Source organism: Myxine glutinosa, chromosome 3 (assembly GCF_964187855.1).
Source record: "Myxine glutinosa chromosome 3, kmMyxGlut1.1, whole genome shotgun sequence".
In the NCBI taxonomy this organism is placed as follows: domain Eukaryota; kingdom Metazoa; phylum Chordata; class Myxini; order Myxiniformes; family Myxinidae; genus Myxine; species Myxine glutinosa.
Window position 1 is genome coordinate 74,049,063 of NC_136263.1, and position 72,089 is coordinate 74,121,151.

The following is a 72,089-nucleotide window of genomic DNA, read 5'->3' on the forward strand; positions in this document are numbered from 1 at the left end:
AATGGAACATGTCTTTCAATCCTGATAAATCTCACACTCTTACGATGTCTCTCCGAAAAGACCGACTGAAAAACCCTCCCATCCACTTTCTGAATAATCCTCTCCAAGAAGTTCTGTCACTCAAGCTTTTGGGTCTCACTATTTGCCATGATCTTTCCTGGGAAAACCACATTTCAAATCTGGCCTCCAAAGGCAGTCGCCGACTGGGCATCCTCCGTCGTGCGAAGTCCTTCCTTGGCACACCTGAGCTCCTCACCACATACAAGGCTTTCATCTGCAGCTCTATGGAATACTGCTCTCCCCTCTGGTCTGGTGCTCCTGCCTCACACCTAGCCCGTCTTCACGCTGTTGAAACCAAAGCGTTCAGAATCATTGGAATCTCCCGCGATGATGCTAACTCCAAGGGCCTTTCACTCACTCACCGCAGGCAGGTTGGTGGTCTTTCCGTCTTCTACCGACTCCTCTCTGGCCTTGCCCCCCCCAGCCCTCTCTGGGCTCTGTCCCCCAAATATTCCTACAGGTCGCACAAGATCTGCCTGCAACCCTCTTATGGTTAAACTGCCAAAATCAAGACTTTCTGCTCACCTTCACGCCTTCATTCCTCTTTTCTCCCGCCTCTGGAACAAACTCCCTCACTCTCTTCAATCCCACTCCACCCTCCAGGTCTTTAAAACAGCTGTTCACCACCATCTCTTATCCTCCCCCATCCAAAACCTTGATCTTTTCTATCCCCGCTAATTTCGGTCCCCTTGTGTTTTATACCTCCCCCCCCCCACCCTCCCCTTCCCAAGCCTCCTGCCCCCAAGCCCTCTCCCTCCCACACTTCTCCTTGCTCTCAAATGTTGTGATTGTGTGCTTCCCCTTCTCTCCCCATCTTGTCTTCCGCTCCCTCTTTTTGTATATTTTGTTTGTCTGGTTGATTTGTTTGTGAAATAAATGTTAGCTCTTTCACGAGCCTCGATTCAGTATCCAAAAAAAAAAAAAAAAAACTGTGGTGAAGTAAAACAGCTGTAAAAAAATTTGTAATTAAAATTGTAATGTCCATTATTGCTCCCATTTGCCAGTTTTTTTTTGGTTTTAGGAGAGGAGAATAAATCCCTGATACAAAATTGCTTTTTTATTGCTTTTTTGTATACAAAGTCAAGGCCAGTGGAAGAGCTAGAACATAGAATGGATCAGGATGTAGCAGAACCTTCTTCTTCTTTTGTGTGATCTTGTAGAGTCTACAGCAGAGGTCGGCAACCCTAGGCACGCGTGCCACCATTGGCACGCGGCAGTGTAATCATTGGCACACTGGCAAAAGCAGTGCCCTCTCAGCTGCATGCCAAATCACCTCTTAAACAGCCATTGGCTGTTGCGCGGCCTGTCTTAGTTAGTTTAATTGACGGTACGGCCTCCCGCTCACATTTCCCACAGGAATTGCAGTGAAGCGGTTCAGGTTCGGTAGATGATGGCAACCCCGCTAGCTAAGAAAGCTAAAGTAAAGGTTCGGGCATTCCAGCCCTCATGGACAGAAGAGTGGGGTTTTGTTTTTCAGAAGGACCGTGCTGTGTGTTCTTTGTTTTGAAAATGTTGTTTGTCGAACGTCGAGTGTTAAGCGCCATTTTGAGACAAAGCACGAGAAAACTTTCAACGATCAGGCAGACAAGGCAGAATCCATCAAATGTGCCGTGTCCAGGGATGGGAAGCAAGCCAACACCCTCAAAATCGTTGCCACTGCTAAAAACCATGCGACTGAAGCAAGCTATTGCATTGCGAAACGCGGAAAGCCATTCACTGATGGCGAATATATTAAGTAGGCTTTTCTCTGTAGCTCAGAGGTTCTGTTTGAAGGTTTACCAAACAAAGATACAATCAAATCAAGAATAAAAGATATTCCCATGTCAGCTAGAAGTTTTGATCGACGCATCGAAGAAATGGCAGAAAATGTCAGCGTGCATCAAAGAGCTGGGTTAAAAGATGCTGTTGTGGCGGACGCGAAAGCCCACTGGCGTGGTGACATCATTCCGCGCACCAAGTGGGCGGCGGCCACGCCCTAGGGGTAGGCGTGGCCTCAGGATATACACTGGGCGCGCAGCCCGGAGCGTGCCAGTGCTACAGTGACCTCTTGTCAATAAAGACACTTTTGTTTAACCGCGTTGTCCGCTTCCTCCTTGGTAGCAAGTTGCGCGCGTAGCACCGCGCTTCATTGGTGACTCCGACGTTTTGGTCAGCCGTCACTGACCACCCGAACCTGCCACAACCATGGCAACCAACGCGGTAGCAATAAAGCTCCCCGAGTTCTGGGAATCTCAGGCGGAGATCTGGTTCCTGCAGGCTGAAGCCCAGTTCAGGCTTCGACGCATCACGGCGGACGAGACACGCTACTGCCACATGGTCGCCTCCCTCGGGGCCGGCGTGGCCGCCCGCGTCGTGTCGGTCCTGAGGAACCCACCGGCCGACGACAGGTACGAGGCGATCAAGCGTCTCCTCGCCACGTTCGGCCTCACGGTGGACGCACGGGCCAATCGCCTCTTGGAACTCCCCGAGCTCGGTGACACGCGACTGTTGGTCCGAATGGACCATATGCTGTCGCTCATGGGCGACGAAACCCCGAACGCTCTATTCCGGGCGTTATTTCGACGCCAGCTGCCGGCACGAGTCCGCCTCGCGTTGGCCGGTTCCGCGACAACGGAACCCCGTGCGTTCGCGGCCGAGGCCGACAAGTTCTACGCGACTTTGGACCTACGCAGGCGAGTTTCGGTGCGGCCGTAGCGGCTCCCGAGCCCGAACCTCTTGCGGGTGCCCACCCCTGCTCCGAGGGGCGCCTCGTGGCAGCCGCCACGCCCCGCCCACCACCACCGCGGAAACCGCGGCCTCCGGCTTCGCCGCAAACCTGGTGCCATTTACACGCTAGGTTCGGCCACGAGGCTCGGCAATGTCGCCCGCCGTACTCATTCGGCAGGTCGGGAAACGCCCGGGCCGGCCCTCGGTAGTGGCACTGAGCGCCGGCCGATTAAACAGCCTCCTATACATAACGGACACCTTATCCGGGCGCCGTTACCTGTGCGACACGGGAGCGCAGGTGAGTGTCGTTCCCGCCGGTACCTCCGACAAGCAGTCCGCGGGCCGGGGCCCCGCGCTGCTTGCTGCCAACGGTACGCCCATTCGCACGTACGGAAAACGCTGCCTTTCTCTGCGGTTCGGAGGGCAGGTTTTCCGATGGTCGCTCGTCACTGCCGACGTGCCTATGGCACTGCTCGGCGTGGACTTCCTCTGTGCCAATGGCCTGTTGGTCGACATCAAGCACAGAAGGCTTGTCCAGGCTGAGACGTTCAGCTCGCTCGCTTGCACGTTGCCCGCCTCGTTGAGCAGCTCACGGAGCGGCTCATCGAGCGGCTTGCTGAGCGGTTCAGTTCCGGCCAGGTTCATCTGCACGCTTCCGGCAGCGGACGAATTCAACCGCCTCCTCGCCCGTTTCCCGGCCCTCACGAGGCCCACCTTCTCGGCGGGGACCCTCAAGCACGGGGTGGAACATCACATCCCCACCGCCGGGCCACCGGTCTATGCCCGGGCACGCCGCCTCGAGCCGACGAAGCTCGCGGTAGCCAAAGCGGAGTTTGCTGCGCTGGAGCGGCTCGGCATCGTGCGGCGCTCCGAGAGCGCTTGGGCGTCGCCGCTCCACATCGTGCCCAAGCCCGGCGGGGGATGGCGACCGTGCGGGGACTACCGCCGTCTCAACGACGCCACCACCCCCGACCGCTACCCCGTCCCCCATATTCAGGACTTTTCCGCCCGCTTGGCGAATATGTCCTTCTTCTCGAAGGTGGACCTCATACGCGGTTACCACCAGGTCCCCGTCAGGCCGGAGGACATCCCGAAGACGGCTGTCATCACGCCGTTCGGTCTTTTCGAATTTCTTCGGATGCCCTTCGGTTTGAAGAATGCGGCTCAGGCGTTCCAGCGCCTCATGGACAGCGTCTTGCGCGACTTGGATTTCGTCTACGTCTACCTGGATGACATCCTCGTCACAAGCGCGTCCCGCGAAGAGCACCTACACCATCTCCGCACGCTCTTCGAACGTCTGGGCCAGCACGGCCTGATCGTGAACCCCGCCAAGTGCCGGTTCGGTGTCGCCGAAATCGACTTTTTGGGGCACCGCGTCACCAGGCACGGGGCCATCCCCCTACCGGCCAAGGTGGAGGCGGTGAAGGGCTTTCCGTGCCCCCCGCACGATCAGGGGGCTCCAGGAGTTCCTGGGCATGGTAAACTTTTACCACCGTTTCCTGCCCCGCATCGCCCAGCTCCTGCGCCCCTTGCACGAGGCCCTCCGAGGGAAGCCGGGCAAAGGTGACGTCACCTGGAGCGAGCAGATGGACGCGGCGTTCGTGGGCGCGAAGCCCGCCTTGGCTAAGGCCACCATGCTCGCGCACCCGGCGCCCGATGCACCGATCGCCCTCACCACCGACGCCTCGGACTACGCGGTGGGCGCGGTGCACGAGCAATGGGTGCGTGGAGCTTGGCAACCCCTGGCGTTCTTCAGCCGGCAGCTTCGCCCGCCCGAACGCCGGTACAGTACCTTCGACCGCGAGTTGCTCGGGCTCCACCTGGCGGTCAGGCACTTCCACCATCTGCTCGAGGGCCGTGCGTTCACGGCCTTCGTCGACCACAAGCCACTGGTGTTCGCAATGGGCAAGGTCGCCGAGCCGTGGTCGGCCCGGCAGCAGCGTCACCTCTCGGCCGTGTCCGAATACACGACGGACATCCGGCACGTCGCGGGGAAGGACAACCCGGTGGCGGATTGCCGCCGACCCCGACGTCCAGGCCTTGCGGACCGCCGTTACGGGCCTCCGTGTCACCGAGGTGCCGTTCAACGGCGCGGGCACGGCCCTCTGGTGCGACGTCTCCCTCGGGCGGCCTCGCCCCATCGTGCCCGCGGGCTGGCAGCGCCGGATTTTCGACTCCATCCACGGCTGTCCCACCCGGGCACGAGGGCCTCCCAGAGGTTGATCGCCGACAAGTTTGTCTGGCATGGCCTCCGGAAGGCCGTCCGCGGCTGGGCCAGGATGTGCCTCGCGTGCCGGCGCGCGAAGGTGCACCGACACACCCAGGCCCCATTGGCCCCGTTTGCGGTGCCGGAACGTCGGTTTGACCACGTTCACGTGGACCTGGTGGGACCTCTGCCCCCCTCGTGGGGTTTCACCCACGTCCTGACCATGATGGACCGCACCACCCGGTGGCCGGAGGCCGTGCCTTTGGCGTCAACGACGGCGGCGGACGTCGCGCAGGCGTTCATCGCCACCTGGGTCGCCCGGTTCGGCGCCCCCTCGGACATCTCGTCCGACCGCTGCCCCCAGTTCACCTCGGAGCTCTGGGGGGCGGTCGCGCGGGGGCTCGGGGTCCAGCTGCACCGCACCACGGCCTACCACCCCCAGGCTAACGGCCTGTGCGAGCGGTTCCACCGCTCGTTGAAGGCCGCGCTCCGGGCCACCCTCCGCGACGGCGGCTGGGTCGACAGGCTCCGCTGGGTCCTGCTGGGCCTCCGGACGGCGCCCAAGGAGGACCTGCACGCATCCGCGGCGGAGTTGGTCTTTGGACAACCGCTGCGGGTGCCGGGCGAGTTCCTCCCCGACCCCACGGCACCTTGGTCCGTGGCGCAGGAGCGCTCCGCGCTGCAGGAGACCGCCCGGAGGTTCGCCCCGGTGCCGACGGCGCACCACGGGCACCCACCCACGCACGTCGCCCCGGAGCTTCGCACCGCGGAGTATGTTTTCGTCCGGCACGACGCCCACCGGACACCACTGCGGCCCCCGTACGACGGGCCTTTCCGCGTGCTGGAGACCGGGGTGAAATACTTCACCTTGGACATCGGCGGTACTCCCGACCGCGTCTCGGTGGATCGACTCAAGCCGGCCCACCTCGACGTGGACCACCCACCGCCGGTGGCTCGGCCCCCGCGTCGGGGCGGACCCCCGGCACCGCCCAGCACCGCCGGCACGCCGCCCCCCGGTCCGGCACCCATCCCGGGTACAGCCGGGGGCATCCCAGCTGGCATCCCTGCACCCCGGGCGCCGCCGGTCGCCAGAGGGCGCTTCGGCCGGGTCATCCGTTTGCCCCCGCAAACTGGCCCTCCAGGTGTGCAGGAATTATGGGGGGGCGCGTGTGGCGGACACGAAAGCCCACTGGCGTGGTGACATCATTCCGCGCACCAAGTGGGTGGCGGCCACACCCGAGGGGTAGGCGTGGCCTCAGGATATACACTGGGCGCGCAGCCCGGAGCGCGCCAGTGCTACAGTGACCTCTTGTCAATAAAGACACTTTTGTTTAACCGCGTTGTCCGCTTCCTCGTTGGTATCAAGTCGCGCGCGTAGCACCGCGCTTCACTGTGGTATTTATAGTTAGGCAGCTTAGCAATTTTTGGGGGAACGACTTTACAAAAGTACCATTTTTATTTTAGTGGTTCATTGGACCAAATGCAATAGAATTAGGACCGGAGGCAAGACATATACAGTGTTTGACTTTTGCGCAAATACGACTCGCACAGCATAATATCGAGCAATACATTTATGCAAATAAATCATCAGCTATTGGAGTTAGACTAAAATCGTAAATACATAAATTGCTGGACAAATTACCTTGAACAACATGTTGTCTGTTCTAAAGCTATATTGTCATTACATCCTTGTAGTTGCGTACATGTTAGATATATGAGAGGTGCGCGAGTCACAAGTATAACACATTTGTCTAAACACTCGGTATTATATTACTAATTATTATTACATGGAAGCGTAAGATTTATTATGCAGGCATGCATAAGTTTTACAAATAACACTGCATGTAATGAAATCAAAGTTAGCCTTCTTGTTGAAAATATATACATAATTGGTTTTTGTCCTTGGTTTTTGTCCAATAAAAAGCTGAAGAACACTGTATATTTCTTGCCTCCGGTCCTAAATCTATTGTATGTGGTCTAATGGACCACCAAAATAAAAATGGCGCTTTTGTCAAGCCGTTCCCCATTTTCGATAAATATGCTGCTAAGCTGCCTGACTATTAGCATTGCACTTGACGAGAGCATGGACATGAATGACATACCACGTTTGGCAGTCATGGCAAGATACTGTGATTCGACTGTAAGAGAGGAACTCTGCTGCTTAAAGCCATTGTCTGACACAACAAAAGGTGAGGACATAGCCAAGGTGTTTATGGAACATTTTGAGGAGCGAGGGATTGACATCAGGAAGATTTTTGCAGTGACAACAGATGGCGCCCCCGCCATGGTCGGGAAACAGAGGGGAGCTGTCAGATTAATTGAGGAAAAAGTCGGTCACTCCATCATGAAATTCCACTGCATAATACACCAAGAAAACCTCTGTGCAAACATGTCAAATTCAGATCTTAATGAGGTTATGGCTACGGTAGTAAAGGTTATTAACTTCATAGTTAAGCGATCTGCTCTGACACACCGACAGTTCCAGTCCCTACTCGAGGAAATGGACTGCACATACAAAGATATCCCTCTTGTTTTCTGAGGAGTTTGTAGACAGTGTGGTGAGTGTGACTAGAGTGAGTGATAGGTTGATGATGGTGAAAATGATGATTGGTAAGCTCTTGGTGAACGTCATCTCGGGATATGCTCCGCAGGTTGGTCGGAGCGATGAAGAGAAGGACAAGTTCTGGTGTGCAATAGAGAAGCTGATGGAAAACGTGAAAGATGAGGAAGTTGTTGTGGTAGGAGGAGACCTAAATGGACATGTGGGAAGGAGTATGGACGGTTTTGAGGGAGTTCATGGGGGTTACGGATATGGTGTGAGAAATGGAGAAGGTGAAAGGATTTTGGAGTTTGCTGATGGAGCTGATTTGTTGATTTGTAATCCTCAGTTCCAGAAAGAGGATAATAAGCTTGTTACATACACGTCAGGTGGGTCGACGACAACTGTTGACTACCTGATGGTGCGTAGGCGAGATAGGGGGCACCTCCGGGACACAAAGGTGATCCCGGGGGAGGAGGCTGTTTCACAGCACCACTTGGTTGTCTGCGACATGAGGGTGAAAGGTGCGAGGAGAGCTCGGCGGGTGAAGTACCAACCGAGAATGAAGGTGTGGAGGTTGAAAGAGTTGACAGTAAGGGAGGCATTAAAAGAGAGGCTGAGTAGGGTAGAGGATGATGTGGTTGAGCTTGAAAGTGGTTGGATGTCAATGAAAGTCTGTTGGGAGCCATTGGTGAGGTATGTGGATGGACAAAAGGACCACCGAGGCACTCGGAAACATGGTGGTGGGATGATGAAGTTGGAAAGAGGATTGACTTGAAGAGGAAGAAGTTCAAGGACTGGCAGAAAGCGAAGGGTCCAGGAGCAGAAAAAGCAGAGCATGAAAGTTAGAAGGCAGCCAAGAAGGCTGCAAAGAAAGAGGTAGCAAAGGCGCAGGAGGCATGTAGGAAAATGTTCGGAGAACGCTTGGATTCGGAAGAGGGTCAGAGAGCGGTATTCGGGATTGCAAAGCAGATAGCGAAAGAGAGGTGTGATGTGATGGGGGTGAGTTGTTTGAAGGATGAAGTGGGACAAATCGTTGTGGACCCAGATGGAATTAAAGGAAGATGTAAAAGATATATGGAAATCCTGTTGAATACAGATAATGAATGGGATGGCAACATAGAGAGTAACCCAGTTTTAGGACCGGCAGAGAAGATAACTGAGAAGGAAGCTGAGGAAGCGATAAAAGCAATGAAGAGTAGAAAAGCGGGAGGGCCGACAGGAGTTGTGGGAGATATGTTGAAGGCAGCAGGAAGTTGGGGTGTGAAGAGAATGACAGAGATCTGTAATCTGGTGGTGAAAGAAGGCCGCATTCCAGTGGATTGGGAACTGAGTACCCTCGTCCTTCTATATAAGGGGAAAGGAGACCCTCTGGACCAGGGGTCGGCAACCTTTTTGACATGAAGTGCCAGTTTGTAATGTTCTTGTTAATTAGTGTGCCATATCAACATTAAGTTTAACATTAAGTTTAATTTTGACACCACATCAAAAAAATATTTCCAACAGACATGGAATTTTATTCCATCCATATAGGCTACATGCATAGCAACAACATTTTAAAGAAACATTTACTAAACATCTACCGAACCTGAACTGCTTCACTGCAATTCCTGTGGGAAATGTGAGCGGGAGGCCGTACCGTCAATCAAACTAAACAAGCATTCTGAGTATTGCGCTGCAATACATGTCCCCTACCGGCATTGGGTAGCACTGTCATAGAAGACAGCATTATGACTCACCGCACTCCAAATTATAGTCCGGAAAACTGTTGGGGAAATTCCCAAATGTCAAAGTGCCATAACTTTGTCAAAAATGATCGAAACGTCGTGAAGTTGGAACTTGATCTGTAACTTGTCATGACGAAACCATGTTCCAAGTTTGAAATCATTAGCATTAAGAGTTTAGAAAAAAAAGTCCAGAAAGCTGTTCTTTGCGTGACGGACTGACGGATCGACAGACTGACAGACGGAGGGACGGAGTGCAAACCTATAGTCCCCTACGGTGTACACCGGAGGGGACTAATAAGACAGGCCGCGTGTTACGAGAAAAACTACTACCCCCATTTTCCTTACAACCACCCCATAAAAAACTCAAAATAATGACGAGATCAATATTAAAACGCAGAAGGCAGCCTGAATGATAACAAAGAGTGGAGATGCAACCGCTGACCACCAGATGTTAACAGCACAGCCGCTCTTACAGCACCTCAGGTTGCCGCGAACGGCATATCGGAAGGCACCAAGCCTGCATCTCCTGTTTTATATCTGTGATTATTATACAATTCAGAATAATGATGATTAATAATATTAAAACTCAGAAACCAGTCCAAATAATAATAATGAGTGGAGATGCAGCCTCGGACCATCTGCTGTGAACAACACCACTGTTCTTACAGCACATCCGGTTGCCGCGAATATTGTGTTTGAATGCGCCAGGCCGGCATCTCATGTTGTGCATCTTTGCTTATTATTCCAGTAATATAATTTGGAATTGGAATGGTGACTCTGCTCTGATCCATCTACCTCATCACCCTGCACAATCACACCGGAATACTGTTATAGTGCCACACGCACAACAGCCAATGGCTGTTCAATAGGTGATTTGGCATGCAGTGGAGAGGACACTGCTTTCGCCAGTGTGCCAATGACTACGCTGCCGTGTGCCAATGGTGGCACGCGTGCCTAAGGTTGCCGACCCCTGCTCTGGACTGTGGCTCGTATTGAGCGATAAAGTTATTGGAGCATGGAATGAAGGTATTGGAAAGGGTGTTGGAGAGGAGGATAAGGAAGAAGGTGAAGATCGACGAAATGCAGTTTGGATTTATGCCAGGAAGAGGAACGACAGACGCGCTCTTTATTGTGAGGCAGTTGCAGGAGAAGTAAATGGAGAAGAGGAAGAAGTTGTTTCTTGGGTTTGTTGATCTGGAGAAAGCATTCGATAGGGTTCCACGTGAAGTATTGACATGGGCATTGAGGAAGCTAGGAGTGGAGGAATGGTTGATCAGAGTAGTGATGGCAATGTACAAAAGAGCGCGCACAGCTGTAAGGACGAAGGACGGGAACAGTGGTGAGTTTGAGGTGAAGGTGGGAGTGCATCAGGGGTCGGTACTAAGTCCACTACTATGTAGCTGTGATGGAGGTGCTGGCTCAGAACGTAAAGGAGGGTTTACCGTGGGAGTTGTTGTATGCAGATGATCTGGTGTTGATTGTGGAAAGTATGGATGGGCTGAAGAAAAAGATGAACAAGTGGAAGGAATGTATGGTGACAAAAGGTCTGAAGGTGAATATTGGAAAGACGAAGGTGATGGCAAGTGGTAAAGCATGTGGTGAGGTGGAAAGAACTGGGAAGTGGCCATGTGCTGTTTGCAGGAAGGGTGTCGGAGTGAACTTCATTCAATGTACAATGTGCACTGAGTGGGTTCATCAAAAATGTAGTGGTCTGAGAGGGTCATTAATCAGTGTGGCTGCTACATTCAAATGTAAGGTGTGCACAGAGAGAGCTGCAGATGGAGGAAATGTTGAGTTGGATCTTGGAGACGGCGTGAAGCTGGAAGGTGTGAAAACATTTTGCTACCTCGGAGACATGCTGAATGGAGAAGGTGGATCAGACTCGGCAACGGTTGCTGGAGTGAGATGTGTATGGAAGAAGTTTCGGGAACTGAGTGGCGTGCTGAAGAGGAGGGGAGTGTCGTTGAAGCTGAAGGGAAAGGTGTATGCTGCATTTGTGAGAAGTGTTATGATTTATGGGAGCAAGACATGGGTAATGAACGTAGAGCAGCAGCGAAGGGTGGAAAGGTGGAAATGCGAATGGTTCGGTGGATGTGCGGAGTATCGTTGAGAGAGAGGAAGACAAATGATGAATTGTGAAAGATGATGGGAATAGAGCCTGTGATTGATGCTGTGAAGAGGAACAGGTTGAGATGGTTTGGTCATGTGTTGAGGAAGGATGAAAGTGACTGGTTGAGAAGAGTGATGGAAATGAATGTAGAAGGAAGTAGAAGGCGGGGAAGACCGAGAAAGACTTGGCTAAAGATGGTGGAAGAAGAAATGCGGGCAAGGGGGTTAACAAGGAGAGATGCAGAAAATGGGGCAAAATGGAGAACATTGTCATGGGGGCAAGGCTAACCCCCGCTCTAGCAGGGAAATGGCCTTAAAATGCATGTTGTTGTATACAAAGATATCCCTCTTCACTCAGCGGTTAGGTGGCTAAGCTGCGGAAATTTTTTGGAGCGGTTTGTCAGCTGCTTTGATGCCATCAATGCCGTCCTGGCTGAAAAGGGCCAAAACTACCCAGAACTCGAGGACGCAAAGTGGGTTGTGAAACTTATGTTTCTCACGGATATTACGGGACACCTCAACGAGCTCAATCTCCGACTACAAATAGTCAGGGAATATTATCAGAAATCTGGAAACAAATTCCTTACCAAGAAATTTCTTCACCAATGTGTTTGTAAGGGTGTCCACTAACACATTTCAAAAAGTTTAAATTCAAGTCCCCTAGGCCTAGGGGAACCCGTGACAGGGGTCAACAGGGGTCAATTACCTTTTTTAAGATCAAATTTTTCTTATATTTACATTCTGGGTCACAGTATCCGACAGGAAGCATCAAAATTATTCAAAGTAGGCTCATTTTAAAGCTAAGAACATATCTGACATGGTGATACCTAAAACAAATCAATATGTTAAAACGTTTACACAATTTTGAGCAAAAAATAATAATTTTCTGTCATTTTTTGGGTAAAAATCAACTTTTCTGGTCTACAATTCGTCTTCTAGGTAGATACCCCTTCGTTTCATTTTTCTGAAAGTTTCCAGCAAACTGCCCAAGATATGCAGCCTTAATGTATTATAAGTAAAACATTCTGGTATTTATAAAATTGAAACTATGAAAGGTCACTGACCTTTATTGTTTTCCCTTATTGTAACATAAATTGTAATAACCGTTACTGGGAATCCGGAATCGGTTTACCATTGGTTCGTCCGCTTTCGTGTAAGGGTTTAAATCGATACTGCTCCACAATGTCAAATACCTCAGGAGTCGAGGTCTGAGTCTTCTCCAGACTCTACATCATCAGGGATACAGTTCATACATGTAATGCCTGTACAACTTCCGCATGCTGAGATACACTTGACACCATTCTTCTTGCAGTTGCACCGCCGGTTGCTGCAATCTCCAGCACAATTGCAGGTCGTGAACCGGAGCAGCTCCTCAGGAGCCACCGTCCATCCATAGTCACTGGGGTCCAAAGACATGCTCTGCAGCAGCATCCAGTCCCGTGTTTGGAGATAGGCACGGAGAGAATGCTGTGCAGCTGCACCCTCTGTTGGAGGTAGAGTCTCTGGTTTGATCAGCCCGGCCGCCGCCTTCCGCGAGAACATGCTGTATCGAATTGCACCCAAAGTAGTACCTGGTTCATGGTAAATGTGCTGGAAAATCGCAATACCAGCCCCGATCACCACGTCCTTAGTAGCCCGTACGTCAAGGAAGATGTCCATATGTTCATCAATGTCCCCTGCACAAAACCTGTCAAATAGAGGCGTTTTCCCGTGGCCCCCGATTGCAGAAACCGTATCACAACCGGTGAAGGCGTGAGTAAAGAGCAGGTACCGCCTCTGTCTTTCAGAGAGAGCTTCTCGGATCCTCCTGACATCGTAAGAGCCCTTCGATGTGGTTAAGAAGAGTGGATGGTTGGTGCTTGAGCTATGGTGTACCAGCATTATCAACACGTCCGCGTCTTCCGCCCGCACCTGAAAATAGAATAAGATATGAGCAAAGCGTCTTGAATTTTGCAAACACGGTGAACTTAACAATTGAAAAGTTATTTAACTATGTTACTCTTCTTTTCTGAGGATAAATGCACTTTCATAACAATGTGGCACATCAAAATACAATTGACGTTACAAAAATGACGATCATGTGTTTACTGATGCCCAGTGCAGCACAACATTTGCATTTGCCAAATTTTTTTAAAAAAAACATTGCCTCTTCTTTTTTTATTTAACTCAGTTAATTAGTTTTATATGTGCCAATGTCAAGGTTTTTTTGTTTTGTTTTATCAACACAGAAACAAATCAAAAGTAATCGTAGTTGATGTAAGTAAAATACCTACACAAAATTTTACTGACCTCAACAGAGTCATCTGTAGCAGCAGCCAGTGCCGCTCTCACAATCGAAGTGTCAGCATCATTGTCACACTGCTCCACGGTGATCTGACATTTCCGGAATGTTGAAGAGAGGAGATGGATGAGCTCACTCTTGTTATGAGTGTTGTCCATGAACTTTGCCTTTGGTGTCAAATGTATCATATCCGGTCGAATCTGTAGATCACAGCAGGAGTTCTTGGTACGCCGGATGTGGTCGTGATCTTTTAGCGAGCTGTTATAGCCATCGAGGACAACAGTGATCTTCTGAGACCGACGTCCGAGACACTGCACGTAGCTCAGGTAACTGTTGGCAATCTCCTGCCAAGTCTGACCTTGTTCCCACTTCACCATGTAGAGAAGCCATCCGCCATCAACCACCAGACTGGAGCAGGCTTGGTCAGTGAGGTCAAGCGGATCGGTCAACTCCTTCAGGCTAGTCTTGGAAAAGCCTGCCTTGTTCGCCTTGTTCATTTTCTGATCTTTGTTGCTGAACAAGGACAAGGGGAAGGGAGTCAGCTCATACTTTAAGCTTGTCTCGACTGTCATATGCCGTTGGGCGAAAATTATCAGTCGGTTGAACAACTTGAGTGAGTTTAGGTGAATCTTCTTCTCATTGACCTTGGGAATCTTTCTGAGCGATGACAGGGCCTGTACCTTGAACTTCACCTGCATGGTCGATGTCACTGACTTTCCGTCCAGCTTTATCTGCATCTCCCTCCCTACTTCAGCCGCTCTCTCAGCATTGACTGTGTCATCTGCAGTGCTCGTGAATCCTGTTGAGAAGGATACAAGCAAATGCTTGTCTCGATCGTGGTCGAAGGGATTGTTCTCCTCCAACCACTTTAGGGCAAGTCCAATCGCTTCAGCATCTCGCTTCATCCGAGTTTTGGCAAGGTCTTTGTGGAGTGGACCATGTTTCTTGGCACCTTCCTCCATGCGCTGGTTGACAACGGAGAAGTGGTTGAGGGTTTGTACCCAGCACTTGTGGCCAGAATCACTATTCCTCATCCTCCCTCTGCTCAAACCACCTTCTGACTTGGCCCCCTTCATCAGTTTCTGCTCGATACAGATGTCACACCAGGTGCCAGACCAATCATGGCAAGAGTAACGGACAACGTGATTTCCCGTGAGCAGTGAAACTTTCGAAGGTCTCCTTGTATCTAGGCGAAGTTTCGAGTTGCTTCATCAGCTGACAATACAGCCGTGCGCCCTTGGCGTATTGATGATGCCCCGCAGCTGAAAAGGTGTCCAGCATCCTGGTAACAATGCAGGACAGGTGCCCGTCGTGGTCTGCAAGTCGTTCAGTTTTAATGAAGATCTTGATGACATCGACCATGTAGTAATACTGCACCCAGAGTGCAGGCGTTCTTCCTCCCTCAGCGAGTCTTTTGAAAGTTTCTTCAAACCTCTGTTCAAACACTGCAACTATTGGCGCTGTGTGTCTGGCGCCCATCTTCCCATCAGCTACCATCTTCATGAAGGTCCTCATTTCACTAAGCTCCTCCTCAGTGAAGGCGTGTTTCATGACGTGCTGACAGATGGATGCATATATCAGGAGGTGAGCGCGGATCGCCTTGTCAAAACACCCTCCATTCAGGATGTGGTCGGCCGTCGTACTCCCTGGATAGATCAGCTGGAGCAACTCTAGGAGTCCAGAATCAGCCATGATATTACCCAAGGACCCGAGGTATGAATTTAGCAGATGAAACCCACCCAACCTGAGGAGAGAGAAGAGAAAAAAGAAATAAATAGTTATAATTACAGAATTCATTCAATATTCAGACCTGCAAAAACATATGATGGCTAATTCTCAGTTTAGTAATGCTCGATTCTGTGCCCACACAGGAGTCGGGGTGTTTAAACTTAAAATTTTAACACCAAAAGTACTTTACACCAAAATACTTTTAAACCAACAGTTGATTACACCAAAACTGATTAAACCTTACATAACCTAACCTAACCGTACCTAACATTACCTAACCTAACTATGCACCCCCCCCCCCCCCCCCCCCACACACACACACACACACAGTGCCCTCACCTTGGAATGATGGGTAGATTCGCCTGCTTTATGATATCCACAGCCTTGAGCCAGATGGGGAGATCGAAGGTCACTATGGCGACTTTGTCCCCGGAGAGCCGCATGCACTCTTTGAGAGTGGTGAAGATGGTCCTGTGGTCATTAGGGTCACCTTCGATGACCGGGAGGAAGTCGACCTGCGTGCTCTGCTTGGCATTATCTGCATGGATTCTCTTCATCCAGCCATTCCAGTTGGAGTGCTGGAACTCGGGATCTTGGGCTTTGATCACCCACCCTGCTGCCCAGGGCGTGTCTCCCGGAGAGAGGAGTGGCTTGTCTTGTGTCACGGAGGAGGAGAGCTCAGCGATGGGAAGAAACGTGATGGCGTTTATCCCTGTCTGTTTCCTGTTTGTGAATGGAAGAATCTTCACTTCAGCTGCCTTCAGGATCTTAGCCTTGTCGAGTGCCTTCACCTTCACCCTGTTGACACCTGCTGTCGTTCGATCATCTGCAGAAGGTGGCGCCGGAGAGGTGACTTTAATCAAACCCATTGAATGAAAGGGAGTGTTCCCGTAAATAGAAGCAATGTTCAAATCTATATTGTCTCCAACAGATTGAGTGATTGCACAGATTGAGCTTGTATCCCCAACCTCCATGGAGACCACCTGATCGTCACTCTGTATTTCACTTTCACCGGCTGTCACAGCAACTGAAACATCCTCAAGTGCAATGTCGACCTCTACCTCATCATCTATCTGATCATCAGTTTCTTCAATAATGGTACCAAGAGTGCCAGAAGCATCAGAGATGCCAACTCCATTCGTGTCATTGAGGAAGCAGTATTTGTAACTTTGTGTCTCTGCGTAAGACTCAGTGTACCCCAACCGGTGTAACTTGTTGAGCATCCACTTTGACCCAAATCTATGGTCCAGTTGTATGGCAAGCCCTATCTGGTATGGCAATACCCCTGACCGAGGCCGATAGGCCTTTATGAAGTTCTGTCCCCAAATGGCTACTCTTTCGTCTGTCTTCACTATCGGTCTCAAGAACATCTGAAGGCTCTCAGGAACAAGTGCCAGCTGAGTAGGGATATCGGTCATACTGTGTGCAGTGGGATATAACTTTGGGTGTAGATCAATAGTGGCGATGTCGTTGCAAATGAACTTTAGTGCAGTCTTTATGATCTGAGTCTTCTCATCTCCTAACTGAACATTAACATGATACTCTCGCAGAATGTTGCTGGTCTTATCTTTCAAACAGAGCACATCTGCCCTCCTCTCCTGTGACGCGAAATACAGTGTGTCATGGTATTTCTCTTGGAGCTTCTTCTTTAGCCACTTCTTCGAATATGCGAGGCTCTGATCTGGTGACTGATCAAACTGCTACCGCTTTCTGTGGACTTGGTCAAGTGTCATCACCCCGTGCTCGAGTTCAGAGTCTAACCATTCGCAGAGCTCATAGAATACAGCCGCTCGCTCCTCATCCGCTTTCCTTCCTACCTGAGGATAAAAGATTGTTATAATTAATAACTTTCAAGTACCAGAGTTTGATAATATGCCTCAACTTTGAATGATTGAATTTGAATTTGCCTCACTGAGTAAGAATCATACTTTTAGATCACTTACATCTTTAGTCTTGGAGTAGTGACCACCTGTCTCGAATAGAACTTTGCAGCGCAAATGATACAGGGTTTCCTCTGCTACGAAGTCGTTGATCCCTTCCAGGCGGCCAGTGACTTCAGTGCCCCAATCGTCCTTGCGACCCTGTGCTGTCTTCAGCAAGCTTGTCTTCAGTCCATCCGCGGTCAAATTGTCAGGAACTCGGTATCTCTTTCGAGCAGTCTCTGTAAGGGAGTGGAGAGTGGCTCAATACCAGTTCATGCGATCCCATCCCATGCAAAATGTGAATACTTCTAATAATAACTGTATTGATTCGTCACTACCCATCACATACCCATCACTACCCATCACATACCCATCACATACAATGTCATCAGTTAGACCGATTTATGCTTATTACTCTGCATAAAATTGTTACACCCTTCAATCTAACCTGGATGATTTGGGAAGAGATGAGCAGGCTGGTTGCAAAGAATGCATACATTTTTGTACAGAAGCTGAACGGAACGTGGACTCGTAGAACTGCATGCAGTAGATGCACTGAACCCAGAGAAAATGCGTTGTCTCTTCATCTGTGCTGACTCTTTCTCCTTCCCTGCTGCCCCTGCAATAAATCAAATGTGAATTATTTTAGAAGTTTGTTCACATGAAATATCACCAGTATTTAAACAATAATGTTCAGGTCAGTAAATAATTATTCCCTGCCTAGTAAAACAGGTCGCACTTACGAGTTGACTTCATGGTGACCTTGACAGACATGTTGTACAAATCACGTTTACACTCGAAGTGGTATCTCAGTCTTCCGACATTCCATGCCTCCTTCATGCACTCCAAAATTGTAGCATTTCCAACCGCTTCTGCATACGCCAACAGAGTAGGGTAGCCTTTAGGAGTTGCCTGTGCGAGCTTCTGAGCTGGCGTCTCCAGGCCTTCACAGATGAAGCAATTGAGCGGAGGTGCAGGAATAATGTCTACGTCCATACTGCTAGCCTGTACTGCCCTACAAAGGAAAAAGCTAGGGTTAAAAAATTAGGGTAACAAAAGAAAAATACCTGTAACGGTTATTACAATTTATGTTACAATAAGGGAAAACAATAAAGGTCAGTGACCTTTCATAGTTTCAATTTTATAAATACCAGAATGTTTTACTTATAATACATTAAGGCTGCATATCTTGGGCAGTTTGCTGGAAACTTTCAGAAAAATGAAACGAAGGGGTATCTACCTAGAAGACGAATTGTAGACCAGAAAAGTTAATTTTTACCCAAAAAATGACAAAAAATTATTATTTTTTGCTCCAAATTGTGTAAACTTTTTAACATATCGATTTGTTTTAGGTATCACCATGTCAGATATGTTCTTAGCTTTAAAATGAGCCTACTTTGAATAATTTTGATGCTTCCTGTCGGATACTGTGACCCAGAATGTAAATATAAGAAAAATTTGATCTTAAAAAAGGTAATTGACCCCTGTTGACCCCTGTCACGGGTTCCCCTAGGGGACTTGAATTTAAACTTTTTGAAATGTGTTAGTGGACACCCTTACAAACACATTGGTGAATAAATTTCCTGGTAAGGAATTTGTTCCCAGATTTTTGCAATATTCCCTGACTAAAAGTGCAGGGCAAACTGTTTTGGACATGTTCGACAGGCTTTTGTCGTCAAGCTAGCAATCTTTTCAAGCGATGTTGCTACCTCCACTTTCCGCTACTTCAGACACGTAAGGGAGCTGTCCTCGCAGCACAGCATCAGCACCGCTGAAATGTGCAAATACATGAGCGAGCTTGAGTCGGAGTTCACAACACGATTTGGGGACTTTCAGAAGTATGGACCTTTAGGAGTCGCGGAAGGTGAGAGAACGAGGCCATTCGTAGGGTTCGAAGATGGTTTATTGTAACAGCAAGATCCAGCACACTAAACTCGAACGGAAGTCGGCACGCTTATATAAAGCCAAAAGCCCTCTTCGGAGGGCGTGGCTCCGGCAACCGCGCGTGCGTCACGTCCGCACAACCACATGTCCAACAGGCCCGTGCACGTGTATTATGCCCAAATAAGGTAATCACATAAGGTAACCGCCACATACGTCCCCCCAGAATGCACTCCACGGGCCTATGCGTAGGCCGAGGCGACCGAGGGGCTGGGCAAGTCCTCGGGGGAGGCTGCCGAAGTTCCTCGCGGGCCTCCCGAGGTTGCTGATGAAATCGAACCGAGCCGCGGGTGGAACAGAGCCGGGCCGCGGGTGGAACAGGGCCGGGCCGCGGGTGGAACAGGGCCGGACCGCGGGTGGAACAGGGCCGGGCCGTGGGTGGAACAGGGCCGGGCCGCGGGTGGAACAGGGCCGGGCCGCTGGTGGAACAGGGTCGGGCCGCGGGTGGTACAGGGCCGGGCCGCGGGTGGAACAGGGCCGGGCCGCGGGTGGAACAGAGCCGGGCCGCGGGTGGAACAGAGCCGGGCCGCGGGTGGAACAGAGCCGGGCCGCGGGTGGAACAGAGCCGGGCCGCGGGTGGAACAGAGCCGGGCCGCGGGTGGAACAGAGCCGGGCCGAGGGTAGGCTGCCGAGGGTGCAGAGTCGGAGAAGTAGTTGCAGCTTTGGACACGCGGGCTGTAGCTGTAGTTGCGCGAGGGTGACGAAGCGGCCATGCCGCTAACGTCAGTGCGCGCGAAGGTGACGAAGCAGCCGTTCCGCCAACGTCAGTGCGCGCGAAGGCGACGAAGCAGCCGTGCCTTCGGAGGGTCTTGGAGTAGGCTCGCCCCTCCGGTCGTAGAGGAGGAGCCGAGCACAGTGCGCGAACCTCATAGTCATGGCCGTCGTCGTTACCGAAACTCCGGCAGTTCGAAACAGCGTTCGAAACTGCGCCCGAAGCCGTGCGGGAGAAGCTGGCGTCACCAGCTTAGGTGGCTTCCCTGGCTAGGGCGCGCTTGCCGTGTTCGATCACGTCGGGGTCACCAGTTTAGGAGTCGCGGAAGGCGAGAGAACGAGGCCATTCGTAGGGTTCGAAGATGGTTTATTGTAACAGCAAGATCCAGCGCACTAAACTCGAACGGAAGTCGGCACACTTATATAAAGCCAAAAGCCCTCTTCGGAGGGCGTGGCTCCGGCAACCGCGCGTGCGTCACATCCGCACAACCACATGTCCAACAGGCCCGTGCACGTGTATTATGCCCAAATAAGGTAATCACATAAGGTAACCGCCACATGCGGTTACCTGCACATAAGGTAACCGCCACAGACCCATGTTCTCTTTCTTGATCAAGCCAGATAGCTTTGATGGACATGAATTGGATTTATCTCTGATAAACTGGTTGGATACACAGGACATGGAAGTGCAGCTGATTGAGCTGAAGAGTTCAACACTGTGGGTGACTAAGTTTGCAGAGCTACGGAAACAACTAGAAACCACGGCAGTGCAAGATCACGGAACCTGCATCTTCACCTGCTGGACATCCGTGCCGAAGAAGTTCAGATGTCTCCGGAACGTTGCACTGGCTTTGCTGTCAGTCTTCAGGTCAACGTACCTCTGTGAGCAGATATTCTCACACATGAAGAATGTGCTCAGCCCCTCCCGCAGTCGTTTGACAACCGACCACTCCGAAGCATGTGTGCAACTTAAATTGACTAACTACAACCCCCAGATAATGGAGCTCAGCAAAGGAAAGCAGGGCCAGGGATCACACTGACTGGTAGGCATCTGTTTATTTGTAGTACACATGGGTTTCATATGTAGCTGTTTGTCCATCTCTTTTTTTTCCAACTCAGATGTGGATGTTTTCATGAGGATGGCAGCATTCTTGTATAGTACTGGTATTTTCTGTTTGATACACTTTATTCTCCCTTTTTGACATTTGTTCCCAATGCAATACTTTGTAAATGAGTTACTGAAAGCAGTGTTTTGAAATGGGGACCATGCATATAATTTGTAACCTCATGGGGGACAAATTTTACAATGATAAAATGATCATTACAATGTCCTGATTATGAGAGATAAATGTTTCTTTAAAATGTTGTTGCTATGCATGTAGCCTATATGGATGGAATAAAATTCCATGTTTGTTGGAAATATTTTTTTGATGTGGTGTCATAATTAAACTTGATGTTAAACTTAATGTTGTTATGGCACACTAATTAACAAGAACATTTCAAACTGGAAAGATTTCAAACATTTCAAACAACATACAGTCACGTGAAAAAGTAAGTACACCCCATGTAAAGTTTAGACTTTTCCAACATATTTCAACATACAGCTGTTTGATGTTCATTTCAACAATATTGATAGATAAAGGTGATATAATATAACAAATATCATGAAACATTTACATTTTGTAGTCCATTGTATAATTTAAATAAACATAAATGCAAATTTCGCATGTGGAAAAAGTAAGTACACCCTTGGCTCTAATAGGTGGTATTGCCCCCTTTGGCAGAAACAACCTCAAGTAGGCGTTTCTTATAACTGTCTCCAGTCTCTGACATCGACTGGGAGAAATTTTTGCCCACTCCTCCATGCAGAATTCTTTCAGCTGTGCGATGTTTGTGCGGTTTCTTGCATGCACAGCTCGTTTCAAATCCCCCCACAACATCTCGATAGGATTTTGATCCGGGCTTTGACTTGACCATTCCAGAACCCTCCATTTCTTTCTTTTCAGCCATTCCTTGGTGGATTTACAGGTATGTTTAGGGTCATTGTCATGTTGCAAGGTCCACCTTCGGTGGAGATTCACCTTCCGACAGATGGCCTCACATTATCCTCAAGCACCCTCTGGTACAATGAAGAATTCATAGTGGATTCTTATGATGATGAGCTGCCCAGGCCCTGATGCAGCAAAGCTGCCCCAAACCATAATATTTCCACCACCATGCTTTACAGTTGGTATCAGGTTCTTGTGGTCAAATGCTGTCTTTGGTTTTTGCCAAACATGTCTTCTGGTACTGTGGCCAAATAGCTCTACCTTTGACTCATCTGTCCAGAGCACATTGTTCCAGAAGTGCTGGTCTTTGCCGAGGTGTTCATTGGCAAACTTTAGTCTTGCCCTGATGTTATTTCTGGACAACAAAGGTTTCCTCCTGGCACACCTCCCATGTAGATCAAATTTGTGCAGCCTCTATCTAATGGTTGACTCGTGCACTTTGACATCAACAGTGGCAAGAGCTACCTGTAAGTCCCGTGATGACATTCTGGGGTTCTTAGAGACTTCTTTCAGCATCTTGCGGTCTGCTCTCGGGCTGAACTTGCTGGGGCAGCCTGGCCTGAATAAGTTGGCAGTTGTTTGGAATCTTCTCCACTTGTAGATGATCTTCCGGACAGTCGAATGATTGATTTCAAATTGTTTGGAGATCTTTTTAAATCCCTTCCCAGACTTATAGGCATCTATAACCTTCTTTCTGAAGGCCTCAGAGAGCTCTTTTGATCTAGGCATGGTGATGCCGCACACTTCAACAACAAAGAGCAAACCAAACTAAATGTCTGAGATTTAAATAAGACAGGTTCCTCCAAGATCCTCTCTAACGATGTTCTAATCATTTGCGCCTGAGCTGGTGCACCTGATTCTAATTTTAGGTATTTGAAGTAGTGATAAATGTAGGGGTGTACTTACTTTTTACACATGCGAAATTTGCATTTATGTTTATTGAAATTATACAATGGACTTCAAAATGTAAATGTTTCATGATATTTGTTATATTATATCACCTTTATCTATCAATATTGTTGAAATGAAGATAAAATAGCTGTATGTTGAAATATGTTGAAAAAGTCCAAACTTTACATGGGGTGTACTTACTTTTTCACGTGACTGTACAATAAAAGTGATATAAATAGTCCACTTTTTCGATTTGATGACTATTTATGCAACAAATAGGGTTATCATTTTTGAACTTTCAAAAACGAGGACACTCTAAAAAAAGAGGAGAGTCTTGAAAATAATTTTCCTTATGTTTTGACCAATCGTTTCAGCAGTCTCATTAGGTGTGTTCTGGACCTCGATTAATTTTGATTGCACACCACCATTCTTCCAATCTAAATACTGAATTATTACTGGAAATATTGTGCTTGTCCGAGTCCACATGAGATTGTAAATCAATAGCAACTGTATTTGCCACAAAGACGTGCATACCAGCTCTACATACCAGGCACTCGGCTTCCCATTCTTTTCGGCCACTTTGAAAACACGGGAATTTTGTCTTTAGTTTTGCAGTGAATTTACACTTACGTGTTGCCATTGTGTTTGGGTGTGGTAAAATAATGTTATTTTTGTAGGGGGTAGGCAGTGATTACTTTAGTTCAGGTAGATTTGCATAAATTAGCATGCTCCGATTGTCATAAAGAAGAAGAACCACCATGTAATAAGTAGGGATCCGGTAGGTCGTGTGTTCGGATGAAGTGTTACGTGTGACCATACGAAGGGTGGCACTTGTGCTAATTAGCTCAGGGATTATGGGAAAAATTACCTTGTACGTCGTTACCTCTGTATCAATCCCTATGTCCTTTATGGCACCGCATTAGACACTAGATAGAATCGTGCATTTAATGGCACTAATTCATAATAAAACCTACCGGAAGCCAGGACATTGAGCCCGACCACTGACAACCCCGACTTGGGAGGCACACATAGAATGGGCAGGCTGAGGCCACGCCCCGAGGATTCGTGATTTGTCATGGTTTCGATTGACACAAGGACGAGTAAGAAGCAACTCGCTGATTGAAAAGCAAGACAGATGACCAGAGCCTGGACGTTAAAAGAACGCTCTGACCGACATTTCCCCCCTTGTGCCTTCTCATCCTGGTTTTGATAGCGAAAAGTCACTTATTACTCTTCTCTGGACTCTCTGGTTCTGAGTTTGGCACGATTGAAGCGGCGGACATTTTGGTCTTCTCGTGGTTGTTCTTCTTGTGGCCCTTCTCGTTGCGGATGCATCGTGAGCGGTTGCTTGTTGAGTTATTCACTTTATTCTCGGTTTGGTTTTCTTCACGAGCATGAAAACATTCGATAGCGCTATTAACAAAGGACGTGGGTTTGGCCCAGCTTCGTGCGGCTGGGGGCCGTGCCAAGCGAACTGGGGAGGCAGCGGGACTTGAGTGGACCGCACAGTGGGGCGAGCGAGGGCTCAGCGAGGCCTAATTCCTGTGCACAAGTTTGCGCCAACCAGCGTGCGTTTCCCGCCAGGGGCGGACGATTCCTGACGAGGTTCAAGCCGCTCGCAGATAAGTGCCAACCACACACCTATTATTTTTGATTGCATTTATTTTATCCTTCGTCTGTGTTTGTGTCTGTTGGTTGTGCCCTGGTGTTGGCTTAGTGGTTAGGGTGCTGGCTTGGGATCCTAGGGTCCTGGGTTCGAATCCCGGTCGATCGCTGAATTAACGCCAGGGGGGTTGACTCAGCCTGTCATCCTTCCGAGGTCGGCAAATTGAGTACCAGCTTGCTGGGATGAATGAGCCCGGTGTGTACCCTGTATAGAATAGGTACACTGTATCCCTGCACATCGTAAGAGGCGACTAAGGGTTGGCGTCAGGAAGGGCATCCGGCCATAAAAACATTGCCTCAAACAGGGAACCATGATTGTCATGGGGCCCGCAAGGCTAACCCCTGCTCTAGCGGGGAAAATGGCCTTACAACGATCATTCATTCATTCATTTGTGTTTGTGTCTGTCTGTGGGGACGTCCCATTTAGGAACATTATTTATTATCGCACGTTTTATTTTGTATTACCGGAATTCCGTTTAATAAAGCAGGCATTTTTGTGCATTTTAATCTCGCCTTTTTTATTTTCCACAAGTTCGAGGACTGCCGGTGTGATCCGTGCAGGTAAGTGCTCTTCAGCATCCTCCTCCTCCTCTCCCCTCTCCCCCCACCCCCACCCCCCTCCTCGTGTGTATTAACTCCGCCATATATTTGAACCAAACGCTTCGGAGTAACAGCTTGGTCGGCTATCCGTTCCTTGGAAAGATTTTAATCGCCAGGAACGCGACAATAGTATATCAAATAAAGAGCTCTTGAAGAAAATGAAACAAGTGTGTATGGTACGGACTCAGAAAAGACAATGAATCATGGACGATCATGCCACTGGATTCTCTCTTACTGCGAGGTTGGACAGGAAGTGGACGAGTGAGTGTCGATGTTAAAACACGTCCATTATGCCATGATAGAGTAGTACAGACTTGTACCAAGTTGTCTTGGTCCAAACATTACACAAATGCATTTTATCACCGTAAAAAATTTAACAAAAATGGTTTTACCGTCTAAATAAGGCAAAAAAGTAATGCAAATCTTAAAATGTATCCCATTGAAAATGCAAAAGCATAAAAATGGCAAAATCCCGGACACTTTTAGACATTTTTTTTAAATCCCTGCCAGACGGAGATTTAAGGAACGAAAAGGAGAACATATTCGGGGAAGACTGGACGTATGGTAACCCGAGCAAAAAAGTACGCAACAGGGTGGACCACCAAAAGGTTGTCATATTCCATGCCTCAAGAGAACCAAAGGAACAACAGAAAGAGGGGTGGGGGAGGGGGATGAGGGACAAAATGGGACAGCAAAAACGGCAGAGGTGAGGGACAAAATAGAGGCTGACTGGGACAAATAATGAGTGTGGGTAAGAATGAGGGGCAAGGGGGGACATGCAGGGGATAGACAAGACATTTTTACATTTTACTTGTTTGTACAAATGTACACTAGAGTGACTCGGCGCTCCGCGCGCCTCACCACACGTCGTTTCAGAGGGGTAGGCATCTTTGACCATTTCGGTGTCTTTTGGGTTTCAACGTGTTTTGGGTCTTCAGGGCCATTTGGGTCTTTTGGATCCTCTGGGCCTTTAAGGGTATTTTGGGTCTTTGAGGTGTTTTGGGTCTTCAGGGTCTTTTGGTGTCTTCAGAGGCTTTTGGGTCTTTGGTGTCTTCAGAGGCTTTTGGGTCTTTGGGGTCTTCAGGGGCTTTTGGGTCTTAAGGTTCTTTTGGTTATTCATGGTCTTTAAGGGTCTTTGTGTCTTTTTGGGTCTTCCGGGTATTTTTGGTCATCAGAGTCTTTTGGGTCTTCGGAGTCTTTTGGGTCTTCTGGGTCTTTTTGGTATTCGGGGAAGATTCGGGGAAGATCTACCAAAACACCTCGGGGTCTTTTGTGTCTTTTTTTTTTTTTTTTTTTTTGTATACAAGATCGAGGCTCGTGAAAGAGCGAACATTAATCACACAGAAAGACAAACCGACACATAAAACATATAACATCGGGAGCGGTAGACAAGATGGGGAGAGAGGGGGAAGGACACAAACACAACATTTGAGAGCAGGGACCGAGAGACATGGAGACATCGAGAGATCTGAGAGAGGGCGAGGGCTTTGGGGGGGGGGCATGGGAAGGGGGCGGTGGGAGAGGTATAAAACATATGGACATTGCCAGGACTTCCAGGAAAGAAGTTGGAATTTCAAACAATGTGGATCTGGGGTGAATTAGCGGGGGTAGAAAAGATCAAGGTTTTGGATGGGGGAAGATAAGAGATGGTGGTGAACAGCTGTTTTAAAGACCTGGAGGGAGGAGTGGGATTTAAGGGAGTGAGGGAGTTTGTTCCAGAGGCGGGAGAAAAGAGGAATGAAAGAGTGAAGGTGAGCAGAGAGCCGAGATTTCGGCAGTTTAACCATCAGAGGGTTGCTGGCAGATCTTGTGCGACCTGTAGGAATATTTGGGGGACAGAGCACAGAGAGAGCTGGGGGTGCAAGGCCGGAGAGGAGTCGGTAGAAGACAGAAAGACCACCTACCTGCCTGCGGTGAGTGAGTAAAAGGCCCTCAGAGATAGCTTCATCGCGGGAGATTCCAATAATTCTGAAAGCTTTGGTTTCAACAGCGTGAAGCCGAGCTAGGTGTGAGGCAGGAGCACCGGCCCATAGGGGAGAACAGTATTCCATTGAGCTGCGGATGAAAGCCTTGTATGTGGTGAGGAGCTCGGGTGTGCCGAGGAAGGACTTCGCACGACGGAGGATGCCCAGTCGGCGACTGGCTTTGGAGGCCAGCTTGGAAATGTGGTTTTCCCAAGAAAGATCATGGCAGATAGTGAGACCCAAAAGCTTGAGCGACAGAACTTCTTGGAGAGGATTGTTGAGAAAGTAGATGGGAGGGTTGTCCAGTCGATCTTTTCGGAGAGACATCGTAAGAGTGTGAGATTTGTCAGGATTGAAAGACATGTTCCACTTGTTTGACCAGTCTGTGATTTTGTCCAAGTCTTCAGAGAGTGAGGAGGCTGCAGACTGCCGATCTGAGGGAAGAGGAATGGAGCGGCAGAGAGTGGAGTCGTCAGCAAAGAGATAGAGAGGATTTTCAAGAGAGTCAGAGAGATCATTGATGAAGACCAGAAAAAGCACGGGGCCCAGAACACTGCCTTGGGGAACTCCAGCCTGAACAGGAAGAGGAGATGAGAGAAACCCATTCAGGGCCACACATTGACGACGACTAGAGAGGAAGTCCGCCAGCCATGCGTGGAGATTTCCATGGATACCAAAGGAGGAGAGTTTGGTGAGCAGAGCGGGGTGCCAGACCGTGTCGAAGGCACGTGATATGTCGAGGGAGACAGCTCTAATTTCCTGTTTGGCATTGAGGACCTCCATCCATTGTTGAGACAGTAGAAGCAGCATGTCCAGAGTAGAGTGACCTGGTCTGAAACCAAATTGATGATCAGAGATCAAGCCATTAGAGAAGAGGAAAGATTTCATATCCGAAGCAATGATGGATTCCATGACTTTGCTGATAATTGGGAGAAGGCTGATTGGTCTGTAGTTGCTAGGATCTGTTTTTGCACCTTTTTTGTGCAAAGCGGTGATGTTGGCTGATTTCCAAGCAGATGGCAGTTGACCTTGAGCAAAAGAGAGGGTGAAGAGAACAGAGAGAGGGTGAGATAGAGCGGCAGAGCAGGATTTTAGGACCCGTGGGCTGATGCCGTCGGGTCCAGTTGCAGAATCAGAGTCGAGGGTTGACAGAAACTTTTCCACCTTGTCAGGAGGAAAGGACACGGAGTCCAGGAGCAGCAGGGTACGACTGGGTATGGTGGGTACAGAGAGGGATGGGTTTGGGACACAAGATTTAGAGGCAAACACAGAGTTGAGGCATTCAGCTTTTTCACGTGCGGAGTCAGCTGTGTAGCCGTTTGAGGTAAGGGAGGGGATGGAGGGGGAACAAACACCAGAAACGGATTTGACCAGACGCCACCAGGATTTGGAAGAGGGAGACAGATAAGAGAGTTCGGTCTTGAGAACGGAGAGATATTGTTTCCTGGCTCTCCTGAGGGTGGACACACACTTGTTTCGGGTTTTGTGAAAGGAAATGAGATTTCCTTCCGTTGGATTTGCTTTCCAGGAGACGAAGGCAAGTTGTTTCTGGGCAACAGCCTCACCACAAGATTCCGTGTACCATGGACGGGAGGAAGGGTATGACAACTGAAGACGAGATGGGATAAATCTGTGCATGAGAGAGAGCAATTTACTTTGGAAGAATTCCCAGGATGAGTTGATGTCAGAGGTGGTAGAGATGGGAGACCAGTCCAGATGATTGATGGCTGCTTGAAGACCGTGCCAGTTGGCCTGAGTGAAATGCCAGACTCGTCGACGCTGAGCAGGCTCCCTGAGGATGGTCAGAGAGATGTCCACTTTAACAAGGACATGATCAGATGATCCGATTGGAGCAGAAGAAGAGCAGCAGACATTTTCAGAGAAGTTAGTCATAACCAAGTCCAGAAGAGAAGGTGTTCCGTTGACTGAGATCCGGGTCGGGAAATTGACAGATTGTGTCAGTCCCAGTGAGTCGCAGAAGTCCTTTGCTGAGGAGCCATGGCTGGTGAGAGAGGTACCCACACCCAGCCAACTGGCATGATGACAGTTGAAATCACCACATATGAGGAAGAGAGAGTTGGGATGAGTAAATAGAAGTTGGTCCATATTATCAGACAGCGAGATGTAGATGGAGTCATCACTGTTTGGTGGACGGTACAACACATATGAACAAGAGGTGGGAGCGAAGGGGAAGCCGTAGCCAGAGGTATTCCTGGGGGTGAGGTGGAGAGAGTGCAGTGCAGGGCGAGTGAGGAAGAGAGTTTTTGATAAAGATAGCAACCCCGCCTCCAGGACGAGGCTCAGGTCTATCATACCGGAGGAGGGAGTAGCCCGGGGAGAGATACTAAGGAATCAGAGACATCATAAAGGAGGAAAGTTTCTGTTAAGCAGATCACGTCTGGTTTGACAGAAGCAACCTGTATGGAGAGATCAGTTAAGTGATGGAGAGATCAGTATGGAGAGATCAGTCTTCGGGGTCTTTTTGGTCTTCATGGTCTTTTTGGTCTTTGGCGTATTTTGTGTCTTCGGGGTCTCTTTGGTCCTCGGGGTGTTTTGTGTCTTCGGGGTGTTTGGGACTTCGGGGGCATTTTTTTCTCTTATCCATTTTTTTCTCTCTCTTTCTCTTTCTCTTTCTCTTTCTCTTCCTCTCTCTTCCTCTCTCTTTCTCTCTCTTCCTCTCTCTTCCTCTCTCTTCCTCTCTCTTCCTCTCTTTCTCTCTCTTTCCTCTCTCTTTCTCTCTCTTTCTCTCTCTTTCTCACGTCTTTCTCTCTCTTTCTCTCTCTTTCTCTCTCTTTCTCTCTCTTTTCTCTCTCTTTCTCTCTCTTTCTCACTCTTTCTCTCTTTCTCTCTCTTTCTCTCTCTTTCTCTCTCTTTCTTCACTCTTTCTCTCTTCTCTCTCTCTTTCTCTCTCTTTCTCTCTCTTTCTCGCTCTTTCTCGCTCTTTCTCTCTCTCTTTCTCTCTCTTTCTCGCTCTTTCTCTCTCTTTCTCGCTCTTTCTCTCTCTCGCTTCTTTCTCTCTCTTTCTCTCTCTTTCTCGCTCTTTCTCTCTCTTTACTCGCTCTTTCTCTCTCTTTCTCGCTCTCATCTCGCTCTTTCTCTCTCTTTCTCTCTCTTTCTCGCTCTTTCTCTCTCTTTCTCGCTCTTTCTCTCTCTTCTCGCTCTTTCTCTCTCTTTCTCGCTCTTTCTCGCTCTTTCTCTCTCTTTCTCGCTCTTTCTCTCTCTCTTCTCGCTCCCTTCTCTCTCTTTCTCTCTCCTTCTCGCTCTTTCTCTCTCTTTCTCTCTCTTTCTCGCTCTTTCTCTCTCTTTTCTCGCTCTTTCTCTCTCTTTCTCGCTCTTTCTCTCTCTTTCTCTCTCTTTCTCGCTCTTTCTCGCTCTTTCTCGCTCTTTCTCGCTCTTTCTCGCTCTTTCTCGCTCTTTCTCTCTCTTTCTCGCTCTTTCTCTCTCTTTCTCTCTCTTTCTCGCTCTTTCTCGCTCTTTCTCGCTCTTTCTCGCTCTTTCTCGCCTCTTTCTCGCTCTTTCTCGCTCCTTTCTCTCCCTTTCTCGCTCTTCTCGCTCTTTCTCTCTCTTTCTCGCTCTTTCTCGCTCTTTCTCTCCCTTTCTCCGCTCTTTCTCTCTCTTTCCTCTCTCTTTCTCTCTCGTCCTTTCCTCTCTCTTTCTCTCTCTTTCTCTCTCTTTCTCTCTCTTTCTCGCTTCTTTCTCGCTCTTTCTCGCTCTTTCTCTCTCTTTCTCACTCTTTCTCTCTCTTTCCCTCGCTCTTTCTCTCTCTTTCTCGCTCTTCTCACTCTTTCTCTCTTCTCTTCTCTTTCTCGCTCTTTCTCACTCCTTTCTCTCTTCTCTTCTCTCTCTTTCCTCCTCTCTTTCTCTCTCTTTCTCTCTCTTTCTCGCTCTTTCTCCTCTCTCTTTCTCTCTCTTTCTCTCTCTTTCTCGCTCTTTCTCTCTCTCTTTCTCTCTCTTTCTCGCTCTTTCTCTCTCTTTCTCGCTCTTCTCTCTCTCGCTCTTTCTCTCTCTTTCTCTCTCTTTCTCGCTCTTTCTCTCTCTTTCTCTCTTACCCTCTTTCTCTCTTACTCTCTTACACTCTTACCCTCTTTCTCTCTTGCGCTCTCTCTCTCTCTTTCTCTCTTACTCTCTTTCTCTCTTACTCTCTTACACTCTTACCCTCTTTCTCTCTTTCTCTCTTTCTCATCTTACTCTCTTTCTCTCTTACTCTCTTACACTCTTACCCTCTTTCTCTCTTGCGCTCTCTCTCTCTTTCTCTCTTACTCTCTTACTCTCTTACTCTCTTGCGCTCTCTCTCTCTCTTTCTCTCTTGCGCTCTTTCTCTCTTACTCTCTTACTCTCTTGCGCTCTCTCTCTCTTTCTCTCTTACACTCTTACCCTCATTCTCTCTTACTCTCTTACACATCTTACCCTCTTTCTCTCTTACTCTCTTACACTCTTCTCTCTTACACTCTTACTCTCTTACACTCTTACACTCTTACTCTCTTACTCTCTTTCTCTCTTACTCTCTTACACTCTTTCTCTCTTGCACTATCTCTCTCTCTCTTTCTCTCTTACTCTCTTACTCTCTTGCGCGCTCTCTCTCTTTCTCTCTTACTCTCTTACACTCTTACCCTCTTTCTCTCTTACTCTCTTACACTCTTACCCTCTTTCTCTCTTACACTCTTACCCTCTTCTCTCTTACACTCTTACTCTCTTTCTCTCTTGCCCTCTTACTCTCTTACTCCCTTATGCTCTTACTCTCTTGCTCTCTTACTCTCTTACTCTCTCTTTCTGCAAACCTCCTTCTCACCTTTAAATTAATGTCCAACTCTTTTTAAAAAGCAGAACATTGACTGAGCAACAAGACCACTTCCTGAAGGTATTACCTGTTGAGGTTGCAGCCAACCTCAACAGGTAATATTTGATATCTTCACCCCTGTTTATTGCACAAGACGCCAAGGTCGGCATACTTGGAGAGTTTCCTCTCATGATCCCATTAGATGTTTGATTCCCAAGGCACTGTCAGTTTCACCATGAGAACACTCTTCTTCTCTTCTGACCAGCAAGCCATGTCCATCTCTGTGTAGTTCGTGCCACCAAAATGCAAAAAGAAGGGCTCCTTCAAGGTATACAGTTGTGATGTTCAACATCCCGAATCTAGTAGTGGGAAAGTTCCTGTCATTGTGTCAAGGAATGTCTTGAAAGACTCTCTCCCTCTTTTGTGAACCCAATGAAATGATCTTTCTGGCATCTTGCATTGATGATCTTCACTTGCTGGTCAACTGACTCATCCAAGACATACTGTACCACGTTGTGCCTCTATGTGTACTGCTGAAGAGTCCCTTACAACTTAACAGCACATGCTCTACCACATCACTTGCAGGCATTAGATTCCACCATCTTATATTTGTGGAAGTTCACAGAGGTGGGGAGTAAGTTATAGACAGATCTTAATTAATAAGAACCTAATGCGTGTTTGTTCCATTCTCTACAACTTTGACCATGTTATGTTATGCTCACTTGCTCTCTCCCATTCTGTCCATTGGCCCTGCTTGGATTGCCCAATCACTTGCGCCACTCTCACTTCCTCTTCATTCTGCCTCACCTCATCAATCACCATCTCACGCTTATCCTTCGCATTGTATTTGAACAAACATTGCCTTGTATGCTATCCAATACCTCTTTGGTCCATCTGCACTGCTCCAGTGACTATCCTTACTCCAAAGTGTAGAAAAAAAGGAAAAAGTAGACTTTGCCTAAGTGACGTTTACTTGACACTTGATGTTTAATCTTTTATCCACAAATTTCATCAAGCCCTGGCCAAATAATTTGCATTGCATGGCCTATACATTTATCAATCTAACTGCCTATTTGTTGGTGTCATATGGGTTAGAGCGTCCGCTATGATTCTGGGAAGTTGACGGTCCAATTCCGAGCCCAGCCGAGTCATACCAAACACTTCAAAAATGGTACATGATGCTTCCTTGCTTGACACTCAGCATTTAAAAGGATAAGAGCAATGACAAACTCCATTGGTTAGCATCCATGGGGAGGATAAAGTTCCATCTTGATTGCCCTGCTGAGTGCGGAGAGAAATGGATGTAAAAAATGGTGTCGCTGGGAAGTGAAGTGAGTGGAGCTGAAGTGAGTTATGGCAAGTAATGGCACTTCTCCCAAGCTCAGTGGCTGTGTTTGTCTGGAGTCAAGTCCAGTGTTGTCTTGTATTTATCGTCACTAGAAATACCCGCCTCCTTCAGTGAGGAGGGTTGGGGTAGAGGATAGTGAGGGACGTGGGGCAAATATATTTTGCGACCTCGCTAATAATCCCCCATCTGCAGCAGGGGCCAGTAAACCACTTGCACTGTGGCACGTGTGCAGGTGAAAATTGTAAATCGTCTTTCATCTTCTCTGAGTCTGCAAACAAGCAGGATGAACAAGAGACCGCCAGGTTCAACAAGTGTAATTGTGTAAAGAAAAGGCACATATGTACAAAACAGCGATCATAAATAATAAATCCCCCAAATTACCCACTATCAAATACTGTGGCCCACAAAACTGTCCATGCAATGGTCGGTAACATTAATTATTCCATGCCTTTGGCCATCAGACTCACACCACAGTAGAAAGACATAGCGAGGTCATGGGACAAGAAGAGAGTTCCATGCCAAACCTGTGGTGAAGGTATAGAGTTGCCTGCTCGGGTCAGTCCACTGCCCCGGCCTGGATGGAAGGAGGGAGGAACGAGTTGGCAGAGTGGGCGTGCAGCCGGCACAGCGAGGCATGGAGCCGGCACAGCGAGGCATGGAGCCGGCACAGCGAGGCATGGAGCCGGCACAGCGAGGCATGGAGCCAGTATTGCGAGGCGTGGAGCCAGTATAGTGAGGTGTGGAGCCGGTATGGCGAGGCGTGGTGCCGGCAGAGCAAGGCGTGGTGTCGTCGGGATGGGCATGGCTGTCAGGAAGCTCCAATTTTAACAGCCTTTCTCCGTGGTGTTCAACGAGTGCCCCTCCCCCATTCTAATTGAGCCCGCCTTAAATACGCTTGCCCAGCGACGTCACTAGTGATGAGACTTGCACCTCTCCCCTCTTTCTCACCATTGGCCCGTTACTCAGCTGGTGAGCAGAGCGATCACCTTATTTGGCCGTTTACCCCCCACGGCGCATAGCGACAAGGCCACCAGAGAAGTCTAGAAAGTTCTCCCGTCAAACTCGAGGACGAGTGGTCTTCCCCGACACCATGAAAGCACATTTAGAAGAAAGAAAAAAGGTAAGGATATGAAATAAGGGTCAAATGGGATGTAGTTTTTGAAATACACATAATGGGGTGGGTTGCACGGAATCTATCCATCACATAAGCGACACATTTCTCAAGTCGCCTTTAATTACTTTACGCTTATTCTAAACATTCAATATGGGAATAACCACTATATTAATCATTATTAACCCCCAGGAACCATTGCTGCAACAATAACCCTACATTCCACCCTCAGAGTCGGGGGGGGGGGGGGGGGGTGAGGCAATGCCGGGAATTACCACATTTATTGTACAGTACTACTACGCACACTCGTCAAAATATCGCGCATGTACAGGTACATCAAAAATCAAACGGTATGCAATTCCTTATGCTAATGCATGGCTCCACTATGACTACTGACTCATCCGCTAATACACGTAACTTATACAGCACTAAATCCGGATACAATTTAATATGTGTTTGTGAAAGGAAATGACGACACCAAGAAGGTCTCTTCTTTCTCTACAGAGCCATGAAGTTTATTAAGTTTCTGGCCCCTCCCACCTGGTATCAGACCCCATTCCCCAATGCTCTCTATCAGGGCTCTGGGTCCCGGCGCAACCGCGGCCCTGGCGATCACGGAGCCTTTTTATCACCCGTTGCTTACCCTGGTGCAAATGGCTTCTGCACACAGGGGTTCTTCGACTTGGAGGGCCCACAAAAATTGCACAAAAAGCCCACATGGCCACTCATCGACAGATGAGTGTTTGCCCCATGTGGCTTAGAAACTATGGTTTTCGGCCCATGTAGCCTTCTCAATAAACAAGCAATGGCGCTTGTAGCCCAATAAATGAAATTTGGCTGTGAAACAAAGGCCTTCAAAAGGGTCTTCAGCCTTTGTGGCCTAAAATAAACAATGGCAGTGAGGTCAAAACAGCTGAGTGGCAATGACTGGCAAGGCATGACAACTGTCTGGCAAGACAGGGCTAACAGGAAAGTAGGGGCAGCAGATATTGGCCGGCCACTGATGGTACGAGCTCTCAACAGACGTCATGGTGGCAGCAGGTGAGACGGCCGGCTTCAGCCCTATCCTAACCTACCTGCCTTGCCAATCCCTCTATCTAAACTCTAGTCTAGCACCTGCCCCTCTAAACCCTTCGAAACTAATTTATCCCTCCTGTACCCACTAATCCCATTTAATCTACTCTATCTCCGAGGAGGAACATCAAGGCACCTATAGTGGTAAACCAAATGAGGTGGCATGGCCTCACATGGTTCACCAGCAGAGTATTCTGATGGGGGGAATGCCTACCCCTACACTAATAATTTGGTCATTGCAAAATTCAATTGCCCTATTTCGTTACTCCAGTGGCCACAGACATCCAAAATAATACAAAGGGGGAACATCCCTACTTTTACCTAGTATCTAAAGCGATATATATATATATATATATCATGAGATCTCAAAGATTTGTGGATGGATTATGACAAAACTTGGTGGATGAGTTGGGTAGGCAAGATATCACCGGCACCCTGGCTAAATTCCAAGTTCCTGCCCTAACTACTGCTGGGAAGGCAATGGCAACCACCAAGTATAAGCCTTGCCAAGAAACTGCTTCGGCATCTCCAACGCTCCGTAGCAGAGTATGGCACATCAAAATCAGAGACCTTACCTACCAATTATAAGGAAAGTCATGGAACCCATCATTGCAATTTAATTGTATTTTAATTGTATTGTATTTTTAATTTATTTGTATTGTATTTAATTTAATTGTATTTGTATTGTATTTTAATAATTTAATTGTATTTGTATTTTTTGTATTGTACAATTGTACAATTGTACAATTTATGTATTGTACAATTAATTGTACAATTTAATTGTATTTTAATAATTGTATTTTTATATTTTTGATCACCAGTTTTGATTCCGTTCCATTGACTGAACGCTGGACGTGCTGCTGCTCCTCTCAGCAATTCTTGGAATTTCTAAATTTCAAACAAGAGGTCAGGACCCTAAACATATCTCAGGCATGAGACAGTCTGGCATCCTGCTCTGCTAGCCTAGCTCTCCGTCCGTGGTTTTCTGACTTCCTCCACTCCGCATCGTGGCTATCAATTGGAGTTCCCTTATCTCCCAGTTGTAGCTGGAATCTCCCCCCAAGGCAGTTTCTTGGGCCGAGTCTTCATCTGCATGGACGACCTCTCAGATGCTCTGGAAACCCTCTTTCCTTTTTGCAGATGATACAGCATTGTCCAACAGTACTTCGTCCCATTCACAGGAAGACAGCAGCTGTGTGTCCATCTGGAGTTGATTAGTTGTTAGTCTTATAGAACAACTTTTAATCCTAGCAAAACTTAAAATGTCACCATATCACTCTGGAAGGATCTTCAAACAAACCCACGTCTATTTTCCTGGTAAGCCACTGGAAAAGGTTCAGTCTCGCTGGCATATATGGCCAGACGTAGACTGGGCATCTACTTTCACCTTAATTTCAAGTCATTCCTTGAAACTTCAGAACTACTTACAGTTGGAGTCGACAAATCCTCTGTCCATAGCTCAATGGAGTACTGCTCTCACCTCGGCTGAACTACATCGGTCTCCCCTGGATTGAGTGTCGTGGAATCTAAAGCTCTCAACATTACTGGTGTCTCCCCACCATGAGGATGAAGAAGAAGGTCTGTTGTTCTCACATGGCAGACTTCTTGGTGTGGTCTCTCTGGGTTTAAACAACCGACCCTCTAGCTCCAGTCAACCTCATCTCTCTCCTGCTGGGGCACCACCCTCCCAGCTCCTCCATGATGCACACATTGTTCCAGGAACGCCCTCTTGGTTAAACTCGCAACATCCATCCTTTCAACCCACCTCGACTCTTTGTTATTCTTTTCTCCTGTTTGTACAACTGCATTCCGGAGATGGTTCAATCGGACTCTTCCCTCCGGTCTTCAAACAAGTGATGCTCCACCATTTCATGTCATCGCTCATGAGCCCCATCCAAACCCCAAACCCCTACTTGCGGGTCATCGCTTCGTCCCCTTCTCTAGGTCCGGTTTGTTCATTCCTTTGCTTCTTTTTCAGGTGTTACCCCATGTCACCTCGCTCTTCCATGAGCCTCGATTTTGTGAACAAAAATTAAGGATCAAACTTTACCAATTGTTTTTTGTTTGTATAATCAGTATCGCAGTTTACAAATGTATCGAACTGTGCATGACTCATGTTAGAAATTGGACACATGGCGGTCATCTTTATCATATAGGTGGTGCTTGTTTCAACAAAATGGTGTTGTGGACGTGTTTGGCATGAAAGGTGTTGTAGATGGGTTGTTGAGCAGAAAAGATGTTGTTGACTGGTTGTTGAGCATAAAAGGTGTTGTAGACTGGTTGTTTAGCATAAAAGGTGTTGTTGACTTATTGTTCGGTATGAAAGGTGTTGTTGACTTATTGTTCGCTATAAATGGTGTTGTTGAATTATTGTTCTGCCTAAAAGGTGTTGTTTAATTATTGTTCGGTATAAATGGTGTTGTTGACTTATTGTTTGGTATAAAAGGTGTTGTTGACTTATTGTGCGTTATAAAAGGTGTTGTTGACTTATTGTGCGTTATAAAAGGTGTTGTTGACTTATTGTTCGGTATAAAAGGTGTTGTGGATCTATTGTTCGGTATAAAAGGTCTTGTGGATCTATTGTTCGGTATAAAAGGTGTTGTTGACTTATTGTTTGGTATAAAAGGTGTTGTTGACTTACTGTTCGGTATGAAAGGTGTTGTTGACTTATTGTTTGGTGTAAAAGGTGTTGTTGACTTATTGTTTGTTATGAAAGGTGTTGTTGACTTATTGTTCGGTATAAAATATGTTGTTGACTTACTGTTTGGTATAAAAGGTGTTGTTGACTTATTGTTTGGTATAAAAGGTGTTGTTGACTTATTGTTTGGTATAAAAGGTGTTGTTGACTTATTGTTTGATATAAAAGGTGTTGTTTACTTATTGTTCGGTATAAAAGGTGTTGTTGACGTATTGTTTGGTATAAAAGGTGTTGTTGACTTATTGTTTGGTATAAAAGGTGTTGTTGACTTATTGGTTGGTATAAAAGGTGTTGTTGACTTATTGTTTGGTATAAAAGGTGTTGTTGACTTCTTGTTTGGTATAAAAGGTGTTGTTGACTTATTGTTTGGTATAAAAGGTGTTGTTGACTTATTGTTTGGTATAAAAGGTGTTGTTGACTTATTGTTCGGTATAAAAGGTGTTGTTGACTTATTGTTCGGTATAAAAGATGTTCTTGACTTATTGTTCGGTATAAAAGGTGTTGTTGACTTATTGTTTTGTATAAAAGGTGTTGTGGATCTATTGTTCGGTATAAAAGGTGTCGTGGATCTATTGTTTGGTATAAAAGGTGTTGTGGATCTATTGTTCAGTATAAAAGGTGCTGTTGACTTATTGTTTGGTATAAAAGGTGTTGTTGACTTATTGTTTGGTATAAAAGGTGTTGTTGACTTATTGTTCGGTATAAAAGTTGTTGTTGACTTATTGTTCGGTATAAAAGATGTTCTTAAGTTATTGTTCGGTATAAAAGGTGTTGTTGACTTATTGTTTGGTATAAAAGGTGTTGTCGATCTATTGTTCGGTATTAAAGATGTTCTTGCCTTATTGTTCGGTATAAAAGGTTTTTTTTTTGTTGTTTTTTTTGTATACAGAGTCGAGGCTCGTGAAAGAGCTAACATTTATCAAACAAACAAATCAAACAAACAAGCAAACAAAGTATATAAAAGGGGAGCGGTCGACAAGATGGGGAGAGAAGGGGAGGAAGCACACAAACACAACATTTGAGGGTAGGGACATCGGGAGATGTGTGGGAGGCAGAGGACCTGGGGGGAGGCAGTATAGGTATAAAACGGAAGGACACCAAGGACTTCCAGGAAAGAAGTCAAAAGTCACCTCAAAAAAGTGGATTGGGGGTGAAATTAGCGGGGGTAGAAAAGATCAAGGTTTTGGATGGGGGAAGATTGTGGATTTGGTGAACAGATGGTGGTGAACAGCTGTTTTAAAGACCTGGAGGGTGGAGTGGGATTGAAGAGAGTGAGGGAGTTTGTTCCAGTGGCGGGAGAAAAGAGGAATGAAGGAGTGAAGGTGAGCAGAGAGTCTTGATTTTGGCAGTTTAACCAAAAGAGGGTTGCAGGCAGATCTTGTGCGACCTGCAGGAATATTTGGGGGACTTATTGTTTGGTGTTGTTGACTGATTTGGGGAATGGTTTGGTATAAAAGGTGTTGTGGATCTATTGTTCGGTATAAAAGGTGTTGTTGACTTATTGTTCGGTATAAAAGGTGTTGTTGACTTATTGTTCGGTATAAAAGGTGTTGTTGACTTATTGTTCGTTGTGAAAGGTGTTGTGGATCTATTGTTCGGTATAAAAGGTGTTGTTGACTTATTGTTCGGCATGAAAGATGTTGTGGATCTATTGTTCGGTATAAAAGGTGTTGTTGACTTATTGTTCGGTATGAAAGGTGTTGTGGATCTATTGTTCGGTATAAAAGGTGTTGTTGACTTATTGTTCGGCATGAAAGGTGTTGTGGATCTATTGTTCGGTATAAAAGGTGTTGTTGACTTATTGTTCGGCATGAAAGGTGTTGTGGATCTATTGTTCGGTATAAAAGGTGTTGTTGACTTATTGTTCGGTATGAAAGGTGTTGTGGATCTATTGTTCGGTATAAAAGGTGTTGTTGACTTATTGTTCGGTATGAAAGGTGTTGTGGATCTATTGTTCGGTATAAAAGGTGTTGTTGACTTATTGTTCGGCATGAAAGGTGTTGTGGATCTATTGTTCGGTATAAAAGGTGTTGTTGACTTATTGTTCGGCATGAAAGGTGTTGTGGATCTATTGTTCGGTATAAAAGGTGTTGTTGACTTATTGTTCGGTATGAAAGGTGTTGTGGATCTATTGTTCGGTATAAAAGGTGTTGTTGACTTATTGTTCGGTATGAAAGGTGTTGTGGATCTATTGTTCGGTATAAAAGGTGTTGTTGACTTATTGTTTGGTATAAAAGATGTTGTTGACTTATTGTTCGGTATAAAAGGTGTTGTTGACTTATTGTTCGGCATGAAAGGTGTTGTGGATCTATTGTTCGGTATAAAAGGTGCTGCTCAGGTTTTTATTGCATAGTAATTAATTAATTAAATATCACGCTCGAGGCTGGAGTTTGTGCAGGTTAAAAAAAAAGTTTCCCATCTTTTGTAAAATCCATTTCATACCTTTTGTTGCCATTAATAGGTATGTCGAGTATGGGTAGCCTAAATGCGGTACGGGAATGCAGAATACGATTTTGTCGATGGGTATAAATAAATAAATTAAGATTCCGATGTCGTTTGAACGTTTCTCAAGTAAACGGATGTATTAACATGAAGTTTAACGATGTTGGCTGCACAAAGGTTCATCGCGAAAAGATCACGTGACCGCTACAACCTCACCGAACCGGTTCGCGAATCAAGGTGAAGATTTTATAACGCGCGCGCATCGAACAATGTGTCACGTGACTGCAAATCTAGAACAGGTGAGTGCTCGAAGTATTCATTATAATACTAAACATCGTAGTAAACGTCAAACGTCATTTTGTCCTTTCGTAGAAACCCGAAGGTACTTTTAAAGTTTTTTTTTTGTTTTTTTCTTTAAGGAGTTTCGGACCCGGTCGGGTTCACGTCGGTGTTTTAGATTCAAAAAAGCGAACTTTGTTTGGATTTTGAAAACTTCGTTAAACGTTGTGACGGCGACGATCTTTGTAGCTGGGACTCGCTGCACGCGGAGGTGTTCGTGGGTCATACTTTTCTCGAAGCAACACCTGCGTGAGTCTCGCGCTGCAACTGGTGGAAATGAACGAAGCGTCGTAAACAGGAGAGACCCACGAACGGAGGAATATGAAAGGGGCGCAGCGGGGCGCACCTGGGTCACGTGACGCCGCGGGCGGGCGGGACGTGACCGATCGTCGGACCCTCCCGCGCAGCGCGAGCCCAGGGGACGACGGTGTTCCCGGCGGAATGGCGCGAGACCGCGTGGGTCGTTGCGCGTTCGCGTTCTGGCTCGCGCTCGCCTTCGACGTCGTGGGCTTGGTGGTCGTGTTGGTGGGCGTGTGCGCGCGCGTGCCCTACTACGACCTGCTCGTGTACTGCGGCTCCATCATCATCTTCCTGAGCCTCATCTGGTGGATCTTCTGGTACACGGGCAACGTGGCGGCGCCGCCCGAGGAGCCCCTTCCGCCGCCCGGGGTGTGGAGCGCCCTGGCCGGAGCGGGTCGACTGGCGCGGCGACTCACGGGCAGCATTCGGCATCGCTTGAGCCGGACGTCCGCGTCCGGACGGGTCCAGGAGCTTCCGCTGGACACGTCGTCGGTGTCCGTGGCGACCGATGGAGTCGTTCCGTACCCGGTCAAGACCTCTGTAGTCATCGGTTAGAGCGAGCTACACCAGGTCGTGGCTCCTTGTGGGTCGCTTGGCCTTGGCGCCTCCTCGCTTGGATTGGTGTTCAGATCTCTGGTTCCCAGCTCCGTTCGAAAGTCTCCAACCCAAGCTGTATTGTAGTTTTATATTCATATTCTTTATAGAGAACATGGTTGTCTGAAAGCTTCAAACTTTGCAGTGACATATTGTTCCTGACTTTTGTTTTCCTCGCACCGTTTCATCTCGTGGTCCTTTTCCTGACTTTAACGACCTTTTCGTAAACGCAACACCAAGTTGGGCTTGAGTTCAACCATGAGGACCGCAAAGCCACGGACACTCGATGATCATGACTCCTCTCTCAAAATATGGAGGATTTGGTCCGTGGACCGCCTGGTCGATGGAGACTCGATGGTCATGACTCGGAATATGGAGGATTTGGTCCGTGAACCGCCTGATCGATGGAGACTCGATGGTCATGACTGGCAATATGGAGGATTTGGTCTGTGGATTACCTGATCGATGGGGACTCAGGGAGGATTTCATCCGTGGACCAGCTGATCGCCAGACATTCGATGGTCATGACTAGGAATCTGGAGGATTTGGGTCTGTGGACCAGCTGACCGACAGAACTCGATGGTCATGACTCAGAATACGGAGGAATTTCTCCGTAGATCGCCTGATCGATGGAGACACGGAATATGGAGGATTTGGTTCATGGATCGCCTGATCGATGGAGACACGGAATATGGAGGATTTGGTTCGTGGATCGCCTGATCGATGGAGACTCTGAATATGGAGGATTTGGTTCGTGGATCGCCTGATCGATGGAGACTCTGAATATGGAGGATTTGGTTCGTGGATCACCTGATCGATGGAGACACGGAATATGGAGGATTTGGTTCGTGGATCGCCTGATCGATGGAGACTCTGAATATGGAGGATTTGGTTCGTGGATCGCCTGATCGATGGAGACTCGGAATATGGAGGATTTGGTTCGTGGATCACCTGATCGATGGAGACTCGGAATATGGAGGATTTGGTTCATGGATTTGATCGCTGGACATTCGATGGTCATGCCTCAGAATATGGAGGATCTGGGTTGTTGACCACTTGATCGACTTGTGTACCAACTACTCTGTGTCCGCAGTGTATGATTATTAAAATTGGGGACGTTCAGCGAGCTTGTCCTCTCATTGCTTTCAAACAGAGTTTTGGTATATTTGGTATAAATGTTTTGTTTTTATTTTAATTGTTGCTCTCTTTGTTCTGAAACTGTGTTCATGAACACGGACATGTTTTTCCGCTTCTTCTGAATTCTAAGGCTCAAATTGGACGTGGCATCCAAAGCTGTGAATTTTCTTTGTGGCCTTTTGAAGTCAGTGCCACGTTCAACAAACTGCTTAATTGGCTGTCACTCTGAGCCGGTTCAGGACATCACGTACAATGAGTTTTTGTTTGTTCCATCGCTTTGATAGTCTTTTCAAATGCCAAAAAAAATCGTCTTTTTATTTTTCGATTAATTGTTGGCGATAAAATTATGAAATAGCTCTCGCCATATTTTATGTGTGCACGTGACATATACCCCATTGCTCTCACTCAGCTTCTCTTAACTCGCCCTCTTCTCTGCTTTCCTTTCCCCCACATTCCTACCTTCCTTCCCCTCTCTTCCCTTCCTTCCCACTCTCTCCTCCCTTCCTTCCCACTCTCTCCTCCCTTCCTTCCCCCTCTCTCCTCCCTTCCTTCCCCCTCTCTCCTCCCTTTGTTCCTCCTCTCTCCTCCCTTTGTTCCTCCTCTCTCCTCCCTTTGTTCCTCCTCTCTCCTCCCTTTGTTCCCCCTCTCGCCTCCCTTTGTTCCCGCTCTCTCCTCCCTTCCTTCCCGCTCTCTCCTCCCTTCCGTCCCGCTCTCTCCTCCCTTCCTTCCCGCTCTCTCCTCCCTTCCTTCCCCCTCTCTCCTCCCTTCGTTCCCGCTCTCTCCTCCCTTCCTTCCCACTCTCTCCTCCCTTTGTTCCCCCTCTCCCCTCCCTTTGTTCCCCCTCTCTCCTCGCTTTGTTCCCCCTCTCTCCTCCCTTTGTTCCCCCTGTCTCCTCCCTTCCTTCCTGCTCTCTCCTCGCTTTGTTCCCCCACATTCCTACCTTCCTTCCCCTCTCTTCCCTTCCTTCCCGCTCTCTCCTCCCTTCCTTCCCACTCTCTCCTCCCTCCGTCCCCCTCTCTCCTCCCTTCCATCCCCCTCTCTCCTCCCTTCCTTCCCCCTCTCTCCTCTCTTCGTTCGACTTCTCTCCTCTCTTCGTTCCTCCTCTCTCCTCTCTTCGTTCCACATCTCTCCTCTCTTCGTTCCACCTCTCTCCTGTCTTTGTTCCCCCTCTCTCCTCTCTTCGTTCCACCTCTCTCCTCTCTTCGTTCCACCTCTCTCCTCTCTTTGTTCCCCCTCTCTCCTCCCTTTGTTCCTCCTCTCTCCTCCCTTTGTTCCACCTCTCTCCTCTCTTCGTTCCACCTCTCTCCTCTCTTCGTTCCACCTCTCTCCTCTCTTCGTTCCACCTCTCTCCTCTCTTCGTTCCACCTCTCTCCTCTCTTCGTTCCACCTCTCTCCTCTCTTCGTTCCACCTCTCTCCTCTCTTCGTTCCACCTCTCTCCTCTCTTCGTTCCACCTCTCTCCTCTCTTCGTTCCACCTCTCTCCTCCTTTCGTTCCCCTTCTCTCATCCCTTGCCCCCCCCCCCCACCCCTCTCTCATCCCTTCCTCCCCCCCTCACTCATTCATTCATTTCTCCTCCTTTTTCCCTCCCTTCCTCTTCACCCCTCCCCCATATGTTTTACACCTTTCTGTGTAGTCCCAGATGAAACCAACTCAGTGGTCGAAATGGACCAGAGCCGAATCCCGAGGTGATTGCTATAGTTGATACCGTTTTTGTCTTTGAGCACCCACTCTCTCAAGTAAAAGTTGTTCATTGACGACTCCCTGAAAAACACCAAGACAAGTTAACATTAAATGGAGAATATTTTCACATTTTTAATTTCCTTTTATTTATAGCAATTGATCCTGTAATTATGTGAGTTTGGGCTGCTACCTTTTGATTGCACAGTTGAATGTAATTCCTCGTGAATCCACTTTTCAGTAAAGTATGAACACTCATTCAGTCCTTGTTGCTATTTCTGTTTGAATTTCAGCTTTGGGCCTCTGATTTAAAAACGAATCCTCTTTTAATGTATTATATCATTACACGTCCTATATCCTCAATCCTCATGATTCATGTTGCCCCTCCTAGCCCCATTAACCTGCCAAGGGGTCATGGCTGTCATTTTTACATTTATATGTAATGGTGTCAACCGAATGAGGACAACAACAGGGTATGTTCTCCCGGAACATGATGGCTTTACTTCATCAGTTTCTGGCAATTTAGGAACCCATATCTGAAGGCCAATTGCTCGCCTTTGAGATTCCTTGTCTGATTCAATTGCAAGTGCATTAACTTTTGACAATTTGTTGTCTTTGTACTCCACAGACACGACATTGAATTAAAGATAAAGAGCTGGAACGGATGTTGTGCTGGTTGTCTCATCTGACAACACTGGTTACCTCCAACACCGAAGGTGGACGGAGGTTGTGTTTTCACCCATGTTTTGTGTCTGTCTGTCTGTCTGTCTGTCTGAGGAGAATATCTCAAAAGGTTGTGGATGGATTCAGACAAAACTTGGTGGAGAGTTTGGGTGTGTGACTAGGACAAATTGATTCGATTTTGCTGAAGATCTGGAACCGGATGCAGATCGGAGAATTTTTAGCGATTCTTCACAATTGAGAGAGAGGGCCAAAAACGATATTTGGTACGATATCTCAAAAAGTCATGGACGGGTTTGAACAAAACTTGGTAGTAACCCAAAGGCAAGACTGCTTCCCCACCTGGATCTTTTGGTCTCCTTATTCTCCGGATTGTGGAATAACCTCCCCTTGTCTATTGTCTCGTCCTCCTGACTTCGGTCTTTCAGATACGCCGTCCATCACTAACTCATACACTCACTCATTTGCATCCACGGTCTCTTCTACATATGCTGATTCTTTCTCGTTTCCTTCCTCTACCGACCCTTGTGATTCGTTTCTGTGTTATTCCTGCTTTGTTCCTTGTGCACATCCACCGTCCGCCACCACCATACCCTTCAGTAGTTTGTAAACCTGCTGTCCTTTGTCGTTTGGCAGCTCCATGAGCCAACACCTTTGTATAAACAGGCAGAAGCATTTTTGTAGCTGATAATTAGGATCAACAGGTCGGATTTGGACCTTGGTCAAATAAAATCCAAAATTCCTGGCCTATTAAATATATGGTGGCATTGCAGGAATGGAATATGCTGTGCAATATTTAAGTTTAGAAGTTGGAATATTTATTTTTAAAATTTATATGCATTTGTAACTTCCTTGTCCTGTCTATATCTGGGTTTTTTTCATCTTTTCTCCCCACAAAAACCCTTTGAGAGTGACATTTTGCGTATTCCAGAAACGTGAAGACATACGTAAACTCAAAAGCAGTGTGTGCATGTATTTGTGCACGCATACGTGTGAACTCTGTTTCACCTGGAATGACGTGGCCGAGCGTGGAAGTGATTCTGGCTGCGGGATACATCAATGTGGGGCATGAAGAGCCATATGGAGCTGTAGCCATTGGCTGTCGCTGATCGGACCCTGCCCCCTGAACAGTTATGGTGAATTTGTGATTAAAAAGAGCTGAGAGAGAGTATGAGTGGGTGTTAAGGAACCGAGGTGCGTCATGGAGCACTGTAGCATCCTGACTTCTGAAGGCCTGTTTTGCTCAACCTTTGTGTACGCTGTGCAGCCATGCGGCTGAGAGCGAGTTTGACTCTCCAGGCGCGCCATTGCCCAGTCTGTTACTCTTACCTGTAACCTCCTTTCTGTCTTACCTCCTTTCAGCCTACCCAGAAACACGTGACCAGAACAAATTGAGATACTTTCACAAAAGCCGAGGCCTAAAATTGCTCTCAATTCCCTTTTGTGTTTGTTTATGTTTGTGCTGTGTTTAAGCTTCTAGATTTGTGACATTTACAAATTCTCCGTACATGTTCATTTTTTTTCTAGCTTTGCTTCTTTGTGGGTTCACTTTAAATTAATTTTATTTAAAACTGTGGAAGTATTTTTGTATAAATATATTATCCCTCTACACAATTAATTTAAATTGGGAAATTAATTTTCAGTTTATCTTTTTCACAAGCAGTCCTTGCGTGTTTCATTCCTGCACAAATTGTTGAGTTGAATGAACATGTGGAGGTGGTCAGTTGGGTACATTGCACTAAATAATAATGATTTGATTTTTCTGCTTGGTTACAATGGTCCTCAAGACCAGCTTTGTAACAGCAAGCGTTATACTTGTACATATATACAGAGAGGGACGAGGTCAATCTATAATAAGAGAATGTGTGTCAGTCAGTGTGTCTCCTCCATAACTCCAAAACCATGAAATCTAGCAGCCCGAAACTTTGCATTCATACTCGGCAAACTCCAAGGGAGTGCATGAATGAAAACTGGGAGTTTGGGTAAATTTAAATACCCCCTTTGACGATAATTAAGGGCTTTATTAAATTAAAACAAAAACCGGCTTTATCCTTGGTCAGCCCATGTTCACCTCACAGGGGTCTTAATTTGCCATTTTGTTTCGGTCTAATAAAAAAAGGCCTTGCCTTGGAACCATGATTACCTCTCATGGACTAATTAAAGTATCTAATCAAAATCTACATTCAGATTTTAGGATCAGATCTGGTGGATTAAATAAGTGTCAAAATCTGGGGTGAAATCTGAATATTTAAAGAAACTACCGATTCTTATAACGAAGCATCTATCTTGCTAGCAATAAGCGAGGCTGTGCTCCCTCTTTCTCCATATTTACACAAGAAAATGTAAAATTACCAAACATTAACTTAACTTTTTCCACTGTTCTGTTTTTCTACTTTTTTCCCAAAGAGTAACTTTACTGAGTGTAATGAAAATAACTAAGCAGGCTAAAATACCCGCTGCGTGAGCAGTGGACATGGTAACCGCGGCTCAGTTCTCCGTGGGAACATCCCCAGAATTAGGAAGGCAAAATAAAGGATTGCATAAAATAAAGGATTGGAGGATTACAATGAGTAAAGGAATGGGATAAGTGGACTACGAGTTTAAGAGATAATTGAAAAAATGTTTTCAGTGGCTACAAAGCAATGCATCCCCACAACACGGCAGGGTGGCCGAGAGGTACTCGCACTCGCTATAAGCTGTCTAGCCTGGCTTCGAATTATTTCACCTTTTTGTGTGATCTGCTTTCACTTAGGATGTTATTCATTACAAGCCTGGAGTGCTGTTATCTTCTATATTAAAAGTGAATGAGACATTGTTTGTGACATTATTTACTCCTCTGAGCTCCCAAGGTTATAGTCAGGTTCACTATGCTTTTTCGTTCAAAATCATGGTAGATTAGCAAACCTATACATTTTTGGAAACGTTATTACATGGAAAATCTGAAAATCAATGTTTACATTTGCCAATTCCGACCAATTCGATTCGACCAATTCGACCAATTTGACCATTCGACCAATCGCTTCGATCGACCATTCGATCGATTTGATTCGATTCATCGAATTCGATTCGATCGACCATTCGACCAATTCAATTTGCCAATCAATTTGACCGACCTTTGCTTGTGTGGAACGGACTGTGAAAACGATGCGGACTATATTGTCGGATACGACACACAGGACAGTGATGACGAACTCTAAATGGCATATTCTGTAATCGTGTATGTTTGATGCCATTGACCGCCTGTGTATATTTTGTCATTGACTGACTGTGTAGATGTGAAGTTATACTGACTGCATGTGTATATATGATTTTGCTGACTGCCTGTGTATGTTTGGTGATATGAATTATTGTGACACATTTTGATGTTATTAACTGCCTGTACAAAATGATAACATGTATTTGATTATGCAACTTATCGCGAATATAAAGACAGTATTTTGCAATTCAAAACCTTTGATTCGTGTCTTTCCATTCCCCATAGCACTAATTTGATACTTTCATTGGATTCCTTGTCCCTGAAAATATAGGTTTAGTATATTTTAAAAAGTTTTTAGGGTAATTAGAGGCAGAAATAGAACAAAATATGTATTTTACAGTGGCCATTTTGAAAATCCAAAATGGCCGCCATACAGGTATCTCTCCAAATGTAAACATTGATTTTTAGTTTCCTTATGCTATAACCTTTCCAAAAATGTATAGGTTTGCTAATCTACCATGATTTTGAACGAAATATAATTTATTGACATAGTGAACCTGACTATTAATTGCAACTAAACTTTATAGGATAACATTTTCTACCACAATAGAGGTAGAAAATGTGATTCTACCACAATATTACTGGAGGTCCAGCATAATACTACTTGGGGTTGGTTGGGAGTCGAAGTAGGGGTGTGGGGAGGGAGGAAGCAGGAGAACGGGTGGGATGAGGGAGGGGAATTGGTGGGAGGTGGGATGAGGGAGGGAGGTGGGGTGGGAGGAGGTGGAAAGAAGGAAGGACGGGGACGGGTGGGATTAGGGAGGGACCCGGCAACGCCGGGTACCTTTGCTAGCGAGAAATAAAACTAAAAGAGAAGGAATAGGGCAGAGGTTTTTTATTGGTTTGGGGAATAAGGGAAAGTAGTTTGGAAATGGATGGAGTTGTTCATGAGCCAGGGGTGCAGCATCATGGGGAACGCACTGCATTGTCTTTCAGTGAAGAGCAGGAGTGTTTAAAACTTTCAAAATGGCTGATGTCTTTTTCTAGTGAGTGACTTTTTATCTTGTCTTTGTCTTTCCCTTATTTTCTCTGAAATGCCTCTGTCGGTAATAAGTGGAAATCTGATATGGATTGGAACTGTCTGGATAATTTGTGTACTTTTGTCTTGGAACTGTGCCGGCAGAATATGTGAACTAGATTTGACCCAGCCTGGCCCAACAGCAGGATGTGTGTGGGTGTAAAGAGCAATGTGGAGCTATCCATTGACTGGTGCCAAGCAGCCCTTATGTTGCATTAAAATTTGATTGAAAAGGAGATTATGGCTCAGAGTGGAATGTGGTGGAGTATAAATGAAGGAACCACTGTGTATTTTGTGGTGTTTTGCGGACTGTTGTGAGCAGAAGTCTCAGCAATGATTATATTCAGGAGTCCCAGTAATCAAATCGGGAATTCCGATGATCCAAATGACTTTCTCAAAGGATTGATTCACCATAGCCTTATTGGGCCAAAACAATTTGCTGTGATGCATTCTCAATGAATAGCCAAGCAATATAACCCTTGCAATTGTGATCATACATTTACTTCATGCAAGATCAACTGCTCAGCATTTATACATACAGGAGTTTGAACAAGAACGAAGGGGGATTTGAACAAGCCCCCCCTTCCCACGCCTCCTCCCCCCAAGCCCTCTCCCTCCCACACATCTCCCGATGTCCCTGCTCTCAAATGTTGTGTTTGTGTCCTTCCCCCTCTCTCCCCATCTTGTCTACCGCTCCCCTTATTATATGTTTTATGTGTCGGTTTCTCTTTCTGTGTGATTCATGTTAGCTCTTTCACGAGCCTCAATCTTGTATCGAAAAAATAAAATAAAAGAAAAATAAAAGAAAAAAATCGGAATTTTTTTTGGAGGAAACCCATTGTCCTTCAGGCATTTTATGTTTATTGTGTCACCCACAGACAAACGGACCCAAGCTGTCTCAACTTGCTCAGCCTCTAGGTAGGCCGCTAGCTCGGCCTCAATGACCTTTAGCGAATAAAGATACTTAAATGAGTCTTTACACATGAATAATGTATCCCATGGCCTGTCTGATTTTTCTAGCCATCAGATTATATGTAGACTGCATATTGGATTGTTTATAACTTGTATTTGTGGCTCGTATGTGATTTATCCTGGCCATGACTTCATGTGTGACGTGCAATATTGCCACCGACACACTCACGGCCAATGGTGACCTTCATTTGATGCATAACCCCATTCCTCACTGTCACTAATGTTGTTTAATACTTGTCTGAGGGAAATTTGGAGAGAATTGGATGTACTTGCACATGGGCTTAGAGTTTCTGCTCTGTACACCTACCGGAAGTAAATTTTATAATCACAAATTAACATATTCCATCCAGTGATAATGGCATAATCATTATATTATTGTGGATGCCGGGTTCGTCGACTTAATAAGGGGGGGGGGTTTATGCCCCGTTCCCCCTTGAACTCCGGTTCCACTGAGGCCACGGACCGCGAGCGACTAAGCTCATGATTGACCGATTGCTAAGCAATTCCGATCGCCAACCTCCGAGCCACATGCCGAAGAGTTTGCTGGTCAATTAATCCCAAATACTTTCAAGACATGCGGCCGAAGAGCTTGGGGATCGAACCCTCGCTTTCACACACCTTATTGCGTGCCGAGCGGATTTGCACGGTGTGGAAAGCGGCGTTACCTCACGTGATTTACGGAGCCGATTCAAGCCAAATTCGGTCTCGGATGATGCTCGGCCAATGGTGAAAAGATGTACCCGAACAGGTTTGAAAGTAACAACAAAAATGTACAGCCTTTTATTTAGAAGGCACAGAGAAACAAAGATGAAGATGCAACCTTGTCAATCCTTACCTAATGATAAACCCCACAAGTGCCTTCACACTCTCACACACAGGGAATGACACACTGGTTATTCTCGTACCGATGTACGTGCTGGGATTGCCTCGAGGATGGCTGCGGCTGTGCGCAGCGCGCAGTTCGATCCTCGATCCGGACGTGCAGCCTGGACGAGGTATCTGGACGACGAACTTCAGCACAGGTAGATGAACTTCAGCGCAGGTTGGATGAGCTTCAACGCAGGCAGGGCTAGATTCAGTGCAAGTGGGACGACCATCTTCAAGATGAGTCGCGGGAGGGGCCAACGCTTGCAGGTCCACCGGATCAGAGCAAGAGATCGGCGAAGAGCGATGGGTGTCGGGCGTTGACGCAAAAAGCAAGAGCAGTCTCATTGTCGAAGTACAAAGCAAGAGGCTGAAAATGTCGTCGGTGAAGCAAGATGCAAGAGGGTCTTGTCGAAGCACAAAGCAAGAGCGTGTTGTCGGCGAGGCAAAATGCAAGAGGGTCAAAATGCGATGGGCGGGAGTTTTTATCAGACCCGAAAAGCTTCTAGAATGTTCCACAGCCTCCCATTGGCTGAGGTTGGTCACGTGCTGGCTTTCAATCCTTCCTCCTCCGAGGAAGGTTTCAGTCCTCCTTCCCCCTTTCATTCGGGGAGGTTTCACAACCCATTGGTCACTTGTTGGTGACCTGCCCCCGACCCATCATTGGTCACGCCCTCCTGCTCATTAAAAATGTCTTATCTCCACCACACGGAGGTTTGAAATCCTGCCTAAATCAACGCATATTGGTGTGGATTATTACACAATGGGAAGGGGCTAATCTTTACATTCAATAAGAAATAACTAACTACTGCAGGCTACATGTTGTCGTGCAATTAACTATAGGGGGTTTGCCTTTGTGGCAAAACCGCAACAATATTAACATTGTTAAAAAATAATATTAATTATCCTTACTATAATTCACAGAATGATGTGTGTTTGTTTGTAGTGCTACTCCTCCGACATTTCTGGCTGATTACATCCAAACCTGTTACATAGGATCAGCATAACCCCAGTAACACAGAGGGGTGTTTTTATCTTTGCCGGTGATCTTGATGAGGTGGGGAAGGAGGGAGAGAGAGGAAGGGGATGGGATGCAAAGTCTCCAAATAAATGTGTATTGTGTGGTGCCACCTTCAGGTGGGAGAGGGAATTACAAGTCCCATCCTTTACAGTACAATATTCCGGTCCCCACATTTTCCAATACAGTGAGCTTTGAATTATAACAAGTGGGCATGTTTTTGCTTCATACACACAACCCAGGTTATTTTTTGAATTTTTGGGAGTGACTGAAGCAGCTGCCAGTTGGCTATACACCACCCAAACAAAGGTATATGTCAGAAGAATGTGTTGCATGCTTCGAACAAGATCACCCGTAGGTTGGGTACTCTGCTCATGATAATAATAAGGATAAACATAGGGCCAATACCCCTGGCACTCACCTGATAGAATAAACAGTATACTGCACTGACTAAAGGTATTTTTAACCAATTTCAATGGTTGCTACAAGACAGGTCAGCTAACAGTAGAATCATACTAACATAATCATAAGACTTTAAATAAACAAACAAAAAAATTCCTATTTTGGGGGGCAACCCCCCTCCCCTCCCATCCCGTGTACCTCCTCAGACCCCAATTTTTCAAATGCCTTGAACAAACATTGGTACATCACGGATGATGAAGGTTGTGGTGACGTTTCATCAAAATGATGTGTGTAGGTTCTGAGAAAAAAGCAAATACCTATTTTGGGGGGGTCAAACCTGGACGCACTTCACCCCCCGTAGACCATCTTGGACCCCGATTTTTTAAATGCCAGGAACAAACTTTGGTACAACACGGGTGATTAAGGTTGTGGTCAAGTTTAATCAGAATTGCATATGTAGTTTCTGAGAAGGAAGCAAATACCTATTTTGGGGGGCAACCTCCCACACCCCCGCCCCCCGTAGATCCCCAAAGGATTTTTTTTTTAATGTCGTGATCAAACGTTGGTACATCACGTGTGATGAAGGTTGTGGTCAAGTTTCACCGAAATTGTGTTTGTAGTTTCTGAGAAGCGAGCAAATATCTATTTTGGGGGGTCAAACCTGGACCCACTTGACCCCCCGTAGACCCTGAAAGAGGCAGATTTTTTCTTAATACCGTGAACAAACTTTGGTACATCACGGGTGATGAAGGTTGTGGTCAAGTTTAATCAGAATTGCATATGTAGTTTCTGAGAAGGAAGCAAATACCTATTTTGGGGGGGGGGGCAACCGCCCACCGCCCGCCCCCCCCGTAGATCCCCAAAGGGGCAGTTTTTTTTTTTATGTCGTGATCAAACGTTGGTACATCACGTGTGATGAAGGTTGTGGTCAAGTTTCACCGAAATCGTGTTTGTCGTTTCTGAGAAGAGAGCAAAGATCTATTTTGGGGGGTCAAACCTGGACCCACTTGACCATCCGTAGACCCTCAAAGAGGCAGATTTTTCTTAATACCGCGAACAAACGTTGGTACCTCATGGGTGATGAAGGTTGTGGTCAAGTTTCACCGAAATCGTGTTTGTAGTTTCTGAGAAGGAAGCAAATACCTATTTTGGGGGGGGGAGGGCAAACCTCCCACCCACCCCCGCCCCCCCCCCGTAGATCCCCAAAGGAGCAGATTCTTTTTTAATGTCGTGATCAAACGTTGGTACATCACGTGTGATGAAGGTTGTGGTCAAGTTTCACCGAAATCGTGTTTGTAGTTTCTGAGAAGAGAGCAAATATCTATTTTGGGGGGTCAAACCTGGACCCACTTGACCCCCCGTAGACCCTGAAAGAGGCAGATTTTTTTTTAATACCGTGAACAAACTTTGGTACATCACGGGTGATGAAGGTTGTGGTCAAGTTTAATCAGAATTGCATATGTAGTTTCTGAGAAGGAAGCAAATACATATTTTGGGGGGGCAACCTCCCACCCCCGCCCCCCCGTAGATCCCCAAAGGGGCAGATTTTTTTAAATGTCGTGATCAAACGTTGGTACATCACGTGTGATGAAGGTTGTGGTCAAGTTTCACCGAAATCGTGTGTGTAGTTTCAGAGGAAAAAGCAAATTCCTATTTTGGGGGGTCAAACCTGGATCCGCTTTGACCCCCGTTACACCCCCTTAGACCCCGATACTATTTAATGCCGTGAACAAACCTTAGTCACAACACAACATGTATCATTTGTGCCAAATTTTCTCGCAATCCCATCAGCGGTTTCGGAGAAGAAGTTTCAAGTACTGACTGATGGACGGACGGACGGACAGATTACGCTGCATCACATAAGCTCCCCTGAACACCGTTCCAGGTGAGCCAATAATATGACCAAGTTTAAAGCATCATTCATAAGCTAAACGAGTTTGAAAATATATAATTAAGGTACAGTAACTGAATACAAATGTAACTCAGCTCTGCATATATGTACATGCATATTATCCCCCCTGGCCTCCAGTAAAATAAAATATGGATGTTTCTAGTAAAGCAGAATACGTTAATCATGTACAATAAAACTATAATATGTTTTATTCGTTTTGCATAATACTCTCACGTGTATGGGGGTAGGTAATGAAATACTGTAGTCCAGATAGGATTGTATAGATTAGCGTGCACCGTATGCCGTGTGGCCACCTTCATGTATCGAAGTCGGGGCCGGATGTCCGGGTAAGTGTTATGTGTCTCCATGTGGGGGGTGGAGCTATGCTAATTAGTTAGGACATATGGATAAAATTCCCAGTGTGTAATCGCCTCTGTATTTTTTCCCTTCGTTATTATAAAGCACACTCAGCCAGCTATGCGATCGGCACGTAATTATAAAAGAACATAATCGCTGATGATACCCAGGCACCACTACACCAACCTGCTCAAATCTTCTCAATGGGCGCCAAGTGTGGCCGTGAGGCCACGCCCCGAAGGACAATTGGTTGGGATGATTCGATGGCGCTCGTTGATTGGAGTGCGGGTGACGTCTGATAGAACATTCTAGCATCGGAGCAAAAAGGCAGGACATCGCCATTTTCACTCTCTCCTGGTCCTGGGTTTCATCGCGAACAGACGCATTCTCTCTTGGTCCGGGCTCTGGGCTGTGATCACAGGAAGTCGCATTCGCGCTCTCTCTGTTCCTGGCTGGTGGAAGCGGTCGCATCTCTCTCTCTCTCTCTCTCTGTCTGTCTGTCTGTCTGTCTGTCTGTCTGTCTCTCTGTCTGTCTGTCTCTCTGTCTCTCTCTCTCTCTCGTTTGGTCCAAGCGTTCGTGCCATTGTTCTCTCTCCCCCTGGGCCATCGGCGGAGGAGGGATTTTGGCTACCTCGCACGGACTGGTGGTTGTGGCGCGACTACACGCCCTCAGTCATTTTCCCGCGCAGGACCTGGGACCCAGTCGACGACCATCAGGGTTCGAGGGTCGTATGAGGGAGACCAGAGATGAGTACCAGCCAATGCACCACACTACATATTTATTTTTACTTTCGTTTATTTATCCCTGTGTCATGTAATAAAGTCTGATTGGAGGATCTCTCATTTAGGAATCCAGTTTACCATACCTTTTGTTATCCTGGCATTGAGTTTTATTAAACCTTTATTTGTTACATTTTTAATCCCTTGTGTTCTGTCTTGTTATTTTGTTGTGGGTATGAGGACGCCCAGTGAAATCCGTACAGGTAAGCCTTGCTACCTTGCTACCCTCCACCCCCCCCCCCCCCCCCCCCGCGCGTGTAAAAGTAACCACCATAGTTTGGGTATACGCCTTGGAGTTAAAGCTCGTTTGGTCATCTGTCGCCCTGAGGTCTTCACTACAGTGTCGACACACGACAATACTATCTGTGTCATGTCAGTCTGCCTGTTTTGTATGCACTCCTAAACCGCTCGACGAAATGAGTTGAAACTTGCGGTTGTACTCGGGGTGTGCAGTGATTTATATATATATATATATATATATATATATATATATATATATATATATATATATATATTTGGAAAGTTGGGATAGTTACATTTGTATTTTAACAATAAACGGAGAAAATTATCATACAATATTGTATGTTGGTTTTTACTTGCATTTTAACATGAACAATTCTCTGTATGAAACCCATTTGCTACAGACTCTGATTTTAAAGCTCAACTTAAAAAGCAAACAGGGTCCGGACTCTGGACATTGTCGACAGGAACAAGTGAATCCTCTTGGATTGCGCTGAGGTTCGGGCATGGAATTTCTAGGAGGAAGTATAATTTGTATGCAATGAAAGTACATGTAATATGGGATCGAGTAAGATCGAGTAAGCTTCACCAGTGCGCGTGCGCGAATTTACGTCACGTCGGCAGCGAGAAGGCGTTCCCCAACACGAACCAATCAGGAACTGCCACGCCCACTTATATGATCTCAGAATTCCTGTGACAGGAATTAGCGTTACACTGGCTGGAAGTCATTCGCTAGAGGCGCTTCCTCAGCGCCAATCACCAGTGCGCGTGCGCGAATTTACGTCACGTCGGCAGCGAGAAGGCGTTCCCCAACACGAACCAATCAGGAACTGCCACGCCCACTTATATGATCTCAGAATTCCTGTGACAGGAATTAGCGTTACACTGGCTGGAAGTCAATCGCTAAAGGCGCTTCCTCAGCGCCAATAAAGCATTCACGGACAATCGGCAGGAATTTCAGATTATGAACGTTTCTTTCAATATGTGAAAAAAAAAAATGCTTCCAAAGAAACCAAATATTGGCAGGAAAATGAATAGTAGGAAGCAAACACGTGGTCAGAACGGTGGAGTGCCAAGAGCATCAGCAACAGCCTTTTAGGTCGAACAGCTGACCATGTGGCCCAGGAATTAGAGAGCTAGGAGCATCAGCAAGAGTACGCTCAGTGGACAAAACATGAGGACCACCTTCCTAACATTGAGTTGCACCCCCGTTTGCCCCCAGAACAGCCTCGATTTTTTGGGGCATGTTGGAACAGCCTCTACAAGGTGTCGGAAGCATTCCACAGGGATGTTGGCCCATGTTACCTCCAATGCTTCCCACAGTTATGTCAAGTTGGCTGGTAGTGGATCTCTACTCCGAATAGCTTGTTCCATCTGATCCCACAGATGCTCAATTGGATTGGGATCTGGTGACTGGGTATGCCACTGCAGTAAGCTGGATTCACTGTCATGTTTGTGGAACCATTCCTGGACAATCTTAGTCCTGTGGCATGGGGCATTGTCCTGCTGAAGATATCCATTCGCAGATGGATACGCTGCTGCCATGAAGGGATGCACCTGATTGGCAATGATGATCAGATATCCTGTGATGATGATCAGATCAGATGATCAGATCAGATCAGATATCAGATATCCTGTTAAAATGCATTCAAACGTTGCTCCACTTTTATCAAGGGGCCTAATGTCTGCCATGAAATCACACCCCACACCACCACACCATCACCAGCCTGCAATGTTGACACACGCATGATGGATGCATGTACTCATGTATTTTTCTCCATACCCTAGTCCTCCCATCAACGTGAAATAGCAGGAACCGGCATTCATCAGAACAGGTAATGTTTTTCCAATCCTCCAGTGTCCGGTGTTTTCATTCCTTAGCCCACTGCAACCGCAGGTTCTTGTTTTTTTTTGCTGAAATAAGAGGAACTCTGTCCGGTCATCAGCTGCCTTACCCCATTCATGTCAAGGTACGACAAGTTGTGCAGTCTTTTATGGGTCTTTCAGCACCAATATTGTACTGGACTGTCAGTTGACTACCTGTGGCATGTCTGTTGCTCTGCACAATTCGTGTCAGCCTCCTTTGGCCACTTTCATCAATGAGCTGTTTCCGACCACTGACCACTGCGGTTGGCTGGATGTCCTTTGAGTGGTGGGCCATTCTTGATACACACAGGAAACTGTTGAGCGTGACAACCCAGTAGCGTTGCAGTTTTTGACACGCTCAAACCCGTGCACCTGGCACCTACTACCGCACCCCGTTCAAAGGCACTTAAATATTTTGTCTTGACCATTCATCCTCTGAATGGCACACATCCACAATCCATGTCTCAATCGTCTCAGGGCTTAAAAATCCTTCTTTAACCTGTCTCCTCCCCTTCATCTACACTGACTGAAGTGGATTTAACAGGTGCAATCCATAAGGGATCACAGCTTTCACTTAGATTCACCTGATCAATCTATTTCATGGACAGAGCAGGTGTTCGTCATGTCTCGTACAGTGTATATCTTTGTGTGGAATCTAAAACTCAACATTGTTGGAATCTTGCACACTGAGGCCAAAGCATAGGGTCTGTTCCTTTTGCATCACAGCAGGTCAGAGGTCTCTGCCTTTAAACCCCTTCCTCTCAAATATTGCTCCCTCTGCTTTCTCAGTCCTCCGACCCTTCCTATCAACTCCAGCATGCATGTGTTCTTCTAATACACCTCTCCTGGTTAAATTTCCAAAAATCTAGGCTGACTGCACACCTCAACTCTTAGTTCAGATCGCTTCTGGCATCTATGGAACCACCTTCCACAGGCCGTTCTTTCTCACTCTTCCTTTCAGGGCGTCAAAGCAGCCTGTGCACTGCCACACATGGAAGATGGTGGAGGGATTGACCTCAACATCATGGCTGATGATCTTTATTTCCCCCATTAATCCTTCCTAACCCAATCCGCTTACTAGCTGGTGTCAGTTTTTTTTTTCCTCCCCCTCTCTCTCTCTCTCTCTCTGTCTCTGTCTCTGCCTCTGCCTCTGTCTCTGTCTCTGTCTCTGTCTCTGTCTCTGTCTCTCTCTGTCTCCCTCCCCCTCTTTCCCTTTCCCTCTGTCTCTCTCTTTCCCTTTCCCTCTCTTTCCCTTTCCCTTTCCCTCTCTCTCTCTTTCCCTTTTCCTCTCTCTCTCTCTTTCCCTTTTCCTCTCTCTCTTTCCCTTTCCCTTTTCCTCTCTCTCTCTCTCTCTTTCCCTTTTCCTCTCTCTCTTTCCCTTTCCCTTTCCCTCTCTCTCTCTTTCCCTTTTCCTCTCTCTCTCTCTCTCTTTCCCTTTTCCTCTCTCTCTTTCCCTTTCCCTTTTCCTCTCTCTCTCTCTCTCTTTCCCTTTTCCTCTCTCTCTTTCCCTTTCCCTTTTCCTCTCTCTCTCTTTCCCTTTCCCTTTCCCTCTCTCTCTCTTTCCCTTTTCCTTTCCCTTTCCCTCTCTCTCTTTCCCTTTCTCTTCCCCCCCTCTCTCTTTCCCTTTCCCTCTCTCTCTCTTTCCCTCTCTCTCTTTCCCTCTCTCTCTTTCCCTTTCTCTTCCCCCCCTCTCTCTTTCCCTTTCCCTCTCTCTCTCTTTCCCTCTCTCTCTTTCCCTCTCTCTCTCTTTCCCTCTCTCTCTTTCCCTCTCTCTCTCTTTCCCTCTCTCTCTTTCCCTCTCTCTCTTTCCCTCTCTCTCTTTCCCTCTCTCTCTTTCCCCCTCTCTCTTTCCCTCTCTCTCTTTCCCTCTCTCTCTTTCCCTCTCTCTCTTTCCCTCTCTCTTTCCCTCTCCTTTCTCTCTCTCTCACCTGGTCATCTATTCCCCTTACTGGTTAGTCGTACACAATTGTTGATCCGCCACGCCACTGTCAATTTAACTTGGCTCTTCCACGAGCCTCACTCATTTGGAGAGAAAAATCCATCAGGAATTGGGGGGGTTGGAGGGAGATTGCAAGAACTGTTCTGGCAATAAAAATCAGGCCACCAACTGTTTTGCGATGAGAGCAACAGCTGATCTTCATGGTGATCAATCTTCAAAATGATGAATACTGCACATGGATGGAGAATAGAAAAAAGTACCAACGACATTTGTCAAACTTTTTTGTCATTCCTCTTTTTTTTTAAATAATATAAAAAATAGAAGAGTTGTTCCCTGGCTGCAGCGGAAGATGAACTAAGTGTTTTGGCATCCGATGGTAAAATGGTTAGTTCATCTTCCATCACTACAGGGAGCAACGCTGCTCAAAGCTCTTATCACGACATTATCAAACTGTACTTTGAACTTGAAAGTAAAAATGGAAATAAATTCGAGGCCATTTGCAAACTCAACATACTGTGGAACATTCCATTAGAAATGAGACCGAAAGAGGGGCAAAGTTCAAAGAACAGACTGTTGGAAGTACAGTATTATATTTGAAAAACTTGTACCGAAGCGGTTTGGCAAGCACGTGCTTCTCTACAGCCAAAGCTGCCAGAATATGGGTGAATATTGCTGCCTGTGAATGAAGCTATGTCAGCGATGTGAGCATCATAAAGAATAAACTACATGCGAACGAGATAGCTCTTACTCCGATGATGGGATAAACCTCGCTGGCATCAACGTAAATCATTAGGGATGTCCTAGTTGGTTAGTAAATCAAAGGAAGGCCCAAAGCGCCCCTCCCTTTATATAAAGGATCGTTTCTCCTTATGCAGCTTTAACATGGGGACTGAAAATAGGTTTCTCGGCTTCTACTGGACGAAATCGGCTGAAAATTTCAGAAGTAAATACTTCGTACATTGAGGTCAAATTTTCCAAATTTCAGCAACGTCAGTCTATGCATTCTTGAGTTTTATTAAGAAAACCCTCAATTTCATTATGGTGTCTGTCCGTCCGTCCGTCCAAAATGTGTTGGAGCTCATATCTCAAAAGTTATACATCGAAACTAGCTGAAACTTGGAATATACATCGGCCAATAAGTCTAATCAATGGCTTTCGAAACAAATTCAAAATCTGCGCTCATTAAGGTCTACGGGGCAGGGGGTGGGGGGCGGGGGGTTGACTCCTTCCTCCTAAAATAGGTCTTTTCTCTCTTCTCTGAAACTACACACATAATGTTGATGAAACTTGGCCACAAGCTTCATATCTGATACCTAACAAAGGTGTATTGACAGCATCAAATTCTGAGCACATTAACTGGGTTTATTGGGGAGGGCAGGGTTGACCCCACCCCCCGCCCCCTCCCAAATAGGTATTTCCTCTCTTCTCCGAAACTGCACACATGATTTTGATGAAACTTGGCCATAAGCTTCATCACCCGTGATGTACATGTACCAATGTTTGTTCATGGCTTAAAAAAAAATCAAGGTCTAAGGTGGTCTGTGGGAGGTTTGACCCCACCCGAAATAGGTATTTGCTCTCTTCTCCAAAACTACACCCCAATTTTGATGAACCTTGGCTAGAAGCTTCAGATCTGATGCCTAACGAAGGTGTATTGACCGCATCAAAATCTGAGAACATTGTCGGGATTTACGGGGGAGGGAGGTGTTAACCCCCAAAATAGGTATTTGCTCTCTTCTTCGAAACTGCAAACATAATTTTGATGAAACTTAGCTACAAGCTTCATATGTGATACCTATTGAAGGTGCATTGACCGCATCAAAATCTGAGCACATTAAAGGGGGTTTAACCTCCCAAAATAGGTATTTACTCTCTTCTCCGAAACTACACACACAATTTCAATGGAACTTGATCACAATCTTCATCACCAGTGATGTGCCAAAGTTTGTTCACGGCATTAAAAAATATCAGGGTCTGAGGGAGTCTGTGGGGGTTTTGAGTGGCTGTTGCTCCTGATCCAGGTGAGCTTCAGGACCCAGTGTCCTATTTTTGCTTGGCTCATCGGCGCGTTTCCCAAAATGTTGGACATCGAAAAATTTCGACTCCGGTAGTAATTCTTGGAAAAAATGCCAGGGGCATAGAAACGGCCCCTTAATATTACATGTGGAATGTGGCAAACTATAGAAAAGACGGGACATTATTGGGGAAAATGCCAGGGGCATAGAAAAGGCCCATTTATATTGTATGTGGAATGTGGCAAACTCGATAAAAGAAGCGACATTATTGGGGGAAATGCCAGCCAGGGGCATAGAAAAGGCCCCTTTATATTACATGTGGAATGTGGCAAACTCGATCAAAGAAGGGACATTATTGGGGGAAATGCCAGCCAGGGGCATAGAAAAGGCCCATTTATATTGTATGTGGAATGTGGCAAACTCGATAAAAGAAGGGACATTATTGGGGGAAATGCCAGCCAGGGGCATAGAAAAGGCCCATTTATATTGTATGTCCCATGTGGCAAACTCTATAAAAGAAGGGACATTATTGGGGGAAATGCCAGCCAGGGGCATAGAAAAAGCCCATTTATATTGTATGTGGAATGTGGCAAACTCTATAAAAGAAGGGACATTATTGGGGGAAATGCCAGGGGCATAGAAAAGGCCCCTTTATATTACATGTGGAATGTGGCAAACTCTAGAAAAGACGGGACATTATTGGGGAAAATGCCAGGGGCATAGAAAAGGCCCATTTATATTGTATGTGGATTGTGGCAAACTCGATAAAAGAAGGGACATTATTGGGGGAAATGCCAGCCAGGGGCATAGAAAAGGCCCATTTATATTGTATGTCCCATGTGGCAAACTCTATAAAAGAAGGGACATTATTGGGGGAAATGCCAGCCAGGGGCATAGAAAAAGCCCATTTATATTGTATGTGGAATGTGGCAAACTCTAGAAAAGACGGGACATTATTGGGGAAAATGCCAGGGGCATAGAAAAGGCCCCTTTATATTACATGTGGAATGTGGCAAACTCTAGAAAAGACGGGACATTATTGGGGAAAATGCCAGGGGCATAGAAAAGGCCCATTTATATTGTATGTGGATTGTGGCAAACTCGATAAAAGAAGGGACATTATTGGGGGAAATGCCAGCCAGGGGCATAGAAAAGGCCCCTTTATATTACATGTGGAATGTGGCAAACTCGATAAAAGAAGGGACATTATTGGGGGAAATGCCAGCCAGGGGCATAGAAAAAGCCCATTTATATTGTATGTGGAATGTGGCAAACTCTAGAAAAGAAGGGACATTATTGGGGAAAATGCCAGGGGCATAGAAAAGGCCCCTTTATATTACATGTGGAATGTGGCAAACTCTAGAAAAGACGGGACATTATTGGGGAAAATGCCAGGGGCATAGAAAAGGCCCATTTATATTGTATGTGGATTGTGGCAAACTCGATAAAAGAAGGGACATTATTGGGGGAAATGCCAGCCAGGGGCATAGAAAAGGCCCCTTTATATTACATGTGGAATGTGGCAAACTCGATAAAAGAAGGGACATTATTGGGGGAAATGCCAGCCAGGGGCATAGAAAAGGCCCATTTATATTGTATGTGGAATGTGGCAAACTCGATAAAAGAAGGGACATTATTGGGGGAAATGCCAGCCAGGGGCATAGAAAAGGCCCATTTATATTGTATGTGGAATGTGGCAAACTCTATAAAAGAAGGGACATTATTGGGGGAAATGCCAGCCAGGGGCATAGAAAAGGCCCATTTATATTGCATGTGGAATGTGGCAAACTCTAGAAAAGAAGGGACATTATTGGGGAAAATGCCAGGGGCATAGAAAAGGCCCATTTATATTGCATGTGGAATGTGGCAAACTCTATAAAAGAAGGGACATTATTGGGGAAAATGCCAGCCAGGGGCATAGAAAAGGCCCATTTATATTGTATGTGGAATGTGGCAAACTCTATAAAAGAAGGGACATTATTGGGGAAAATGCCAGGGGCATAGAAAAGGCCCATTTATATTGTATGTGGATTGTGGCAAACTCGATAAAAGAAGGGACATTATTGGGGGAAATGCCAGGGGCATAGAAAAGGCCCATTTATATTGCATGTGGAATGTGGCAAACTCTATAAAAGAAGGGACATTATTGGGGAAAATGCCAGCCAGGGGCATAGAAAAGGCCCATTTATATTGCATGTGGAATGTGGCAAACTCTATAAAAGAAGGGACATTATTGGGGAAAATGCCAGCCAGGGGCATAGAAAAGGCCCATTTATATTGTATGTGGAATGTGGCAAACTCTATAAAAGAAGGGACATTATTGGGGAAAATGCCAGGGGCATAGAAAAGGCCCATTTATATTGTATGTGGATTGTGGCAAACTCGATAAAAGAAGGGACATTATTGGGGGAAATGCCAGGGGCATAGAAAAGGCCCATTTATATTGTATGTGGAATTTTTTTTTTTTTTTTTTTTTTTTTTTTGTATACAAGATCGAGGCTCGTGAAAGAGCGAAAATTAATCACACAGAAAGACAAACAGACACATAAAACAAATAACATCGGGAGCGGTAGACAAGATGGGGAGAGAGGGGGAAGGACACAAACACAACATTTGAGAGCAGGGACCGAGAGACATGGAGACATCGAGAGATCTGTGGGAGGGAGAGGGCTTTGGGGGGGAGGCATGTGAAGGGGGGAGGCATGTGAAGGGGGGGAGGCATGTGAAGGGGGGGGGGGTGGGAGAGGTATAAACATATGGACACTGCCAGGATTTCCAGGAAATAAGTTGGAATTTCAAACAAGGTGGATCTGGGGTGAATTAGTGGGGGTAGAAAAGATCAAGGTTATGGATGGGGGAAGATAAGAGATGGTGGTGAACAGCTGTTTTAAAGACCTGGAGGGAGGAGAGGGATTGAAGGGAGTGTGGGAGTTTGTTCCACAGGCGGGAGAAAAGAGGAATGAAAGAGTGAAGGTGAGCAGAGAGCCGAGATTTTGGCAGTTTAACCATCAGAGGGTTGCTGGCAGATCTTGTGCGACCTGTAGGAATATTTGGGGGACAGAGCACGGAGAGAGCTGGGGGAGCAAGGCCGGAGAGGAGTCGGTAGAAGACAGAAAGACCACCTACCTGCCTGCGGTGAGTGAGTGAAAGGCCCTCAGAGATAGCTTCATCGCGGGAGATTCCAATGATTTTGAAAGCTTTGGATTCAACAGCGTGAAGCCGAGCCAGGTGTGAGGCAGGAGCACCAGCCCATAGGGGAGAACAGTATTCCATTGAGCTGCGGATGAAAGCCTTGTATGTGGTGAGGAGCTCAGGTGTGCCGAGGAAGGACTTCGCACGACGGAGGATGCCCAGTCGGCGACTGGCTTTGGAGGCCAGCTTGGAAATGTGGTTTTCCCAAGAAAGATCATGGCAGATAGTGAGACCCAAAAGCTTGAGTGACAGAACTTCTTGGAGAGGATTGTTGAGAAAGTAGATGGGAGGGTTGTCCAGTCGATCTTTTCGGAGAGACAGAGTAAGAGAGTGAGATTTGGCAGGATTGAAAGACATGTTCCACTTGTTTGACCAGTCTGTGATTTTGTCCAGGTCTTCAGAGAGTGAGGAGGCTGCAGACTGCCTATCTGAGGGAAGAGGAATGGAGCGGCAGAGAGTGGAGTCATCAGCAAAGAGATAGAGAGGATTTTCCAGAGAGTCAGAGAGATCATTGATAAAGACCAGAAAAAGCACAGGGCCCAGCACACTTCCTTGGGGAACTCCAGCCTGAACAGGAAGGGGAGATGAGAGAAATCCATTCAGGGCCACACGTTGACTACGACCAGAGAGGAAGTCCGCAAGCCATGCATGGAGATTTCCATGGATACCATAGGAGGAGAGTTTGGTGAGCAGAGCTGGGTGCCAGACCGTATCAAAGGCCCTTGATATGTCAAGGGAGACAGCTCTGATTTCCTGTTTGGCATTCAGGACCTCCATCCATTGTTGAGACAGCAGAAGCAGCATGTCCAGAGTAGAGTGACCTGGTCTGAAACCAAATTGATGATCAGAGATCAAGCCATTGGAGAAGAGGAAAGATTTCATATCCGAAGCAATGATGGATTCCATGACTTTGCTGATAATTGGGAGCAGGCTGATTGGTCTGTAGTTGCAAGGATCTGTTTTTGCACCTTTTTTGTGTAAAGCGGTAATGTTAGCTGATTTCCAGGATGCTGGCAGATGACCTTGAGCAAAAGATAGGGTGAAAAGAACAGAGAGAGGGTGAGATAGAGCGGCAGAGCAGGATTTTAGGACCCGTGGGCTGATGCCGTCTGGTCCAGTTGCAGAATCAGAGTCGAGGTTTGACAAAAACTCCTCCACCTTGTCAGGAGAGAAGGACACAGAGTCCAGGAGCATTTGGGTTCGACTGGGAAAGGTGGGAACAGAGAGAGATGGGTTTGGGACTAAGGATTTCGAGGCGAACACAGAGTTGAGGCATTCGGCTTTGTCACGTGCGATGTCAACAGTGTGGCCATTTGAGGTAAGGGAGGGGATGGAGGGGGAACAAACACCAGAAACGGATTTGACCAGACGCCACCAGGATTTGGAGGAAGGAGACAGGTTTGAGAGTTCATTCTTAAGTGAGGAGAGATAGTGCTTCCTGGCACTCCTGAGGGTAGACACACACTTGTTCCGAGCTTGGTGGAAAGAACTGAGATTTCCTTCAGTTGGATTAGCCTTCCAAGAGGCAAAGGCAAGTTGTTTCAGGGCAACTGCCTCACCACAAGATTCAGTGTACCATGGACGGGAGGAAGGGTAAGACAATTGAAGGCGAGATGGGATAAATCTGTGCATGAGAGAGATCAGTTTGCTTTGGAAGAATTCCCAGGAAGAATTGATGTCAGAGGCAGTGGAGATGGGAGACCAATCCAGACGATTGATGGCTGCTTGAAGACCGTCCCAGTCGGCCTGAGTGAAATGCCAGACTCGTCGACGCTGAGGAGGCTCTCTGAGAATGGCCAGAGAGATGTCCACTTTGACAAGCACATGATCAGAAGAACCGATTGGAGCAGAAGAAGAGCAGCAGACATTAGCAGGGAAGTTTGTCATAACCAAGTCTAGAAGAGAAGATACTCCATTGGCTGAGATCCGGGTCGGGAAATTGACAGATTGTGTCAATCCCAGTGAGTCACAGAAGTCCTTTGCTGAGGTGCCATGACTAGTGAGAGAGGAACCCACACCCAACCAGGTGGCATGATGACAGTTGAAGTCACCACATATGAGGAAGAGAGAGTTGGGATGAGTGGATAGAAGTTGGTCCATGTTGTCAGACATTGAAATGTAGATGGAGTCATCACTGTTTGGGGGACGGTACAGAACACATATGAACAAAAGGTGGGAGCGGAGAGGAAGCCGTAACCAGAGGTACTCCTGCGGGTGAGGAGGAAAGAGAGCAGTGCAAGGAGAGTGAGGAAGAGAGTTTTTGACAAAGATAGCCACCCCACCACCAGGCCGAGGCTCAGGTCTATCATACCGGAGGAGGGAGTAACCAGGAAGAGATATTAAGGAATCAGAGACATCTTGAAGGAGGAAAGTCTCTGTTAAGCAGATCAAGTCTGGATTGTCAGAAGCAACCTGTATGGAGAGATCAGTCAGGTTTGAGCGAAGGCCCCGGATGTTTGAGGTCCATACCGTTAATGAAGAGAGAGGGGGAGCATCGGGTACAGGACAGGGGAGGGGAGGAGTAGGGTAAGATGAAGGATGAGAGGGGGAGGTAGGGAGAGCAGTTGATAGTGTTTCAGATGTTGCAGAAGAGTTCCAAGAAAGGGAAGGATGAGGAGGATGAAAGGTTTGCTGGTGAAGGGATGCGGCACAGTGAGGGGTTGTTTGAGGGGGGGCAGAGGAAACTCGATAAAACTCGAGTTTCTCGATTGTGGCAAACTCGATAAAAGAAGGGACATTATTGGGGGAAATGCCAACCAGGGGCATAGAAAAGGCCCATTTATATTGTATGTGGAATGTGGCAAACTCGATAAAAGAAGGGACATTATTGGGGGAAATGCCAGCCAGGGGCATAGAAAAGGCCCATTTATATTGTATGTAGAATGTGGCAAACTCGATAAAAGAAGGGACATTATTGGGGGAAATGCCAGCCAGGGGCATAGAAAAGGCCCATTTATATTGCATGTGGAATGTGGCAAACTCTAGAAAAGAAGGGACATTATTGGGGAAAATGCCAGGGGCATAGAAAAGGCCCATTTATATTGCATGTGGAATGTGGCAAACTCTATAAAAGAAGGGACATTATTGGGGAAAATGCCAGGGGCATAGAAAAGGCCCATTTATATTGCATGTGGAATGTGGCAAACTCGATAAAAGAAGGGACATTATTGGGGAAAATGCCAGGGGCATAGAAAAGGCCCATTTATATTGCATGTGGAATGTGGCAAACTCGATAAAAGAAGGGACATTATTGGGGGAAATGCCAGCCAGGGGCATAGAAAAGGCCCATTTATATTGCATGTGGAATGTGGCAAACTCTATAAAAGAAGGGACATTATTGGGGGAAATGCCAGGGGCATAGAAAAAGCCCATTTATATTGTATGTAGAATGTGGCAAACTCGATAAAAGAAGGGACATTATTGGGGGAAATGCCAGCCAGGGGCATAGAAAAGGCCCATTTATATTGCATGTGGAATGTGGCAAACTCTAGAAAAGAAGGGACATTATTGGGGAAAATGCCAGGGGCATAGAAAAGGCCCATTTATATTGCATGTGGAATGTGGCAAACTCTATAAAAGAAGGGACATTATTGGGGAAAATGCCAGGGGCATAGAAAAGGCCCATTTATATTGCATGTGGAATGTGGCAAACTCGATAAAAGAAGGGACATTATTGGGGAAAATGCCAGGGGCATAGAAAAGGCCCATTTATATTGCATGTGGAATGTGGCAAACTCGATAAAAGAAGGGACATTATTGGGGGAAATGCCAGCCAGGGGCATAGAAAAGGCCCATTTATATTGCATGTGGAATGTGGCAAACTCTATAAAAGAAGGGACATTATTGGGGAAAATGCCAGGGGCATAGAAAAGGCCCATTTATATTGTATGTGGAATGTGGCAAACTCTAGAAAAGAAGGGACATTATTGGGGAAAATGCCAGGGGCATAGAAAAGGCCCATTTATATGGTATGTGGAATGTGGCAAACTCTATAAAAGAAGGTACATTATTGGGGAAAATGCCAGGGCATAGAAAAGCCCCCTTTATATTGCATGGGGAATGTGGCAAACTCTATAAAAGAAGGGACATTATTGGGGAAAATGCCAGGGGCATAGAAAAGGCACATTTATATTGTATGTGGAATGTGGCAAACTCTAGAAAAGAAGGGACATTATTGGGGAAAATGCCAGGGCATACAAAAGCCCCATTTATATGGTATGTGGAATGTGGCAAACTCGAGAAAAGAAGGGACATTATTGGGGAAAATGCCAGGGCATACAAAAGCCCCATTTATATTGCATGGGGAATGTGGCAAACTCTAGAAAAGAAGGGACATTATTGGGGAAAATGCCAGGGGCATAGAAAAGGCCCATTTATATGGTATGTGGAATGTGGCAAACTCTAGAAAAGAAGGGACATTATTGGGGAAAATGCCAGGGGCATAGAAAAGGCCCATTTATATGGTATGTGGAATGTGGCAAACTCTATAAAAGAAGGGACATTATTGGAGGAAATGCCAGGGGCATAGAAAAGCCCCCTTTATATTGCATGGGGAATGTGGCAAACTCTAGAAAAGAAGGGACATTATTGGGGAAAATGCCAGGGGCATAGAAAAGACCCATTTATATGGTATGTGGAATGTGGCAAACTCTACAAAAGAAGGGACATTATTGGGGGAAATGCCAGGGGCATAGAAAAGGCCCATTTATATTGCATGTGGAATGTGGCAAACTCTATAAAAGAAGGGACATTATTGGGGAAAATGCCAGGGGCATAGAAAAGGCCCATTTATATTGTATGTGGAATGTGGCAAACTCTATAAAATAAGGGACATTATTGGGGGAAATGCCAGGGGCATAGAAAAGGCCCATTTATATTGCATGTAGAATGTGGCAAACTCTATAAAAGAAGGGACATTATTGGGGGAAATGCCAGGGGCATAGAAAAGGCCCATTTATATTGCATGTAGAATGTGGCAAACTCTATAAAAGAAGGGACATTATTGGGGAAAATGCCAGGGGCATAGAAAAGGCCCATTTATATTGTATGTGGAATGTGGCAAACTCTATAAAAGAAGGGACATTATTGGGGAAAATGCCAGGGGCATAGAAAAGGCCCATTTATATTGCATGTAGAATGTGGCAAACTCTATAAAAGAAGGGACATTATTGGGGAAAATGCCAGGGGCATAGAAAAGGCCCATTTATATTGCATGTGGAATGTGGCAAACTCTATAAAAGAAGGGACATTATTGGGGAAAATGCCAGGGGCATAGAAAAGGCCCATTTATATTGCATGTTCCATGTGGCAACTCTAGAAAAGAAGGGACATTCTTGGGGAAAATACCAGCCATGGGCATAGAAAAAGCCCCTTTATATGGTATGTCCCATGAGGCAAACTATAGAAAAGAAGTGACATTATTGGGGAAAATGCCAGCCAGGGGCATAGAAAAGGCCCCTTTATATGGTATGTCCCATGTGGCAAACTCTAGAAAAGAAGGGACATTCTTGGGGAAAATGCCAGCCAGGGGCATCGAAAAGGCCCATTTATATATGGTATGTCCCATGTGGCAAACTCTAGAAAAGAAGGGACATTATTGGGGAAAATGCCATTCAAGGGCATAGAAAAGGCCCATTTATATGGTATGTGCCATGTGGCAAACTCTAGAAAAGAAGCGACATTATTGGGGGAAATGCCAGGGGCATAGAAAAGGCCCATTTATATGGTATGTGCCATGTGGCAAACTCTAGAAAAGAAGGGACATTATTGGGGGAAATGTCGTTTCATTTGAAACTCCATTTCAGAAATACGTTATAAATATATATTTGTTTTTTCCTTTGGTTCCAAGACCACAAGACAAATTTTTATCACAGTTTTTGCATTTGTTGGTGAAAGTATGTGTGCATATGTGTGTTACAACCATTGTAACACCGCTAGCTAATTGTATCAAGTGTTACGGATTCGTCACTTCCGTTGTTGTGGTTTTCATCCACTGTAAACATTTTTGATTCCATGTACTATTATTGTTGTCGTTTAAAGGAAATAGAGATTACTATTTTCAAAAGGTAAAAAAGTTAATGTTTTAAATGAAACTGGAACCGGACGACAACGAAGAGGAAGAGGAGGAAGAGAAGGCGGAGCGAGTGAGTCGGACAAGAAGCCGAGCTGCTTCGAGGTCTGGAGCGAACGATTGGCCAACAAAGGTCACGAGTGGACTTTGGGTTTCCTGGGAAAGGGATTCCTGCGACAGAGTTGTTATCGCTGTGACAGATAAACCTGCGTGACAGGTTTTGCGGTTGATTCCGACGAGAATCATCCGAGTGCCGTTACGCCACGAGAACGGGCCGTCGGCCATTTTTACCTCGCGCAGGATTTGCGCATCGCTCAAGGTTTTCACCTCACTTTAACCATTGTCACCGCATTCAGACGTTAATCTGGTGTGCGTGTGTAACGTGGCTTTTGAGTGGGAAATCTGCGGTTCGCCGAGTGGAAGCCGTAGAACGTCCACACCCGAGGGTGTGATTTCCCAGTCGCCTTGAGGGCACATTTGCGCAGCTTTGGCAGCGTGACTGTGGCTGTCATCCGAACGGGATTCTGGTCTCGATTAGACATCGTTCTGACGATTACTGGAGCGGATCGACTTTGGCTTGATGCCGGAATAGAGACATTGGGAATGTTCTTCTTTTCGCTCACTTGGAGCACAGTGAGTTATATTGTACGAACCTGATGGTACCATCATAGGAAATATATATTGGTTGTACAATTGATTACTATTGTTGTTGTACTGTTATTCTTGTGTGATCTTAATACAATACTTGTTTGTTGGTAACAATTGGTGTGGTTTCACCATTGATCTTTGACATACAGAATAACACATCTTTCTGTCGTGACTCCGCTCGGGGCTCGGAGGTACACCGTGACCGGGGTTTGGGGAGGAGCACATAACAGAAATTGGGGGCTCGTCTTTGCTGAAAAAATTCCCAAATCTCGTCCGGGATAGAA